This window comes from Pelodiscus sinensis, chromosome 17, assembly GCF_049634645.1.
Source record: "Pelodiscus sinensis isolate JC-2024 chromosome 17, ASM4963464v1, whole genome shotgun sequence".
NCBI classification, from domain to species: Eukaryota; Metazoa; Chordata; order Testudines; family Trionychidae; genus Pelodiscus; species Pelodiscus sinensis.
Genome location: NC_134727.1, coordinates 37,440,912 through 37,501,859, shown reverse-complemented (window position 1 = coordinate 37,501,859; position 60,948 = coordinate 37,440,912). Strand labels below are relative to the sequence as shown.

The 60,948-nt window shown below is 51.5% G+C and overlaps 1 long non-coding RNA gene across 1 annotated transcript; it reads left to right on the top strand.

Annotated features, from left to right (window-relative positions):
* Positions 1–2,511: 2,511 nt before the first annotated feature.
* Positions 2,512–5,255, top strand: LOC142818681 (uncharacterized). Its single transcript, XR_012896268.1, has 3 exons — positions 2,512–2,690; positions 2,874–2,992; positions 4,351–5,255. It is a non-coding gene; the product is annotated as an uncharacterized LOC142818681 (long non-coding RNA).
* Positions 5,256–60,948: the final 55,693 nt, after the last annotated feature.

The window sequence follows — 60,948 nt, the reverse complement described above, 5'->3', positions numbered from 1 at the left end:
CACAAGCTTGAGAAGTGCCTGTAAGAGGAATTTTAAAAAGCCAGCCTCTCATTCCCTCCCCATATTAGAGCCAGGCAGGCATTAATAGCATGGCACGCTTGGCTGCTTATCTGTAATTACAGAGCAGTCTCCTGTCCCTCTCCACACTCACACACCAGTGATTTTCCTCAGGCCGGCATTCCGGAGGGAAAGAGACCCGCCAGGGGCTTCTGAGGTGACAGCCAGCCCGTGAGGAGGTGGGAAAGGCAGGGAGGGGTTTCTCTTCAGGGGCTTTTTCTCAGGGGGACGTAGCCCTCCTCCCGTTTCCTCCTGCCTTGCATGTGCGAAGGCAGGGAAGTTGTTTTTGGAGAGGCCCTGTGGGGAGCCCTCCAACACAAGGGTCCCAGGCACAATGTCGGAGCCTCAACTGCCCAGGGCGGAACGAACGCCCGGAGTGATGTGTCGGTGCCTACTGGGTGTGGGTCACTGTCCCATGGAGTGGCACTTAGACCACTGACAGCGAGAGGTAAGAATGAGTGAGCTCTACAGCCTAGAGTGAGCTTAAGCTGTCCAGCCTCCTGCACCAAGCTCCAGAAGTCCCGGGTTTGAATCTGCCCATCAGTGGTTACACCAGACAAGGAAGCTATGCCTTAGTGCAGGGGGATGGATGGTAGCTAGCACCCAGCGGACCAGGCCCTTCGGGCGCTATGGCGATAGAAATAACAAAGAGCAATAATGACACGTTTGAAGCTGACCAATCCAGGGGCTGCTCACTGTGGATTGAATGGAAACCAAACTGGAGAGGGGTGCCACACCCGCCAGAACGCCTAGTGCCCCTGGTTGGTATAAAGAACTAGGATGAATGAGAGAGGAGTTTCTGGTCCACTCTCTCCTCTTCCAGCCGGGTGCCTCCTGAAGACGGAGGCTGGTGCACAATAACAAGCCAGCCAGCCTCAGGATCAAAGGAATGTGTTGGCACTTGCCTGTGAGCCCAATGGTCCCTTGGCAGGATCACGAGGCTGATCGGAGGGGGCAGAGCTGGGCACAAACGAAACAGACAAGCAGGGACCTGCCTGGGGACAGCCTTCCAGATTAGTCTCCTTGTTCTCGCGGAGGGAACCATGGCAGTAGAAATTTGCTGGCTGCGTGACTCTGAATGGACGTGCCACCGGGCATTTGAAATGGGCTTGCCCAGTCCATAGGCCAGGATGCTACTGACTTTCCAGACACTCACATGCACCCTCCCGCTTCTGAATTGCTCCTTGAAGGGGCTCAGGGACAGTTGAGGCACACACTGTTTACATCAGGTTTTGCCTGAGGTAGGTAGTGCACAGAGCAGGGATAGGCAAATACCAGTCCATGGGCTGGATCCGGTCTGCCAAGTCCCTGCCAGGCCCCCATACCACTGTATTTACCTCTACCTCCACAGGTACTGGGGAATCACCGCTCCCATTGGCCGTGGATTGTCCTTCCCGGCCAATGGACGCTGCGATCGTCCCTACCTGTGAAGGCGTAGGTAAATATAGCAGGTAAATATAGCGTCAGCAGCCCACCAGAACCGCTGCCTTTTTATTGCCCGCCCCTGGCATCGAGGCAGGGCAGAGAGCAGAATGACATGGCCTTAGTGTGGCATTCATTTCTATCCTTGCTGGTAAGTGAGAACTTGTGGGCCAGTGCCACAACTGGTGGAAATCCATGCATTTACACCAGCGGAAGGTCTGGCCCCATATCGTGAATGGCCACTGTTCCCTTGGATTAAACCAAACTGCAGGCTGTTGATTGGTGAGAAGGGAACGAGGTGAGTACTGTAGGTCCAGGCTTCTCCTGCCCGGACGAGGCAGGGAGACAGACTAGACTCGACAGACTAGAACTGGAAGGAACCTTGAGAGAGCATCAAATCCAGTCCCTTGCCCTCACGGCAGGACCAAGCCCCATCCCTGATAGGTGTTTGTCTAGGGAGGTTGTCTAACCTGTTCTTAAATATTTCCAGTGATGGAGATTCCACAATTTATTCCAGTGTTCAACCATCCTGACAGGCAGGAACTTTTCCCTAATGTCCAACCTAAACCTAAACCTCCCTTGCTATAGTTCAAGCCCATTGCTTCTTGTCCTATCCTCAGAGGCCAAAGAGAACATTTTTTCTCCCTCCTCCTTGTAACACCCTGTTAGATACTTGAAAACAGCTATCGTGTCCCCTCTCAGTCTTCTCTTTTCTAAACTAAACAAGCCCAATTCCTTCAGCCTTGCCTCATAGCTCATGTTCTCTAGACCTTTCATCATTTTTGTCGCTCTTCTCTGGACCTTCTCCAATTTCTCCACATCTTTCTTGTGCCCAGCACTGGACACAATACTTCAACTGAGCCCTAATCAGCGCATCGTAGAGCGGAAGAATCACTTCTCGTTTCTTTCTCCCAACACTCCTATCAATGCCTCCCAGGATCATATTTCCTTTTTTTCCACGTGTCGCACTGTTGACTCATTTAGCTTGTGGTCCAGTATGACCCCTACAACTCTTTCTGCAGGACTCCTTCCTAGGCAGGAGCAGTCAGAAACTGAGCTGTGTGGGCCGAGTGGTTTCCTTGGTGACTGAATATAAAGGCAGAGGACTGTGTTTTGTTTCGGAGGAACTGCATGTCTGAGGAGAGGCAGGCGGAGAAGGCCAGCAGAAAGCCAAGGACTGCCAGAGAAACACTTGTCGTGGGACCCTGAGGGTAAGCTAAGAGAGAGTGAGAGCTTTTTGGGCAAAGTGCTGGCTGGAAAAAGATGCCTGGAGTTTTAACCAAAGAAACCCGGAGTTTCCTGTTTGAGTCATGCTGTGTTCAGGGAAACAGACCTCTGTGGAGATTCTTATCAGAGAAATGCCTGTTTCCATCATCCATTTCTTCTCCCAACAGAAACAACCTGCAAGGCGCTGAATATTATCCAACTGTGCTTGGGTCAAAAGAGTGAGCCAGTGCAGGTGGAACCTCTCCAGTCTGGCACTCTCTGGTCTCCTCCCAGACACGAAAGAGCGGTTCGTTGTGCGGCGGGAAGGCTGTGCGGCGCCGGCTGCAACCCAGGCAGCAATGCTCAGATGGCAGTTGGGAGTAGGACAGGCACTGGGAGTTCCAGGGGTGGCGTTAGTGCTGGGGGGGGGGGGGCTCTAAGAGGCAGGGGGCAGGTACTGGGGGGGGGGCTCTGAGGGCAAAACTAATATGGGGAGCTCTAGGGGTGGGGCTAGTACTAGGGAGCCTTAAGAGGTGGGGGGAGCTAGGAAGCAGGGGGCTGAAACTGGAGGGCACTGGGGCATGCGGGAGGGGAAGCTAGCTCTTGTGGGCTCTGTGGACAGGGCTAATATTGGGGACTGACACTGGGAGGGCTCTGGAAACAGAAGGCTGGCATTGGGGGTCTGGAGGTGGTGGGCTTTAAGGGGCAGGAGGCTGGCACTGAGGTGCTTGGCATTGGGGGCTGCACTGGGGGGCTCTGAGAGCGGGCAACGACGGGCCCCCTTTCATGGGTTTCTAGCCTCTTCTAGCCAGGAGCAATGCAGCAGCGTACCTGGGGGCAGCTTGCACACACAGGGAGACTGTTAACCCTTTGCCCACCTATCCAGCCCTAGCTCAGCTTCTGCCAATCATTCCTCCAGTGAGCAGCTAGACTTCTGGCCTGCAAACTGTCACACACCGGGCAGCAGTGAGCACTGGTCAGGTTCTAGCGAAAGGGGGAGGCTGTGGATGTGCGTGATAAGTGTTTGTTAAGGCAAATTTTGTAGTAAAGAGGAGCCCAAAGAGGTTAGCGACTTGCCCCATAGAATCCAGGAGGGACAAGTGCTCGGATTCAGCTCTATCCATTGTCCCACACTGCCTCTTCCTGAGTGCCTAACCCGCAGCCTGGCATCTCATTAGGCACCCATCAGCTATTCATTCCTTCTTCCCCCGCAGCTCCCTCGCTGACGCTTTATGATTTCACGGGACTGTTCAGCTGAAGCAAAATATTCACAAGCTGATTAAATGCTGAGAAAATGGGAAACTCGTTAAAAGGAGGGGGGCTTGTATAAATAAAACATTATTAAAACCAAATGTGACTTTTAGTGAGGACAACTCTCAAAACTGCACTTTGTTTACCTTAATTGTTTCCCCTCATTAATTATCATTTGAGAGGGAGACTTGTACAAATTGAAAGGAATTAATCAAATTTATTTAGGCTTTTGTGTGCTGGCTTATGTGGATCTCAATTACCCTGGCATGTTTGGGGTAGTTAATTACGTTTCCCAGATTCACTGCCTCCCTTTGCACGGTGGAGTGACGGGAATGGGAAAAAGCCAGAATCAGAGAGAATTAGATTGCACAAGAGCGCTATGAACAATTGTCGCGCTTGGGTTCTTTGCTGCAGGAATCACACACCATTGCGGGGCGACAGGAGAAGTGATGGCTTCCATTGCTGTGCAGGGAGAAGGCAAGGCAGCGAAGGAGCTTGTGAAAGGCGTTAGCTAAAATAACTCTGCACTGCAGCAAAGGAATGCATTCCCTTCTGACATGCGCTCAGCATCCTTCATTACCCAGTTCTTCCTTTCAGCAACACTGAGGCCAGGTTCTACACTATGCCACAAATGTGATTTAAGATACACAACTCCAGCTGTGAGAATTGTGTAGTTGGTGTCGACATCCCTTACATCGGATTTCTCTGGCATCCCCACTGTGGGAGGTTGACAGGAGAAACTATCCTGTCAACTTCTTTTACTCCTCACAACCCTGTGGAGTACTGGGCTCGAAGGAGGCACCATCAGAGTTTGATTTAGTGGGTCCTTACTAGACCTGCTAAATCAAACCCTGGAAGATCAATCTCTGGAGTGTTGATCTTCCCATAAGTATAGACAAGGCCCGATGAAGGAAAAAGATGCTGCATTTTTATGTCTCCTCCCTACCCGCAAAGTTAGTGAGGTGTGAAAATACAGATATTAAAAAGGGGTTAAGCCCCTTATGAATATGTCTGAACCGTAAGGGACATCAGGGCAACCCATTTTAAAAGGTATAACCTGGCCTGTGTGCCCTGGAAGACTCCCGAAGGTCTAGCACTCGTGATGAGGATGAAGATGGGGAGGAAGACGATCACTGACATTCCAGGGTTCCCCCGCAGGACAGGGGAGGGACTGTGCATTCTCTTGGTTTCTGCTGTTCTGTTCCTGTGTTCGCAGGACGGTTTATCTGCTTAATGGATTTGTTAATAAAGGACCTTGTGAAATTGCACTCATTTCTCCTGCTCTCCTTGGATCACTTGTTCTAATAATATTGGTAATAACCTTCCTGATGCTGTAGCTGCTCCGGAGACCTAACCCTGATCGCTCACCGCAATCTAAGAGATGAATCGATAATCAATCCACCCGCCCACCCACTCGCTAGGCTAACTCGCCTGCCCTGCCTTTCTACCAGCTCCCCCTCCTCCAAGGTCAGCCTTCCCAGAACTCTGCATCCTTGTGATGATTACCAAACATTTGCACGACCGCATTTCGGCCAACCCCCGTGCTCGACGCCGCACCCCTTGAAAGAAAACAAGTTGCTCCCTCGAAGAGCGTTCAGGCTAAAATGAAGGAGATGAACATAAACCAGTTGCTCATGGTTCCAGTGTCCAGTTACCCCTCTTTCACTGTTAGATGCCAAACCTTCTCTGGGGCTTGCCTGAGTTCTGGGGACACCAGCCCGGAAGAGGATGGGGGTTCTTCTCAGCTGGAACATGAAGGATTCCATCCCTGGCAAGAATTGCATCATAAATAGCACTGCACTCACAAGCCAGTTTCTTCCACCTTCCTCTTTCTTCCGTACTGGTAAAAAGGAAAGGACTAGAGCAATTTCGAAGGAGACGTCTGTTATACTCCAATTCATCGGGGCAGGCTGCCTCCCATAAACCTCAGTGTTAAAAAGAAGACAGCAACGGAAACGAAATCGCATAATGAGCGAAAAGCAGCAGTTAGACACTGTCAGGCTACGTCTACACTGGCAGCTTCTTGCCCAAGAACAACTGTTCTTGCGCAAAAACTTCCCTGCTGTCTACACTGCACGAGCGTCCTTGCGCAAGTAAATTTACACTATAGCATTGTAAAACAGGGCTTCTTCCGGAAGAGTTATTCCTTTCCCCAGGAATAAGCCCTCTTGCGCAAGAGCTCTTCCAGAAGAGGCCAGTGTAGACAGGCAACATGAATGTCTTGCACAAGATACCCCTATGGTTAAATTGGCCATCGGAACTTTCTTGCGGAAGAGACTGTCTACATTACCATGGATGCTCTTGGGCAAAAGCACATGCCAGTGTAGACGCTCCCTTGTGGAAGATTCTTTCCACAAAAGAATTCTTGCGCAAGAAGCCGCCAGTGTAGACGTAGCGTGTGATTCTCCATTGTGATGCTACATTCTCTGAGCTGCTGTTTCTCTTAACCCCTCCCGGACCTGCCTAACCCCTCCCGTGGACTCTACTCCTTTGAGACCAACTCCTGTTCTCTCCGATGCACCGTTGATGTGGGCTGCTGTACCGCCAGCCCCATACTTTCAAAACTCAGCGCCCCACCTCCACAAACAAAGCAATACCCATAAGGTTCTTTTTAGTTGTGTTCTGATCTGAGGGCTGTTGGGGTGAACTTGGATGACTTTCGTTCCAGCTTCTCAGAAGCAAGGCGGCGTACATGTCTGATAGTCAGAGTAATTCCTCACTGGAACAATTTCTGGTGGTGGTGGTGGTGGAGGCTCCGTCACGGACCATTTTTAAACCAAGGTAGGTTGTTGATTTCAAAGCTGTGCTGTGGGAATGAGTCTGGGAAGTCTCTGGCCGGTGTTACTAGAGGTAAACGAGATGGTCACAGTGTCCTTGGAATCTATGGAATGATGTTCTTTTAAAAAGAGTCACAGGATCATAGAGTCATAGGGTGGGATGAGCCCTCAGGAGGCCATCGAGTCCAACCCAAAGCAGGACCAATTCCCAACTAAATCATCCCAGCCGGGGCTTTGTCAAGCCGGGACTTAATAACCTCTAGGGATGGAGATTCCACCCCCTCTCTAGGGAACCCATCCCAGTGCTTCCCCACCCTCCTAGGGAAACAGTTTTTCTTATTATCCAACCTAGACCTCCCCCACTGTAACTTGAGACCATTGCTCCTCATTCTGCCATCTGTCACCACTGAGAACAGCCTCTCTCCATCCTCTTTGGAACCCCCCTTCAGGTAGTCAAAGGCTGCTCTCAAATCCCCCCTCACTCTTTTCTTCTGCAGACTAAATAAGCCCAAATCCCTCAGCCTCTCCTTGTAAGTCATGCGCTCCAGCCACCTTATCATATTTGTTGCCTTCCTCTGGACTTTCTCCAGTGTGTCCATCTCCTTTCTGTAATGGGGGGCCCAGACCTGGACAGGTGGCTGAAAGCTGGTGTCCCTTTGTAGTCACAGGACTCCAAGAGCTGGCTGTTTAAGAAACGAAGTATCTTAAGACTGAGAATCAGATCATGAGAGTCATTCCACTGGGAACCACTGGCCCTGTGGCTCTCCCTGGCTTGCTTCACGGTACTCTGCGCATGGTCCTCTGAGCAGACACAGACCACATGGCTCCCGTTTGAGACGCAGGAGCGCTGGCATGGCATTTCCAAACACAGCCCGAGAGAGTCGGACACCCAGCTCCCCCATGGCTTTGAAAATCCCAGCTGTGGTTTTTTATCTCCTGGCTTCAGTCTTGCGGCATGGATCAGGGTTACAAAAGGGCCTGCGATGACAAGGGGTCAACGAACATGGCTCCAGTAACCAAGGGAATCCCTCAGCCTAGGGAATGACCGCTTGCTGGCAACAGGAGATAGGTCTGACCCATGCTTGAAATGGAGCTGATCGTGGTCTGCCCTTCTCCTGGTCTGCAGGGAAACTCTGCTCAGCGCTGGGTCATCTACACCTCTCATCAGCAGTAGGGACCTTTTCTGGTGAAGCCATAAGAACGGCCACACTGGGTCAGACCAAAGGTCCATCTAGCCCAGTGTCCTGTCGGCCGACAGTGGCCAAGGCCAGATGCCCCAGAGGGAGGGAACAGAACCGGGGACCATCAAGCGACCCCTCCCCATCATCCTGTGGCAGAGGTGTACACTCACACCCCTCCTGGGGGTGGGAGGGAGAGGAGTTGAGTCCCTAGGGCTCTTAGTGTTACACCACAACCCTGTACATCCAGCACTTCTCTTCAGTCTTAACCCCCAACCCTCCTGATATGACTGTAGGGCTTACCTGCAGCAGTTAGTCCTCAACGCTGCGGTCACTGGGGCGGCACATCCTGAAGGCTGGAGACAGTAATGAACACCCCTCTCGCTGGGGCAGTGCGGCCTAGTAGCCGGAGTCAGTAGCAAACGCCCCTCTCGCTGGGGCAGTGCGGCCTAGTAGCCGGAGTCAGTAGCAAACGCCCCTCTCGCTGGGGCAGTGCGGCCTAGTAGCCGGAGTCAGTAGCAAACGCCCCTCCTGCTGGGGCAGTGCGGCCTAGTAGCCGGAGTCAGTAGCAAACACCCCTCTCGCTGGGGCAGTGCGTCCTAGTAGCCAGAGTCAGTAGCAAACGCCCCTCCTGCTGGGGCAGTGCGGCCTAGTAGCTGGAGTCAGTATAAAGCATGTGCGGGCCCTACTAGTTAGGGTGGTGAGGCAAAGGATGGATGGGGGGACCCAGGCCCTCCCTACTCTACCAGGTCCCAACCCTGGGCCCTAAGAGCAGAGGTGTGGGCCACTGCTCACTCAGAGGGGAATCCCACCGCAACACGCTGAGCTTCTTGGGATGCAATCTCCTGTCCCGGGCTACTTCCTATCATACTCGGCTGAATTCCCCTCAAGGTACTTTCCCCCAGCTCTTCTGCAGCTCTGGTGTCCTGCTGGCTGGATTCCAGGACTGATTGCTCTGGCAGTTCACAGGCAGCACTTCCTTCCTCCTGGTCTTCGCCAGGGGCATGCGTGTCTCGCTGGCGGGTTCCCAGATCCAATTTCTCCATCAGTTCACCTCTAGGAGCTCTGGCCATGTCTCCTGCCTCCTCAGCAGCCGGCCCAGAGAGGGTATGTCTACACTACTACCCTAGTTTGAACTAGGGTGGTAATGTAGGCATACCGCACTTGCAAATGAAGCCCGGGATTTGAATTTCCCGGGCTTCATTTGCATAAGCCGGCCGGCGCCATTTTTAAATGCCGGCTTGTTCGAACCCCGTGCCGCGCGGCTACACGCGGCACGGGCTAGATAGTTCGAACTAGCAAGCCATTCCGAACTATCTGTACGCCTCGTATAACGTATAACGCCTCGTATAACGCCTCGTATAACGAGGTGTACAGATAGTTCGGAATGGCTTGCTAGTTCGAACTATCTAGCCCGTGCCGCGTGTAGCCGCGCGGCACGGGGTTCGAACAAGCCGGCATTTAAAAATGGCGCCGGCCGGCTTATGCAAATGAAGCCCGGGAAATTCAAATCCCGGGCTTCATTTGCAAGTGTGGTATGCCTACATTACCACCCTAGTTCGAACTAGGGTGGTAGTGTAGACATACCCAGAGAGCCTCTCTCCAGGCTTTTATATCTGGGCTGCAGTCTGAGCATGCCCAGCAGGGCTGTGGGGGTGGGGCTTCTTCAGCCAGGTAAGCCTGTTTAAGCCTAGCTTTCCCAGTGTGGGGCTGGTACACCCCGTCACACACCCATTCCTAGCCCTTTGCAAACAGCGTCTAGGGACACCATGCCTACCATCCTGGCTAACAGCCATTAATGGACCTGTACTCCTTGAATTTATCTAGCTCTTTTTTGAACCCCGTTAAAGTCCCAGACTTCACAATATCCTCCAGCAAGGAGTTCCACAGGTTGACTAAGCATTGCATGAAGAAATACTTCCTTTGTCTTATTTTAAACTTGCTACCTATTAAGATGACGTTCTAGACTATTGCTTTGAGCAATGCCGCTGGCCCGGTACATTGGGTCCAGTATTTTTAACCTCAAAAGGCTGATATGTTTGCTCAGGGGTCACCTCATAGCAGCCACAGAGTTTGGGCCTGTGCCACCATGGTCTGTGAGCAGGGGGATGTTGAGGTCTGTCGTTCTGGAGATAGGACATTAAGGGGCCCCTACAGGCTCTTGGGGGAAAGCAGTTTTCAGAAGCCGGATGATTATTGTCTGCAGGGAGTTTAGTTTTGCAAATGTGTGCTGAAATTGGCAGTGTGGCGAATGCTTGGCATAAAGTACAGGCAGCCAGGCGCCTTGGGGAACGCAGGTTTCCAGCTTCGATCAGCAGCCAGAGAGGCTGTTGTCTGACTCACCGGACTGTCTCTTGCAGATGCTGAGCTGGGCTGGATCCTGGAGGGGGAAATGAGCAGAAAACCCTGCACACCTTGGCCAACACATCCCATGCTGTCTCCTCTGTGTAAGAGCACTCTGGTATATCCCGCCCAACACACAATACTGAAGACAATGGAGTCACACGGGTGTGAGCGTGAGATGCAAAGCTCATGCCCCCTCCACCCGCCAGGCAGGCACAGAGACAGATCCACAGCTGGTGTAAACCATCAGAGCACTTTACAATCCTAGAATACCAGAACTTGACCTTGAGAGGTCATCAAGTCCAGTCCCCTGCTCTCACAGCAGGACCAAGCACCGTCTAGATCATCCCTGACAGATGTCTATCCAACCTGCTCTTCAATATCTCCAGTGATGGAGATTCCGCCACCTCCCTAGGCAATTTTTTGGAGCCGTGGCAATCTGCCCTGGCTCTGCTCCACACCTATCGTGGGTCACTCCAAGCACCTCCTCTCAGGGCGACGGCCTCAGCTCTAGGGTGCCAAGGATTCTTTGGAGCAGATTCCTGGGAGGACATTGGGCAAACGACACGGACGATTTTCTGGCCAGTTCTGGAACCCCCTGGCTTTATGTGTTTTAAATGCAGAAGCTAGCTGTTTCTTTTTTATTGGCGGGGGTGTGGGGGGGTGCCTATTGCATAAAGGTCAAAGACAACCCTCCTTTCCTGGATCATTTTTGTTAAAGCTTCCAAAAATAGCCCGAGGGTTCAGCCAAAGGGAGCAGCCAAAATGTCCCTGGAAAGCCTCCAGCTGGAGTAAGGGTGAGAGATACTCCTGTCCCAACAACCAAGGGGGGAAAAACAGGACCGGATTCACTTGTTGTCCCACATCACGGGCCACCAAGTGAAGTACAGTAGCGGCCGGATTTTCAGAGGAGCGAGTCGGGTGAGTGTTCCTCAGCGTGCGGGGCTCTTGTCGAGCTGCCTCAACGGGAGCTGAGCTCTTTGGGATGCTGGGCCTCAATTGGTGGGTGCCAGGCAACCAGAAAGATGAGCCCTTGAGCTGCTGGGCACTGGAGTGCAAAGTTCAAACACCTGAGCGGGCCGGAGGCAGCTCGGGGAGGATAATGGGGAGAGGAGACCGCGGAGGAAGCAGGCAAGAAGGGCACTGGAAAATGTGCTGCCTGAAGACAATTTTCACGGGCATGAAGTCTCACAAATGCCTCGGAGGGACCGATACCAGTAGGGGACCCTTTGAATCCAGATTCCACCAAAGCCTGTGCAGCCTCCACTAAAGAGGGCATTGAAGAAAACAGCAGCACGCCCTCCTTAAAGCCGCAGACATGCGCCCCTCCCCTAAATGCGTTGCTATGAAGATAACTAAGCAGGCACACGCTTTGCAGCTCCCCCAAACAAATCCATAAGCTGCCATGAAACCCTCCCTCCCACAGACATGCAACAAATCCAAAGGCCAAATAGAGTGAGCAATTTTTTTTATAGGGCAGTTTGATTGAAGCCAGAATATTTACCCTGTTTGAGCTTTGGATTTGCAAGTTTAAATCTTTCACAGTGCCAGGTGCACCCGGAAAGATAAGGGAGTTAACAGGGATATTTCCATGCTTTAAAAAAAAAAAAAAATTCCGAGATTGCTTTGAAGCAGCTTCTTAATAGTTCAATATTTATACGTTATCTCCTATTATTATTATTCCTCCTCTCTCGAATTAACGTCTGAAAATGGAAAACAACTTCACTTAAAACAAAAAAGAATAGCCACTCTCCGCGTTCCCCATTCCGCCAGCTTTTTACTCTTTTTGCTTGATAAGAGCTTATATAAGAGTGGGAAGTGACTTTGTAACCTTGCAGTGGAAAGGCTCCTGTTAATGAACACAGTATTATAGCAGCTGTAGAATGGGCAGAGGGGGAGAGGTACAGCTGCGATAAAGTGTTAGCAGCTGCTTGAGAAAATCGGCTACTGAGAAAGCATAGGACGGGGAAACGGATTATTGAAAACCACGAGGCAATGCACCCTGGAATTGTCCGCAAGTGATTTGTTTTGGAGGACAGGCACAGGGGGGAATTGCTTTCCATTCTCCCAGTTAATAACAGAGTCCTAGAAAGCCTAATGTTTACTTACAGACCGGAGCGCGGCATGTCCAAAAGTGCTGACTTCCCCGGAGCTGGGTTGTCTCCCTCTCTCCCTATTGCCACGTCTAGACTCAGGGGAAGTTTTTTTGAAAAAACCCTGTAGTCAGCACACACATTATATGTCTACCTTGTATTCTCTTTGGGGGCTGGACCTGTCTCTTGCTACATGGGTGCCCAAAGCCGAGCGCAGATGGGCCCTGATCTCACACGAAGTCTTCAGATACTACTTATTGCAACAAAGACGATCAGCAGTCACTCATTTTGAGCAGTCCTGGATTTTGAGCTGCGTTATTACTTCCCACTCATACCCAGCCCTGGCCTGGTAGGGGTTGAAGTGTTTGATTAATTACTTCACCAGGGCTTTTCCTCAGTGTGGCCACATCTCCTGTGGTGCTGTCTTCCCGAGCAGTCACTTAGCAGATGCTGCCGGCAGCACCTCTGAGCGACAAAGCAACGTGCCACAGAGATGCTGAGTGCGGCTCCTGTCGCCGGAACATTAGGAAGTAATTAAAATAGTTTTTGAAAAAATGACGTTCATGAGCGAGAGCCCCAAAGGCAATTGCCAAGGCCCAGGAAATGACGGCCTTAAAACCAGTGCCAAGACTACAAACAATGCTGGGAGTCAGAGCAGTCGGCTGGTACATGACTCAGCAGAAGGAAGAGAGTTGGAGCTTTGTGAAATGAGCATTCGGAGAATAAGAACATATTAACCCTATAGGATAAACTGCCCACTCATGGCTGCTTTTGTGGGGGGAAGGGATACAAGCCTTTTATTACTATGCTTCTTTTATGTTGCTGCTAAAAGTGTCTCAAAGTGAGGGTCTGCACCGGAAAGGGTCTCTCTTTCTGCCCCACCTCTCTCACGAACTGGATTCAATTTTGTGGTGACCTGGAGGCTTTCTTTCGCCACCTCCGCCTACGAGAATATTTCCAAACTACCAATGAACATCAGTCTGACCAAGCACATCCCCCCTATCAACACCAAAAGAAAAATAATTCTATATGGGCTCCCCTTGACGGTCGGAATTACAATCTGGATTTCTATATACAAAGCTTCCGCAACAATGCACAGACTGACATTATTCACAAATGACAACAAGCGGCACACAATCTCAGCCGCGCTGAACACTATGCCATCCAGAGTCTCAAAAATAATCCAGACATTATAATCAAACCAGCTGACAAAGGGGGTGCTGTGGTCATTATGAATAAGTCCGACTATAACCAGGAGGCAACCAGACAACTCTCCAACACCGCATTTTACAGACCTCTCTCCTCTGATCCCACTTCAGAATACCAAAAGAAATGACACCGTCTCCTTAAAGAACTCCCTACATCTACTCAGGACCAAATCCACACAGAAACACCTTCTGTGTCTCCGACCAGGATTGTTCTATCTGCTTCCCAAAATTCATAAACCTGGACACCCCGGACACCCCATCATCTCAGGTATTGGCACACTCACTACTGGATTATCCAGCTATGTAGACTCTCTTCTCAAACCGTACGCAACCAACACTCCCAGCTATCTCTGAGATACTACAGACTTCCTGAGAAGACTACAAAACATCAATAATCTCCCTGATAACACCATCCTTGTTACCATGGATGTAGAAGCTCTATACACCAACATCCCACATGGAGACGGATTACAAGCAATTAGAAACTCTATCCCAATCTGGTAGCAGACCTATGTAACTTTGTTCTCACCCACAATTATTTCCAACTTGAGGACAACTTATACCTCCAGATAAGCAGCACAGCCATGGGTACCTGCATGGCCCCACAATATGCTAACATATTTTTGGCTGACTTAGAACAACATTTCCTCAGATCCCATCCCTTTTTTTCCGTTCTCTACATATGCTACATCGATGACATCTTTATGATCAGGACCCATGGCCAAGAAACACTGGAGACATTCCACAGAGATTTTAATAACCTACACCCCACCATCAATCTCAGCCTGTACCATTCTACATGAGAGATCCATTTCCTGTACTCCACAGTACAAATCACCAATGGTAAATTAGATACCACTCTCTACAGAAAACCCACTGACTCATAGTTACCTACATGACTTCAGCTCCCATCCAGAACACATCATACAATCCATCATCTATAGCCAAGCCCTTCGATACAACCGCATCCGCTCTAATCCCATTGACAGAGACCAGAAACTTCAGGATCTCAACCAAGCATTTATAAACCTCAATTACCCACCCGGAGAAATAAAAAAACAAATTGAAAGAGCCAGATGAATACCCATCAACCATCTACTTCAAGACAGACCCAAGAAAACCAACAATAGAACACCACTTGTCATCACCTATAGCCCCCAACTTAAACCTGTCCAACACATTATCAATAAACTACAACCTATACTGGAACAGGATACTACACTCCGAGAGGCTCTGGGAGACAGACCCATAGTCTCCTATAGACAACCACCTAACCTCAAGATGATTCTTACCAACCACCACAGGACATACCACAGTAATACCAACCCTGGCACTTTCCCTTGCAACAAACCCCATTGCCAGCTTTGTCCACATATTTACTCCGCTGACACCATCATTGGGCCTAACCATTTTAGTTATAAGATCAAGAACACATATTTCTGCTCACACAGAAATATAATTTATGCCATCATGTGCCAACAGTGTCCGGCTGCTCTGTATATTGGACAAACTTCTCAGACACTTCACTAAAGAATCAATGCCCACAAAACAGACATCAGACAGTTTCACAAAGAAAAAACAGTTTCTTGCCATTTCAGCCAGCCTGCCCCGCCATCGCCTCCTCCCATTCTTTTTTCAGGTTTCTCTCTTGCCCTCATTGGTGACTTTAAGAACAAGTTCCCTGTCACTTATCAGTGATGGCCTAAGTACTCTTACTCCTGCTGGACCGGATGACTCCCCTTCCAGCCCTATATTTCTATCAGATAAATTTATATCGGAGAAATTGGAGAAGGTCCAGAGAAGAGCAACAAGAATGATGAAAGGTCTAGAGAACATGACCTATGAAGGAAGGCTGAAAGAATTGGGTTTCTTCAGTTTGGAAAAGAGAAGACTGAGGGGGGACATGATAGCAGTTTTCAGGTATCTAAAAGGGAGGAGGGAGATAACTTGTTCATTTTGGCCTCTGGGGATAGAACAAGAAGCAATGGGCTTAAACTGCAGCAAGGGAGGTTTAGGTTGGACATTAGGAAAAAGTTCCTACCTGTCAGGGTGGTCAAACGCCGGAATAAATTGCCCAGGGAGGTTGTGGAATCTCCATCTCTGGAGATAGTTAAGAGCAGGTTAGATAAATGTCTATCAGGGATGGTCTAGAAAAGCTGGCAAGGCTTGGTCACCCTGTCCCCCACCCCCCGCGGTGACAGAGTGTGTCCACATTTTTAGCCCCCTTGTCAACAGTGTGAGCAAAGTCCTGGGGGTGGGTATCCCACACAGCCTGGCCACCCCATCTGTCGCTTGTTGTTGTGGGAAGGTGGGACGGAGCGCAGTGCATCTTGGCACCGTGCAAAATGTCCCATGAAGCACCGCTTTGTTTCTCAGACCTCCGTGGGTTTCCGAATCCCTTTCCTGCCTTTTTTTCCCCAGCTGCCATTCTTTGCTGAGCGTTCCCACGTCTGCGGCGAGAGAGGATAAGTCCCGCACGTCTCCCCTGTGCTCTGGGAAGGGCGTCTGGTTTGCTTCACCGCCTCATACATTGCACCTGCTCCTGGCAGCAGCACATTCAAGCGTGTTCAATAGATCAGACTGTCAAAGCCCTCTTCTTTTAGGACCAGCGGAAGATACTGTTGACCAGGCCTGTTGACAGTGGTGGGGGCAAAGGGGGCAGTTACCCCAGCGCCCGGTGATACAAAAAGGGCTCAGGGATCCTGGTTGCTGCTGCTCCAGAGCCCTTTAAATCCCCGCCGGAGTGCGGCGCAGCGAGCTCCGGGTAGCTCTGAGGGCTGGCTGGGGGGAGGAGGGGCTGTGGTGTAGCACACTCTGGGCCGTGGCTGTCTAGCCCTGCCCCTTTTGCCTGAGGCCCCGCCCTTTCCAGGAGTGTGCCCCCCCCCCACCTTGCCCAGGAGCCCGGCAAGTCTGTCAGTCCCCCTGCTGTTCACCCTAATCCCTGGAACGGACAATGGACAAAATGACCATGAAATCAGGGGATGCAGCCGGAAGCAGGAAAACAGGCAGCGAGTTCTCTCCCTGTGCCTCAGCCTGACAACTTCCTTGCTTCATTGCCACCCTCCTGCGCACCGACATGCACTGGCCAGGACAACGGGTGAGCCCGACAAATGCGACTGAAATGACAGTGACACAGTGTGTCGCGCGGGCGGCTGTTGAAGAGGCTGGGCATGCGGCCTTTGCTGTGGCAACCCGAGTGACCTGTCCGGGGTTACGCCGTGTGTCGGCTGGTCTGTCGGAACGGAGGGAAATCCGCCACTGCACAGCTCCAGAGACAAAGCCTCTGCTTTGAACCTGGCGCCGTTTGCTTGTGGCTTTCATTCTGCTACCATCTTGTGCCCCTCCTGCAATGTCCTAGGGCAGGGCGGAGGGACCTTTTTTTGGGTCGGGGGGCTGCTGACCCACAGAAAAATCAGTCGGGGGCTGCACACAAGTGAGAACCAAAAACAAACCAACCAAGCAACCAGCCCTCCCTGACGTGGCCCCCGACTGAGAAGGAGAAAAACACTCCCCGCATTTCCCTCGCACGTCAGAGCAGAGGGGGACCCCGGCAGAGCCGGTCCAAGCTACGGGCTGACCGGGCTACCACCCAGGGTGCCCCATTGTAGGGGGAGCCGTGCGGGGCTGCCAGACCGGGCGGGGGCGGGGCTGCACATGCATCAGTGCCCCGGGGTGGTGCCGCGCGAATGGCTTGGGCCAGCCCTGGCCCCAGGCTAGTAGATTTTGTGTGCTCCAGCCCCATAGTTGGGCAGCGGGGGGAGGCTGTAGCCTTAGCGTGGGCTCCCTAATGCTGGGGATGGAGTCCTGAGCCTCCGGGCCAGATCCAGGAAAGCCGGGGGCCAGATTTGGCCCCCGGGCCTTAGGTTCACCACCTCTGTCCTAGGGGGTTTCTTACCATTTCCTAGTGGCCTGTGGCTTGCACCGCAAAAGTCCCTGCTGCAGCAGTCACTGCTGGATGCTCATGTTGCTCTTTGTAATTTAAGAGCCAACAAAAGAGGCTTAGTATGGGATGATAAGAATGTAGTGTGTGTCTCAGCCCCTAGACTGCCCGCAGCTAGTGGAGATTCTCTTGCAGTGTGCGTGAGAGGAGCCTGTGCTTTGGAGACTGGCTGATCCGAGCTCTGCCTCCTTCATCTCCATGACATTCCGAGCGGGCCTGGTGTCCGGCTTCGGGGCCCACTTACCGAATTTTCCAACATCTCCCTGCTTTTCCCCGTTCTGCCCCTCTGGCTTACAAGGAGCTCCCTGTAACCGGGCTCCGGCTAAGCTGCGCCTGCATGGCCGGGCACAACGAGTTTTAGGCCTGCGCACCTCGCCTGCAGAGCTGCCGGGCCGGACGGTGAGCGGTGGCGGTGGCAGTCTGGTGGGACACGTGCCTGGAGCCAGGGCGCGGTGAAGCGGTCCCTGCTGGGGCAGCCTCATTGGCTACGGTGGGCCGGATGCCGTGGCCTGGCTGGCAGGGCCACGTGGCTGGGGGTGGTTACTCAGGCGGCCAGGGCCGGGGCTGGAGCACTGTCCAGGTGGGTGGCAACCAGCCAGCAGCCCTGGCCCTCTGACCCCAGGAGCTGTGGGTCTGGCTGGGGGCTCTGGGCAGCGTAGCCCCAGCTCCCCCCTGCCCATGGGTCGAGGGAGCCGGGCAGCTCAGCCCCAGCCCTTTGTCCCATGAATAGCTGCCGGCTGGCCAGGGGTCGGGCAGCGCTCAGCTCCGCTTTCCCCCGCAGCCAGCGGCTACCTGGGGGGCCGAACAGCCTGTCCTGGGCCCACCCCCTGCAAGGAACTGCTGGAGGAATGGGCAGCCCAGCTCCAGCCTCCCCCAGCGAGGAGCTGCCACCTCCCCGACCTTCCCCTTGCCCTGAATCCTGCCCCCTGGCCTGAGCCACCCCCCGCTTACCTCCCACCCCCTGCCCTGATTCCTGTACCACAGGGTCATACATCTTCTTAATTATCCTGTGTGTGTGTGTGTGTGTGTGTGTGTGTTGCTGTTACTGTTAGTGTTAGCAAGCGCTGGGTGTCCCAGTGGTACACACCCGAACAAGTACACATGATGTCAAGGCAAAACTCACTCCACTCATCTGCAAAGTGACTTCGTTATCCTCCTCTCCTTTGTCAAGTGACACCGCTCAGGTAGCTCAACTACTCTGCCACTGATGCCTTGAGCTCCTTCCTCTGTCTGTGAGTGTCCATCTGTTATCGTTTGTCTCTCGTCTCATGCTTAGATAGTAAGCTCTGTGGGGGTAGGGCCTATCTTTCTGTTCTGCATTTGTCCGGCGCCTTGCACATGGCGTTGGTACCTTACTAGGGCTCCTAGGCATTGCAGCAATAGAAACCATCTTCATCATCATCCATAGTTAGGAGACCCAGGTTCCATTCTGGACTCTGCAACTGACATGTTCTGTGACCTTGGGCATGTCCCTTTCCCCTCTGTGCCTAGATTTCCTATCTGGAAGGCGAGGAGAATGATACTTTCCTTTCGTAAAGCTAAGGATGAGATGTGCCGCATAAGAGTCAAGTACCATATTAGCTGGAAGCTTTATCAGCTGGGCTTTTTCTCCATTTTAACAACAAATCTTCAGTCTAAAACCCCTTTATTTCAAGTGCCACTGGAATTGATGGCAGTCGAAAAGTCTCGGACACAATGGTGAGTCCAGCCAGCCTTCCTGGGACTCCTTCATCTTGCAGTTTTAACGAGCGGTCCTGGAAAGACGCAGCAATTAGCACCAGAGAGAGAGAACCCAGGAAAACCTTTGAATAATGCCAAGTTGCTGAGAGGCAGCTTCTACTGGGTAAGACCACATGAAGCAAGGGCATTTTGGATGTTGCTACGAATGACTGAACTTTGCATTCCAATTATTTTTCTCAAGTGCCCGGCTAACTGACAGTAGTTGATCCCCACTGATTTTCTTGTCAAGCAATTTATTGTTAGCAAGGATGAAAAATCGGCAGGTGTTAAGTCCAGCGGAAGGGCCTTCCCTTCTCTCCGAAAAACACCCGGACTTTGCCAGCCTGACTTCTGAACAGGAGTTTGGGTATGGCTGTTGCACCTGGCTGCAGATGAACTTTGTGTGGTGAGTTAAGTGTAAAGAGGATCAAAATCAACGCTCAGTAATTACAGACAGACTTGGAAATGGGTTTTTCTCATGCCCTGCCCTTTCTCTCATACACACTTGCATGCAAAGATGCGGAGCTCTTGGAATTGCTTAACCCCTTCCAGTGAATGGAGAGAGAGTTTATATCTACAGCAAAGTGGGCTGATGCTCAAGCCAGAAGAGGGGAAACTTTTTTGGGTCGAGGGCCGCTGACCCACAGAAAAATCAGTTGGGGGCTGCACACAAGTGAGAAACAAAGAACCCCCCAAATCCTCAGTGTCGTGGCCCCCAACTGAGAAGGAGAAAGACACTCCCCACATTCCCCTTGCACACCAGAGCTTGGGGGGGGGGGGCAGATTAGTAGATTTTATGTGCTCCAGCTCTGGGGGGGAGGCGAGGGAGTTTGGCGCGCCAATGCTAGGGAAGAGCCCCAAGCCCCAGGCGGCCAGATCCAGGCAAGCCAGTGGCTGCCTACGGCCTCCTGGCCTTGGGTTCCCCACCCCTGTGCTAAAGCCACGGCTGCAGTGTGGTTTAATTTGAAGGCAGAGGCCCAAAACAACCCAGTATTTATGAGGCAATAGAGCAGAACGAATGCAAAATTCACTAATGTAAATTAATTTAGGATGAAATTTAGGGCTCATTGGTGTCAGGGACTGTCAGGGCAGTTCCCCACTATGGCACTCCAAGTGCAGAAGGTGGGGGCCCACAGAGACTTTAAATACCCCTTGCCACTACAGGCACTGGTTAGAAAAACTTCCCCTAGAATCACAAATGTACAGATTTTTTTGGAGGGTGGAGTGTAGCTGCCACCATCCAGTGATTTTTATCCCAAGCTCTGGTTTTCCTGGGTTCTCTCTCTCTGGTGTGCAGATTGTCAGTCTACCTACCCATACACTATAACCCTACTCCTGACACATATGTGGTCAGGCAGGGGCCCCTTTGAATTGCTGTGGAAGTGCCGCACCACACAATGAAATGTCCACTCTTAGCCCCACCCCTTCTTCCTGAGGCCCCGCCCCTTCTGGGGGCTGGCGCTGGCCTTCCTCAGACCTTGGTCTGGGGCCTGCGGTGGCTGTCGGCCCCGCTGTATGCGGCTGTCCAATGCCTAGCACAGTGTGACTCTGCCATCTGTGACTGGGCTCCCTAGCTGCGACGCTAGTGAGCATTGGTGGTTATTTGTATGAATCAAACCCCGAAAATCGTCTTCGATGTCTTTATTTTGCTTAGAGGAGGAGGCATTTCATGGTGGACGTTTCTGTCCATTGCGGAATCAGTGCCAGAAAGTCATTGCACGTGCACACGCAGACCCAATGCCAAGAGGTTCGGTCCTATCTTTGATCGGCGCCTGTATGGGTCATTAAAATAAAAATGGCCACTGGCTCAGCTGAAGACTGGGAGGGATAGCTCAGTGGTTTGAGCATTGGCCTCCTAAACCCAGGGTTGTGAGTTCAATCCTTGTAGAGGCCATTTGGGGCAAAAATTTGTCAGGGGTGGTACTTGGTCCTGCTGTGAAGGCAGGGGACTGGACTCGATGACCTTTCAAGGTCCCTTCCAGTTCTAGGAGATAGGCAATCTCCATTATAAATAAATAAAAAGACGACCAGGATGAACTATGGTGGCCATAAAGAGGGCGGTCCGGCCGGGACAAGAAGCGCGGGAGCCGGCTGGCCCCAGGGTTCCCTGCGGACCAACATCGGACCTGACCTCCAGAAGCACGGTAAGCCAGGGGAGGCGGCAGAATGTCTCAGGGAGCTGGGGGAAGGGAGGAAGCAGCCCGGGGCAGAAGCCTTCTGGCGCCTGTGGGCAGACGAGTTGCGGGAGGAACATGTCCCCCATCTGCCGTGCTGGGGCTAATGCGAGCTCAGGCACTTAGGGCCCTGGGCTGGGACCTGGAAAGGGGGTGGAACTGCCCCCCCCCCCCCAGCGGAACCCAGACTACCCTTAACCAGTTACTAAGGCCGGCCATGTACCAGGGTTTGATGACCCCCCCCCAGCAGCAGTCATGCAAAAAGGGGGTGATCGCACCCAAAGAGCAGACAACTAGACTAAGGGCTGGAACTACAGACCCAGTCACGAGGCGGAGATGCCCCCTGCCAGCTGGTAGGGGGTGATCACCCCCCCAGAACCCTCACCCCCCAGAACCCTCACAATCACGTTAATCATAAATCCTGCCAAATCTGTTTCTGGCGTGCCACAGGCAGGGACGCTCCATCCTGGCAGGAGCCACTGGGGCTGCTACTGCCAAACATGCCACCTCCAGCTCTGGCCACGGCCGGGGCCACCACCCACCACAGTGCGATACTCACAGTATTCCCTCATTCTCAGGACAGATTGGCATGTTTTGAAAGCATCCCCGATTTCTGGGTGGGATGTTCACTGCCAGGACAGCTGAAGCTTTCTAGTTTTTGTGGTGACCCTGGTTGCCTGGGGAGGGCTGCTGTGAACCTAAAGGCTGTCGCCCCACATTTCGGCCCATTCTTTTCGCAGCAGTCAGCTTCGAAGGGCAGGGCACATCAGCAGACTACAGAGGCATGTGCTGGAAAGCGAAATGGAAGCAGATTCTGCTTTTATTGTCATACGAAAGAGCCTCGCCAACTTTCGTCTGGCCTGCAGAATGCCGACAGACCAGGCCTCGCCGCGAAGCCAGCTTCCACTGAACAGCGCCAGCGAACAGTACGTCTCAGGGCTAAAACCTCACTATGGTTTCCAGTGCGAGAGCCTAATACCTTGGAAATCTCAGCAGGATGATGCCCCTAACTCACGGCTCATTGCCTCGGTGCCAGACTAATCTGCCGCAAACAGACTTGGTTTCCTCTGCTCTGGAAGACGCTCGCTTGCCAAACATCTGTGATCGCCCGCCGCGTTAAGAAGCAAGCTTGGTCTCCCTCGTTTATTTTCGGCTCCTCTTTCGTGGCACCAGGTACTCGCTCTGCCTGTGGGAGAGACGGGGAGGAGACGTCATTCTGACCCTGGGGGTAGTTTAAGTTTGGCCGGAGGACATGGTGGTAGGAGGCAGAACCCAATCCTAGAACAGCTACTTTTGCCAAACAGACAGACCTTGGGTCTCCATGTCTGTCTAGAGCAGAGGTCGGTAACCTACGGCACATGTGCCATATGTGGCGTGCGAGCCGATTTAGAGTGGCACGCGGTGGGAGCCACGTGTTGGGTGGCGGCTGCTCTGGTGGCCCTGGCCGAGGCTAGAGCTGGAGCTAGCATGTCAGGAGGTGGCAACCCGGCCTGGGCCAGAGCTGGAGGTGACGTGGCAGGCAGCTGTGGTGGCCCTGGCCGTGGCCAGAGCCAGAGGTGGCGTGGCAGGCGGCAGTGGTGGCCCTGGCCAGAGCCGGAGGCAGCGTGGCAGGCGGCTGTGGTGGCCCCGGCCTGGGCCAGAGCTGGAGGTGACGTGGCAGGCGGCTGTGGTGGCCCCGGCCGTGGTCAGAGCTGGAGGTGGCATGTTTGGCAGCAGCGGCCCCAGTGGCTCCTGCCGGGGTGGAGGCTGATCCTGCCAGGATGGAGCGTCCCTGCCTGTGGCATGCCAGGCCCTACAGAGCAGGAGCAGCCCACTGACCGTAAGGAGTAAGCATCACCCAGTAAGGGTGATGTGAGCCATTCACATCCCTATTTTGAACAGGAGTTTAATAGTTGGGCTTTATTGGTTTATATTGTGTGTGTGTGTGTGTGTGTGTGTGTGTGAGCGCATGCGTGCGCTAGGTTGGTTTTGTTTTTAAACCACCCAGCTGGTGGCCTTTTTTGAGCTTTTAAAAGATTTTAGGTAAGAAGTACTATTTTTTGTATTTTACAGGAATACCTGTAATTATTTTTAATTGTTTATTTTAAAGCTCATTTGTATTGTTTTAGTTGCTTTACTCTTGACAAAGGGAGCTAGGGTGTTGATTTTGGGTTTCTCTTTTTATTTTTATTTATTTTATGTTCAATAGTAATCACGTAATGAAAAAAAAAAAAGGGAAAGTGTGAAAGCATCCCAGGAAAGGCCGGAGCAGAGCCCAGGGCAGGAGACCAAGCAGGGTATGCGATGGAGAGAGCCCCTCCGCCCGCCCTGGGAATGCGGCGTGGTCGAGGGCAGGGAGGCTAAATCTTGGCACGCCACTTCAGAAAGATTGCTGCCTCCTGATGTAGAGAGATAAAGGCCAGAAGGGAAACAGGCACAGAGAGGCGGAATGGTGGGACGATACCACAGGATGGGGCGGGACAGGGAACCCTCCCACGTCTCAACTGCCGAACCAAATAATCGCGCGATTAGCAATACAGCACACACGGGGGCCAGGATGGGTTTTCCCCTAGCGCAGAATGTCCCTCTTGGCTTTTCGAATGTGGCAAAACAGTCGTGCCAGTTTTTTAAATCCTGCCTTTTGCACATCCACAGCGGGGTCCCAAAGGTCGAAAGAAACAAACGAATCCCAGCCCAAAAGCGGAGGGCACCGTTGCTGTCCCGGCAGCTAAAGAAGCCAGAGTCAAAGGCTACGTCAACAATACAAGTTTTTTGCGCAAAAACCTGCAGAGCATCCACACCTCAAACGAGCTCTTGCCCAATTTAATGGGCAGTTAAACAGCAGAACAAAAGGCTTTTTCCGCCGCAGGTAAACCTCCTTTTCTGAGGCATAACTGCTTTTAGTGCTACAGCTATTGCACAAGAAGGCAAGTGTGGATGCTCCAGAGGGAAAAAGCACAGGTGCTCTGATGGCTATTCTGTGAATGGCCATCAGAGCTTTCTTGCGCAAGCAGTGTGGATGCGATGCGCTCTGAGGTGTGGATGTGCTCTTAAGCTATGTCTACACTACATCTTTCTTGCGCAAGACACTGGGGTGGGGGAGGAGAGCTGTGTTTGATCCGTGTCTTGCACAGTGGGGGTCTTCTCCCAGAGCTGTTGACTCAAGTCCCACGACTTGAACTCGAGTCGAGTTGCCTAGGTGACTCGACTTGAGACTCGACTCGGGTTCATTGTTTGCGACTTGAGACTTGCCAATTTTATTACATCGACTTGGTGAAAAAATTTTCCCAAAAAGGTAGGACACTGGGCTGAGATTCAGGATAGCTGGTTTTACGCCTGCTTCTGCCACAGCCTGGCTGCGTCACCTTGGATAACGGCTTACCATTGTATACAACGCCACAGCCGCACTGACAGCGTCTTCCCTCGGCATCGTCCATCTACTTCCGTGAGGGGCGGGAGCTGCGGCAGGGCTAGACGCACTGTCTATGCTAGGCCTAGGCTGGTATCACTGCAGCGCTGAGGGGGGTGGATTTTTCACACCCTGGAGAGAGCTAGTTATACCGACATAAGTCTGTAGAGTAGACTAGCCTCAGTCAGTTCCATTCTCCACAGTGGCATAGCGAGGGGTGAGTGTGTGTGTGTGGGGGCTACTGCTGTTCCTTTAGCTAGCATAATAAATAACTTAGTAGACCATCAGAGGACTCAAGATTGGAGACATGATCAAGGCTCCCTCTAATTTGTTTTCCATGCATGCGTGGAATAATTTTTGTCCTGTGCACCAAGGCATGTGCAGATGTGCACCACCAGTAGAAACACATGCTGCCGGCTGTGGGCGCTCTGCTAATTCGCTGGGTGGCACCTGAATCTCTCCTGGGTGTGTGCCCTCACACTGAGCTTACAGGGAATGCTAGGCTAGAGCAATTAAAATGATTTTTACTCCCCTCTTCCCACGCCGGGGGATCTTGCATCCATGCGTCTGTTTAGCTCTAGCACGCCAGGAGGGGGAGCAGGAAGGCTGTGCAGTGCCATTGCTCACAACCATCCGCAGAGCAACTTGGAACCGAGCGGCTGTTCTCCATGGGCAGAGAACACAAAGCAGGTGTCATTGCTGCAGCTGGACCCGGGACACTGCTCCCCTGCCTGGGCCCGGCCTCCCACTCCCACAGACAGCTCAGATACACTGGCGCCGCCACTCCAAACCAAAGGCAGAGCAAGGAAGCTTCTGGTCAGGGTGAAGGTGCGTTGGAAGCGCTGTGTGTGAGGGGACAGGGCTGGAATAGCCGTGGGCCATGGGTCAGGACTGAGGTGCATCAGCAGAGCTGTGTGTGAGGGGACAGGGCTGGAATAGCCGTGGGTCAGGACTGAGGTGAGTCAGCAGAGCTGTGTGTGAGGGGGCAAGGCTGGAATAGCCATGGGCTGTGGGTCAGGACTGAGGTGCGTCAGCAGCGCTGTGTGTGAGAGGGCAGGGCTGGAATAGCCATGGGCTGTGGGTCAGGATTGAGGTGTGTCAGCAGAGCTGTGTGTGAGGGGGCAAGGCTGGAATAGCCATGGGCTGTGGGTCAGGACTGAGGTGCGTCAGCAGAGCTGTGTGTGAGGGGGCAGGGCTGGAATAGCCATGGGCTGTGGGTCAGGATTGAGGTGTGTCAGCAGCGCTGTGTGTGAGGGGGCAAGGCTGGAATAGCCATTGGCTGTGGGTCAGGACTGAGGTGCGTCAGCAGCGCTGTGTGTGAGGGGGCAGGGCTGGAATAGCCATGGGCTGTGGGTCAGGACTGAGGTGCGTCGGCAGCGCTGTGTGTGAGGGGACAGGGCTGGAATAGCCGTGGGTCAGGACTGAGGTGAGTCAGCAGAGCTGTGTGTGAGGGGGCAGGTCTGGAATAGCCGTGGGTCAGAACTGAGGTGTGTCAGCAGTGCTGTGTGTGGGGGCAGGTCTGGAATAGCCGTGGGTCAGAACTGAGGTGTGTCAGCAGCGCTGTGTGAGGGGGCAGGTCTGGAATAGCCGTGGGTCAGGACACACTGACGCATGTGGCTTTGCACAACAGGACTGAGGTGCATTGGCAGAACTGGAGGGGAGCAGTGTTCCCTTTAATTGGTTTCCATCCGTGTGTGGAATAAATTTTGTTCTGTGCACCCAGGCATGCACAGATGTGCACCACCAGTAGAAACACATGCTGTCGGCTGTGGGTGCTCTGCCAAACAGCGGGGTGGCACCTGACTCTAGCCTGGCTGGCTCCCCAAGTGCACATCTTACAGGGAACACTGGCGGGGAGAGGCACTGCCTCCTCCACCCCACACTGTCACTTCTCCACTCCCTGCCCACACAGGAGTTTAGCCTCCACTCCCTGCCCACACAGAACATTCCCAGGGACACGGTGACATCTCCTTTCCCTCCCGGGCCAGGCAGCACCACATGGTTCGCTACACTCCGCAGGCCAGGAGCGCTGAGTTTTAGGTGCAAGCACCAAGGGAAGTGTCTCTGTATGCGGGTGCCACGGGGCGCTGGGAGGCAGGAAGGAGGTGAGGTTGGGGCCGTTCTGCCAACCACCACGTGGCCCCTCCACAGCCCGATCGGAATGTCCTAACCCCTGCCCTGGAGGGTGCCCTGAGATGAAGTCGTGGGCATTTGCAAGTTAGGGGCTCCTATGCAAATTGAGTAAGAAAGCAATGCATGTTGCACTCAGAGCATTTACCCGGCCTGTTGAGTGCCCCATCCCGCTTCCTAAGGCCGGGCGGAGGGAAAATAGGACCCTGGGCAAACGTGTTTTGGTGCCACTGGCTCTATGGGCATAATGCCACCCATGTCCCCTGGCCCCCATGGGCTCCTCCACCCCTGCATCCCCATCCTGTGCCCCCTTTGCTGCTAACCCCTGCACTTCCCTCCCACCTGTGCCCCAGCACTGCGCTTCCAGCATGGCCCACTACCCTGCCACCCTGCCCAGTACCTTCCATGTCCTTTACTCAGCAGCATCCAAGCCCAGTTGCCCCTCACCTGTGAGCTATGGCACCCTGGGGGCACGGGCCCAGTTTGCTCGGCCCTGCTGCTCTCCTCCCTGACCCCTGCCCCTCTGTCTGACCGTGAGAGGTGACGCTCCCACGGCGTCGCACGGTGCTCAGAGCGGCCCTTCAGATGTGGGGCCCTTCAGATGTGGGGGGGCCTGTCCGTGCAGCTGGCGTGTCAGGGGCCACAGAACCTGGCAGAAAATGGAGGCTGACAGAGCCAGTGGGGGTCGGTGAGACGGCGAGAAGACCACGGCCTCCTTGGGGCTTCTTGCGCCAGAGGAGACGGGCGCTCTGCCACGGAAAGGGCTGCGAAATGAAAACACATCAAACAAACCGACATCCCTTGGCCGGGGGGCACCAGGTCTCAGTGGCAGGGTGGGGCGGGAGGCGGCAGATAACACCGCAGCAGGCAGAGGCGCTGAGGCGCCTTGTTGCCCAGAGCCAAATTGCCTTGGGAATGAAATGCGCCTTAGCCACAGAGGGTGCGGAGGACTAAGGCTGAACAAGCTCCGTCGCGGTGAGAAAAAGCCCGCAGCCTATTTTAGCTCCGCGACGAAGAGTCTAGCATGGCGGGGGCGGGCGGGCGGGCAGGCAGAGGCGGAGGTACGCAACGAGCCGGACGCTGCTGTTCTTTTGGATCTGAGAATCATAAAATCCTAGGTAGGCCAAGACCTCAGGAGGCCATCGAGTCCAACCTCCCGCCCAAACCCCAACTCAGTCATCCCAGCCAGGGCTGTCAAGCCGGGACTTAAAACCCTCTAGGGATGGAGATTCTACCGCCTCCTTAGGGAACCTGTCCCTGTGCTTCCCCATTCTCCTAGGGAAATAATTTTTCCCAATATCCAACCTACACCTTCCCCACTGCAACTTGAGACCGTTACTCCTCGTTCTGTCTTCTGCCACCCCTGAGAACAGCCTCTCCCCATTCTCTTTGGAACCCCCCTCCAGGTAGTCAAAGGCTGCTCTCAAATCCCCCTTCACTCCTCTCTTCGGTAGACTAAATACGCCCAAATCCCTCAGCCTTTCCTCGTAAGTCAGAGGACAGACCCACCAGCTTGCACCAGAGCTGGGGCAGGGAGTGACTCCAATGTCTGGCTCAGATTCATTCCACCCCTGCAGAGGGGCTCAGTGCTGTAAGAGTCGCTTTAAGCAGGGTGACGTCAGGCTTGGTATGACGTAGCCCCTGTGGGACATGAGCTTGCTCACCGTGCCCCACAGCAGGGAATCTGCCCCAGGGAGAGCCATGTTCCATTTGGTTTTAGTAAGGCCTGAGGTGGGAGCCAGGGTCCTGCGAGGAGCAAAACCCAAGCATCTATCAGTGCTGGGGAAAGGGGCTGGCACGTTTGATTCCGACTTCGGTGTGCGGAGCCTCCAAGGCACTGTCCACAAAAGCAGTAATGATCTTCCCCCAAAATGGAAGACACAGACCACAAGGATCAACTGAGTCCAGGGGACAAAACTGGAACAGGAGTGAGGCGAGGGACCTGGGAAGGGACACTAAGCAGAGAACCCTGGACAGCACCCAGAGCTGTGAAAGACCCGGGCCTATTTAAGTCCTAGGACTGATGGGTAGAAGCCACCCACGGAGTGGAATAGGCCAGAGAACCAGGACTTCACTCTATATGGGCGACAAGAGTCAGCCAACGGAGAGTGGGGGTGAGGGCCAAGGGGCAACATGAGGGAGCCCGAGTGGAGATCCCCAACAACACTGGCTGTGACAAGGAGGACGAAAGGCCCTGTGAACCCTTGAGACAAATGTTCTCTCCAGCTTTTCTCCATGGGCAGCAGCACGACAAGCGTTTCCACACGGGCCAAGCAATGTACCTGAACTCTGATTGATGGCCTCTCCTTTAGAGATGAGATAGCAATTCCAATTCAAAGTCCTTCTGGTCTTGGATTTTCTACTTGCCTTTATCATCTGGGCTTGGTCAATTCTGGGTTGTCCAGTCCAACCAGACAGAGTTCCTACGTCCTTCTCCTACCGCATCTACTCAGTAGCAGCCCAGCCTTCTGGGTCCTTGTGTCTCTTGGGTGCTCAGACATCACATGGACTCCTAGCAATGTTTTTTTTGGCCCAGCTAGCTTTATTACAGGCGAACGTGTGTCTGAATTAAAGCTTTGATGCAATCCAATCAAAGCTGCAGTCCCCGGCTGGCCATTTCTCTTCCTCTTCCAGTGCTGTTATCACTTGGGAAGGAGTATTGAAGGATTCTTATCTGGCTTTCTAGACATTTGCACTAATGAGTTCCTGTGCATCAGCAATTTATCCCTGCCACCGTCTCACCTGGCTGTCCATAAAAACAGCTATTTCCCAGTTACAGCCCAATCCAGCCCCTTGGGATCACATTGCTGAAGGAACTGGAGAATAGGACTAGAACGGAAAGGGAAATGTAGGGTCTAAGGTATAAGAGTGACAGCAGCCAGGCAGTGGACAGCCAGAGATGCCGGAGGAAATCGTAACCACGAATGATACTTTGTGCTTTTCGTCCTCGGATCTCCCAGCATGCTCCGCACGCTCATCATGAGTCATGCCCCTTACCTCCCAGAAAAGATTATTCCCCCCACTTGGCAAGGGATGCACAAAGCAATGCTCAGAGAGATCGAGCGACTAGTCCAAGTCACAGAGGCTACGTCTACACTGCAGGCTTCTTGCGCAAGAACTGTTTTGCACTGTCATGTGCTTTTGTGCAAGAGATGTGCTTTTGTGCAAGAGCGTCCATGGTGGTGTGGACGCTCTCTTGTGCAAGAAAGCTCTGATGGCCATTTTAGCCATAGGGATGTCTTGCGCAAGAAACCCCTGTTGCCTGTCCACACTGCCTTCTTGCGCAAGAGGGCTTATTCCTCATGGGAAGAGGAATAACTCTTACGCAAGAAGCCCTATTTTCTGACACTGTACTGTAAATTTACTTGCACAAGAACACACGTTCAGTGTAGATGCTCCGCAAGTTTTTGCGCAAAAACAGCTGTTTCTGCGCAAAAAGCCTGGAGTGTAGATGTAGCCTCTAAAGAGAGTTGGTAGCAGAGCCAGGTTTTGAACCCAAGATCTCTTGAGAGCTTCCCTCTTTGATTACAAGCTGATTATACTGACCCCACGTGACACTCTTCTGCTTCTCAACAGCCTCCTTCGCTGGCTTCTGCTTCCTTTTCTTAATTAATTTCCCTTCTGTTCTCTTTCTCCAACAGCTTTCAAACATATCACAAAATATTACTGCTCCCCTGCATGCGATTTCCTTCCACTCAGCGATTCAGGTTGAAGAAGGAGAGAACGGGTCCAAACACGATAGGAGCTTCTGGCACCCTCACATCTTCACCCCAAATTTGAATCAGGCCCAGTTTCTCCGTTTCTGAGGAATTCCGATTTTAGGCAGCACCAGGTGGTTGCTTCTGCCTCTCGAGTTCTAGTTCCAACTGGAAGCAGCCAGGCCACAGTTGAACATAACAGGGTCACTAGTCTTCTGAATAGTGGGAAAGTGGTAGATGTGCATATCCCAATGCTAGCAAGGCTTTTGATACTTTCGCGCAGGGTGTTCTCAGGAACAAACTAGGGAAATGCAAACTTGGTGGAGCTACCCTAAGAGGGATGCAGAACTGGCTGGAAAACTGTATTCGGAAAGTTGTTACAAGTGATTCCCAGCGAAGCTGGAAGGGCATATCAAGTGTCACCCACAGGGATCAGTTCTGTTCAATTTCTTCATCCATGATTTAGACCAGGGGTGACCAACCCACAGCTTGTGAGCCACATGCAGCTCTTTTCTCCCAAAAGTGCGGCTCGTGAAGCCACTCCTGCGTCCCCTCGAATGGCCCCCGCTCCTCCAACCCCTGGCTCCCTCTTTCCCCCCAGCTCTCCTGTGCTCACCGGGGTGGTGATTCAAAATGGCACCCAAGATGGCGGCAGTCGACAGGAGCCTGATATAGCCACAAAGCCTAAGCTTGTTTCTTAAAGGGCAGCCTCCTTTTTTTTTTTTGCTTGACAATTCTGGAGGCCTTTCTTTTTTTTTCTTGCTCGACAATTCTGGTGTGGCTCTTTTCATTTTTTCTGCCACTGTTTCATCTCTCTTTGTTAAATGTGTTGGCCACCCCTGATTTAGACAATGGCATAGAGAATGGGCTTGTAAAGTTTGTTGATAATGCCAAGCAGGGAGAGGTTGCAAGTGCTCTGGAGGATAGGGTCATAATTCAAAATGATCTGGACAAACTGGAAAAATGGTCTGAGGTAAATAGGATGAAATTCACGAAGGACAAATGCAAAGTGTTCCACTTAGGATGGAATGTTCAGTTGCACACGTCTACACAGAAACATTATTTCGAAATAACTAGCGTTATTTTGAAATAACTTAGTCTGTGTCTACACAGCAGGCAGTTATTTTGAAATAATGTCGAAATATTGTCAAGCTGGAGGACTTCTTACTCCGACTCCTATAATTCTCCTTGTATGAGGAGTAAGGGAAGTCAGAGGACGAGTGCTCTATTTTGAAATAAGTGCTGTGTAGACGCTCCCAATTTCAAAATAAGCTATTTCGAAATAAGCTACGCAATTGACAGAATGGGAAATGGCTGCCTAGGAGGAACAGCAGAAAGGGATCTGGGGGTCATAGTGGATTCTGAGATAAATATGAGCCAACAGTGCAAAAAAACCAAGCAAACATCATTCTAGGATTTACGGGCAGGAGCATTGTAAACCACCCCATTTCTGCTGTCCATCTCTTATCTCTCCCACTTTTTGTGGTCTTTTTCTCTACTCCATGTGGACACAACCTCAAAACTGGAGTATTGTGTCCAGTTATGGTTGCCACATTTCAGGAAAGATGTAGACAGATTGCAGAAATTTCAGAAGAGAGCAACAAAAATGATTAAAGATCTAGCAAACGTGACCTAGGTGGAAAGATTGGAAGAACTGGGTTTGTTTAGTCCGTAGAAGAGAAGACTGAAAGGGAGGGGGCATGATAACAATTTTTAAATACAGAAAATGTTATGAGAAGATGGTAGAAAAATTGCTCTCATTAGCCTGTGAGGCTAGGACAAGAAGCAATGGGCTTATATTGTAGCAAGGGAGGTTTAGGTTGGACATTAAGAAAAACTTTCTACTTGTCAAGGTGGTTAAACACCGGAATAAATTGCCTAGGGAGGTTGTGGAATCTCCATCACTGGAACTTTTAAAGAGCAAGTTAGACGACACCTGTCAGGGCTAATCTAGCCAATACTTAGTCCTGCCTTGAGGGCAGGCGATTGGATTAGATGATCTCTCGAGGTCCCTCCCAGTCCTATGATTCTATGATTATTACTGTCTATGAGTTGACAATAGAGTCTGTGGAGTGAATCCATCACCTGCTGTCCAGTTTTGTTTCCTATGCCCAATATACTCTGTACTTGAGACTACAACTAGGGAGGTTGTGGAATTTCCATCACTGGAGATATTCAAGAGCAGATTGGAGAGACACCTGTCAGGGCCGATCTAGACGGTGCTTGGTCCTGCCGTGAGGGTAGAGGACTAGATGCGATGACCTCTTGAGGTCCCTTCCAGTTCCATGATTCTATGAACATGAAAACAAAGTTTTAGCAATAGGATAAATTATAATTCTTTAAGCATCCTTAGAAACCTACTGAAGCATGCTCAACAGTAGGACCCCCCCCCACTCTCATGCTGCCCCCCACATTCCATTACCCCACCCATGTTGCTTGGATGGAGCTCCTCTTATCACCCTGACTCTAATGATGCTCATTTTGTTCTGCTTTTCGATGTGGAGGATGGAAAATGGCAGGGTCATTCTTTGTCTCAAACTCTTTTTAAGCATTAATCTCTCCTTTTCTCTTCCTCCCCGGCGTCCTCCCCTCCTCCCTCAGTGCTACCACCCTTTGATGGGCCGGACTTATCAAGACCGAAGGGGATTTGCCGTGTGTCATTTTCAAAAGTCCAGGGGCAGGAAGATTTAATTGCTGGATTTTTCACAGAGGGTGTTAACATTTATTAAAGTCAGTTTCTCTGATTTCCTTTTAATGAGACGACAACTGTGTGCATGAGATAACATTAGGTTCAGTCGGTGGGAGACTCACAGAAGCTTAAAATAATCCGACCAAGGGAAAAAAACCCAAACCCAACAAAACCACACCAGTTCACTCCACCTCTTAAGCAGCTATGTAGCGGCCACAAGAAACCACAATCATTTCCAGGAGACAGTGCAACAAGGCCAGGCGTGTGGGTGGCTTTTCGTTTTATTTTTAGATGCTCACATTGAGAAGCATCACTGGGGAAGGGTTTTTTTTTTTAAAGGCAGCAAAACTGAATGGCCAATAAAAGTGTTTTTTCCAAGGGCATGGGAATGGGGGCTTTTTACTGAGGGCTTCTGGCTCTTTTACTTTGGCTGCATTGTGCAGTGAAGAGCCAGTGTGTAATTTTCCACTTTAGGGACCACATTTTCACAGGAGTGGCCTGAGCTCCAAATTGCCAACATCTGCTGATGCAAATACGAGCGGAGATTGAAACCCCCTGAATTGAAGCTTAAGCTCTCTGGTAGCATTTCCCAGGTTGGGATGCATAGTCCAAGTCCAGGAGGGGCACAAAAGAGGTGTGTAAACGAGATGCAACTGCCTCTAGCCACTAGGGGTGGATCTAATGGGGTCGTGACCAATTTCCAGCTTCCTCAAGCAATCAAATAACCCCATGAGTCAGATGCCCCAAAATCGTGAGATTTTTTTTAAACTGTCAGATTTTTTTTTGCGGGGGGGGGCTCTTTTTGGTTGTTTTCTAGCTTTTGGAAGCTCGGGTCCTGTCTTTCAGCTTCTTACCACACGAAGACCAGTAACTTGCTTTCTTTTCAAAATGAAAGCTGGGAGGCTCACAAAAATCACAGGACTCCTGCAGCTCAGGCTCTAAGATAGAAAGAGTATACGGCGGGTGCTGGCGAGGCTGGATTTCAGTCTTCCCCAAGTGCAGACTCATCTTTCCAAAGCCTCGAGGAGGCTGTGCTGTGCAAAAGTCCATTCTCTAAGGGTATGTCTAGACTACATCCCTCTGTCACCAGAAGGATGTAAATTAGACATACCGAAATTGCTAATGAAGCGGGGATTTAAATATCCCATGCTTCATTAGAATAAAAATGGCTGCCGCTTTTTGCCGCCGAGGCACTTTGCCGGCAAAAAGCAGCACTCTAGACAGGGATCGGTCGACAAGGAAGAGGCCTGGCTTATACAGGTTGAAACTCTCTAGTCCGGCATCCTCAGGATCTGACTGGTGCCCAACCAGAGAATTTGCCAAACCCTGGGAGGTCAATATTGTAAACAGTGGGTCTCTTTATATTTATTTCACTGGGGCAAATAAATGGACACATTAAGTCACTTGCAGTGCTGCTTAATAATGTCCAACCGAAATACGTCTATCCTAACCAAGGCTTCTTGGCTCTCGTCATAACAAAGTGTTGCTGATGTTTCACAATTTTACTGTATTCGCACAAGAAAATAAATAGATAAAACATAACCACCATGCTTATGCATAACCGGTACTTCTACTGCTTCCTGGGCTCTTAGAAGACATTGAGGGGTAAATTAGAAATAAATCACAGCACAGAACCCTGAGAGCCAGGACTGGTGGCTATAAACAAACTTTACGGGATCACAGCAAACTTGATAAGTGGACATCTGTCTAACTAAAATCATGCCGGACCACGGGTGTTGCCAGAGCATAGTGACGGATTAGAGAGGTTCAACCTGTATCGGCATCTCAGGACCTTCCCTTCAAGGATTGAGATACAGCCTGGACCAAGCTTGATTCTAAGCAAGGTGCGGAGGGCTCCTCCTGGTGTGAAGTTCTTTCAGCCTGCTGCAATGAGTGATTTCTGTGGCTTCACCCTGTCTTGTTTTATCTGTTGTTTCTTTGTCTGTTTTCAGGTTTTACTGAGGCTCTTCAGGCAGCGTCTGGGTTGTCATGGCAAAACCAGGGCTGTCAACACCAAACGCAGCATTTGGTGGTTGGATGTCCCCTGGTCCAGAGACAATGGCATCACTGCACACTTGGAATGGTCTTTGGAAGAAGGCCTGGGGGCATCTTGGGGCGGGAGTTGGGGATGGATATCTGGGAGGAAGCAGGGCCAGACTAGTGGCTTTGGGCAGGCTAGGTGGATGATTTTTCCCCTTCCGTCTCTTCTCCTCCCATCCCCTCCCAAGTATGTAAATACAGAGCCCAGGGCACCCAGTGGTATGAATAGAATGAGAGGGTCTCCCCCCCACTGACCTCTATGCCTACAGCGACATGGGGCCGTTTATCGCCCCTGCAAACAGACTGGGAGAGCTCGTTGGGGATGGTGCTGCCTTTTCCCTCTTGCGTATATAGAGCTGAGATCAAAAGGAGCCCGGCCTGGGCGTGGCCTCCAGGCCCTAGCGCAAGATAGCTCATAATAATCAAGAGGACACACATTTCTCTACAGTCACTGAAAGGAACATGCCGCGTGTCTTCAGCCCTTTGCCTTCCGTCTATGTTGTGACCGTCTTTCCTGCCTCTGTCTAGCTCCAGCCCATCCTGTCCCTCTTCCTCCATTGGTCTCGTGTCTCTCTGTGGTTTTCTGTTGATGTTCTTCTTCCTCCGCGTGGCCACTTCTCCTTGAAGGGCAGCAGCCACCCACCTCCTTGCCTTTGCTTTGACTCTCTGCCTTTGCCACTCCGTTGCTGTTCTCCGTCCCTCGGCTCACCCATGTTTTGTGGTCTTCTCAACTCACTCACCCTTGGGGAGTCTCCCTGTTCCTCATGTCTCCCCTCCCCCGAGGTACTTCACTCTTTGCTTCACTAACCTTCCTCGCATTGTCCTCTTTCTTTGTGTTCCTGGTGCTACCCCCCCTCCACTCCTCTCCTGCATAGGTCCAGTGGGGAACATCCACAGTTTTGGGAAAGAATCCAAATCCCAGACTTTCCTTTCCAATGGTAGTGATGGGGAAAGTGATCTAAAAAGAACTAAAACATTATCAGTCCTGATCCTTAAGGAAACCTAAATATCACTGGAGATATTTAAGAGCAGGGTTAGATAGGCATCTGTCAGGGATGATCTAGACGACGCTTGGTCCTGCCGTGAGGGCAGGGGACTGGACTTGATGACCTCTCGAAGTCCCTCCCAGTTCTAGTGTTCCATGATTCCATGAAATCAGGAGAAGGGGGGGATATAACCAGGGCTTGACAAATCACTGAATCTACTCGCCCGTGGTGAGTAGATTTCAGCTGGTCGCCCCGTTCACCAGTGGCGCGTGCATGCGCAATGTGGATCTTACGCATGCGCCGTGCGAGGCTGGCGAGTAGATTTTGCCACCGTTTGTCAAGCCCTGGATATGACTCTGGGCTTCCCGGTTCTTAGAGATGCACCCTGTACTAGTCAGATTGGCCAGAGCAGAGAGGCCTACACTGTATTGGGACTCAGAGCAAACATGCCCAGAGCATACACAGCGCTGTTCCTCAAGGCCATTTGGCTGTGCCTTACTGCGTTGGAGTTTCTCTCTCTCTCTCTCTCTCACACACACAATTAAGCCCTGTGCTTTCTTCTCAGCCTGCTCATTGAAGCCGAAACGATCCCAGTGGAGGAGTCCCTGTTTCAGTTGGCATTATTGCTCCACAGATGCACATTCCCAACAGCGACTTGCTCCGATGGAAAGAGGCGAGCTGCTCTGTTCCTTTGATGGTATGGCATTTGCCTTCTCTTGAGTCACTAGCCCAGGGGTGGGCAATCATTTTTGACAGGGGACCACTTCAAAAATTTCTGAAGTGTGGAGCAATTTTTGAAGTGGCCCCTGGCCACCCTGGAAGGGGCGGGGTCTCAGCTGGAGGGGTGGGGACAAGACATTTCTGTGCTTCCCTGCCCACAGACCCAGATTGGTCTTGGGGTGGAAGAGCACGTGAAGTTTTTGCCCCACCCCTCCCCAGAGAGCACCGCCAGTTGTTCTGAACAGCTGGTGGTTGGAGGAGACTTTGGGCACTCCCTCCTCTCCCCCAAGTCAATCAGCTCTGAGCAGCAGCTGGTGGTTGACTCTAAGTGCCAAGCCCCTTGCAGGGTGGGAGGAGACTTTGTGTGCTCCCCCCGCCCCCAAGCCCTGATTGGCCTGGGGTTAGGGAGAGCACAAAGTCTCTCGATCCCTGCCCTCCGGCACACAGAGTACGTCTAGACTACAGGCTTTTGTCGACAGAGGCTTTGTCGACAGATACTGTCAACAAAGCTTCTGTCAACAAAGAGCGTCTAGACTACAGCCAGTTCTGTCAACAAAGCAAGCCGCTTTGTCGACATGAGAGTGTAGACGCAAAGAACAGTGTAGATGCAATAACGCCTTCTGTCGACAGAAGGATCGACGTTATATCGACAGAACTCAGCGGTAGTGTAGACGCAGGTATAGTTTTGTCAACAAAAGTCCACTTTTGTCGACAAAACCCTGTAGTCTAGACACACCCTTAGCGCTTAGAGTCAACCTCTAAGCGCCACACACTCCTCTATCCTTAGGCCCTGATTGGCCTGGGGGGCAGGGGCGTGCCAAGTGGGTTGATCCAGCCTACAGAGGCCCTTCTGCCCACGCCTGCACTAACTGATCTGTCCCACAAAAATAGGAAGGAAGAGGAAAACATGACCAGATTCCCAAGGCTTGTAGGAAACCTGGGCTTGACTCCTATACCTTGCCCCTCCCTCTCCAGGACAGTAGAGGCCCATAGTCACCTTCTTTGGATGACAAAGAAGTGGCCAGGATTGGCTTTGGAGAACGCCCTGGAACCATCACCTTCCCCAGGAGATGGAGGGTGAGAAGATGAGTAGACCTGTGCACTTCTCCCCTACAAACGTTTTCCAACACGGGTGCCTTTACACCAGTGCTAGCAATGGTATATTAGCTTAGAACGGGGGTGGGCATTTCCTGCACTGTATCGTAGAGCCCACACTGGGACCCAGCTATGGGAAGGGATGTGAGCTTGCTTGCCGGATGAGCAGACCCAGTGAGAAAGGACAACTGTCGGCATTTAGGAAGTGGGGAGGGTTTCTAAGAGGCCTGGCTTATACCAGCGCCAGGGCAGAGCAGGGCCTGCACCCTCCCTTCCAGGGCGGAGAGAAAAACTGCATTTCTGATGGGCTTGTTTTCCCATTGGGCAGGGCCCCCTCAGATTGGGATGTCAGAGCTGAACCTAAGAGTCTGCGTTGCTCCTCCCTCCCCCCTAACACTGGCTCCATCATCTCAGGCAGAAATGGGAACATTACTGGCCCCAGAGAGAAGAAGCTAAAGAGGAGCTGAGCCGAGGGCTTGGAATGGGTTGGGAGTGAGAAGGAAGGTCCGAGGCACCTGGAAAGTTGGAGACATAAAAAGGAAAAGAGGGAGGAAGGGAGGCTGCTGTCACATGACGTTTGTCCCACACGTGGAAGATAAAAGAGAGAACCATGTGGATGCAATCTCTCTGTGGCTTCTCCTCACCAGCCCTTGTAAAGACCCGCGTCTGCAGTGTGGCTTGCCAGGCATGGTGCTGACTTGGATGTAAGCTGCCTGCTGTTCCCTTTCTCCTAACCACTTGCTACTCATCTGTCCTTGTATGGTGAGCACCTCAGAGTAAGCCCTGTCCTTCGCGAGCCGCTGGCGTGTTCCCCACAGGTCATAGGTGCTCTCGAAAAGAAACAATTCATATCTATTTGGAGGGGGCGCGTTCTTTGATGCTCCCATTTCCTCGCCAGACTCTCCCATCCTGCCTAGTCTGGGGACTCCAAAGCATCAGCAAATTCGTCTCCCCTGAGGATCTCTCCCTTTGCTCAGCCACAGCTGGCTTGCTCCCCACCGCAGCCAGCCCCTGCCTCTCCACCGGAGCTGCAGCCACGGCCTCACCCCCCTCCTTTCCCTCCTCCCTCGGCTCACATTTTGTAAATCTCTCTTTCAGCAGAGCGAGCTAGAGGTGGCACTTTCCCAAAGTTACCGTACACCTTAAGTCCCTGCCACTTCCTGTGCTCTCCTGGGCGGGTTTGGTGGGGTTTGCCCACGAACGTTCCTGCTGTTATATATTTGTGAGTCTCGAAGGTGCCACAGGACAACTCGTTGTTTTTAATGTCACAGACTAACCCGACGAACCCCCTGAGATCTCCTGGAAGGATCTGTCCATCTCAGGAGAGAGGTGCCCAGGCGGGACAGCTTAGCTTGCCACAGCGCTTTGCCTTCGGGGTAGGACCTTCTCCAAACACCACTGGAACCAAAGAGCGCTCCAGTTGCTTTGGGATTGGGCCTGCACCCCTCTTGGCTGCTTGGGAAAGAATGGGAGGTCTCCTGCATGCAGTCTGTGTCTCTTCCCCTGGCTTCCTTTGTTCTGCGTTGTCCTCACACTGGCATCTGCTGCCCTACTTTCCCAAGATAAGGCAAACACCGTTTTCCGTTAACGAGGTTTGATTGCTGAAAGCACTAGGAGGCAGTTCATTTAGAGCAAGCAAATTAATTGAAACCTAAATGTACATAGGCAATTTATTGCTGGGAAAGCAATTACCACAACGGTTTGGCCCTTGCTCTGTAAGGAAGAAGGGCATATTAAGCTGGTTCACGAGCTGCTTTGTATTTAAGTACCCGAGCAAAAAGAGTTTGTATCACCTGAATTTTTCCCTTGTGTCCCCATCTCCCCGTTTCCTGGTTTTGATCTTTAAAGGGGCAGTGCTCCATGACAGCAGCTGTAAATTAAAGCGAAGGAATTTTCCCAGTGCCTTTGGCACACACGGTCTGCACAAAAAGGCCCGTGTCTGAACACAGCTAATGTCAGGGGCTGTTTTCTCCTCTTCTCTATTCTGTGAGCAGATTGATTTTGGAGGGAGCACGCCGGGCTTTGGGCATACATCCTGAACATGACCACAGTGCGAAGTTTACTCCGGAACCGGATGCTTTGCTTTTGCCACAAAAGTCTCTGAGAACCCAGAGCAGAATGTCTCAGCTTTATCGTTCAAAGAGTCTAGAGGCGGTTCCACTTCAGGCAAACTCCAGCCCACCAGCAGGATTCCGCTGGGCCGAGACTCTTTGCCAATGAGAAACAAGAGAGGGATATGACATCAACCGAACACTCGATGTTGCTTCCGGGCTAAAGAGGGCACCGTTCTTGCTTAGCAACGGCTTAAAGCGGATACCACCGCAGATGTAGGTTTTCATGGTGATGCATGGTCCGCTGGAGCTGGCATTCTAATGGCTTCCGGCACACACAGAGAAGGGAGAGTGACATTTTAGACCCCCCCCTTCAATTTATAGTTTCCTAGAACAGGGGAGGAGACCCTCAGGCCTTTTCCCCACCCTAGAAATCATCGAAGGTGAGTGGATTGGATGGGGGAAAGATGGAGGTCGGAGAACCTCAGAAAAAATCTGGAAATGAACTGAATAAACTTCCAGGATTTCAGGTGCTGTTGAAGCTAGTTGGACTTTGTGGAGTTCACCCGCCTTTAACTCCAAGGTGTGAAGCAGGCAGTCCACTGGGCACCACGGAGAACAAGACTCTCCCCTGAGACTGCTGTACACCACTGTGTCAAGGAGTGTTCTTTTATGAAGCATTCAAGGCATGTGCCTCAGAGGGATAAGCCATGTGGCCATGTAGCCACTGGGAACTGGAGTGAGACCACTTCTCTTTAGAGAGGTCGCCCAAAGCTATTATGGGCCAAAGTCGTTCCGTAGTGTAAATGCCGTGTCGATTGTTGGGATGGAATGCAGCTCTCCCGGCACTCTCCGAAGTAACACGCTATTAACTACGCGCTTGAAAGACGCCTTCCCATTAAAGAGCAAGCGTTCTGAGCCAGGCTCTACTGGAGAGCTGACAATCCCATTACACAAGCAGTAATGTTTCCCCAATCAAGCTAAATTGCTTCCAAGCTGATTGGCATCCAAGCTCTAGCGGCCACCTTGGTATTTCCATACAAATGACGGGGTTTAAGCTTCCTTCCCTGCGTTCCGACCAAGAGATGGCTCAGTCTGAAAGTGGCAAGTCGGGCATTGTGTTCAGTCCGACCCCTCTGACACATTTTCTCAGCACTGAGCTGCTCCCAGCCAGGGGCTGGTAATCATGCAAGGGCTTGCTCGTCTCCGAGGCTCACGAGCAATGGGAGACCAGGAAGGACCCTGCTGCGGAATTACATTTCTGGCACCTCCAGAGGGCAGCTGTGCATCCAGAGGAAGCAGCCAAAGCTCATTAGAATCAGAAAAATAGCACCTAGGACATCTACAAGAGGCTGCACCTCTTTGCATTTGGTCCCCTGCAGCATTAGTGCGACGTTCAGGTCGTGCGAAGCATCTTTGCTGTGTCTTGTCAAGCTGTTGGCTCTGGAGCTAGCTCCCGCCAAGCTCATTCTACGGGATGTGTCCATCCACACTGCTAGTTCATACTCATCTTCTTCCCTCCCCCGCACTTTTTCCCTCTTCTTGCTCAGTCCCTCGCCCCCTGCCCATCTCTTGCTCCCCTCCCGCCTTTTCCCTGCTTAATCACACTGCAGTCTCAACGGGTGGGTGGCTCATGTGTGCAAGCAGTACAGTGGGCAGGCTCGGAGACTTCCCAGCCTACCTCCTGAAAGGGGAGGCCTCCAGGACAGAGAAAACGCTCTCTGGCACCTCATCTCATCAAGCCCCAGGGCAGACCCCAGCGATTTATGTGGATCCCGCGTCGCAGGCCTGCTCTGAGGAGGTTAGGGGGTCAGGTCTGTTTGGAAAGGAATGCACCTGCCGAGGTTTGCTGTTTAGGGGAGACAGGGCAGAGGTAATGTAGTGGAAACATCTCTGAGGAGAGCGCCCACCCACTGGAATTTAGACTCGCGGTGCCACACAGACACCTGCTGGGCGTGGTGCACTGCCCCATGGAGTGGCACTGAGCACCCTTACAGGGTGAGAATGAGTTCACGCCACAGCCCTCGCTAAGAGCCGTCCGGCTTTTAGCCCGTGTGGTAGAAGTCCCAGAGGTCCCAGGTTCGGTGCTGCCTGTCGGTGTGACATAAGCGCTTTGGGGCAGGGCTCATTTCTTCTAACATAGGCACAGGAAGTCGGAGTGCGGGGGCAGGAGTGCTGTAGGCCTCAGAGCCCTGCTTTCTCGCCCCACACCTGGGGCTCCCGGCCTTCAACCCCACTGCCAGTCTGGGGGCTCTGCGGCCTGACAGGCCTTTCTGTCATCTGTCGGCCCTGTGCCCAAGGAGCTCGGCTGCTGGCCCGGGGTCCCATTCGATCACCAGCCCCGGGGGCTCAGTGCTGGCCCCAGCTCTATGGAGCAGTGATGGGCGCAGACACGGCTGGGGGTCGTGTAACCCAGCGCCCCCACTCCAAGGACTGTCCCAGCGCCACTGGCTTTTTATTTGTGTGTACAACTCCCAGAGCCACGGGGCCCTGTCCCAGCTGGGGCCTTGGGGCCCTGCCCTCAGACAAATAATAGGGTTCTTCATTTTGAATGGCTGGGGAGAGCACCTTGCTGGGAGACCTCATTTCGCTGCTGCAGCAGAGAGAAGCCAACCATGTTACTCTTTCACCGCAGCGCCCCCTGCTGGGCCTTATCGCTCCCTGGGGCTCATCTGACTCACGCGGTAAGTCTGAGCACCTTCAGGACTGCGTTAGTCTAGGTTAGCAAGCAACAGCTCTTCAGGGGCCAGGGACACAGTACTGCTCCACTTCTACCTGTGTCTGCTAGGGTACAGCTCTGCCTGGAGAGCCCTCAGTTGTCTTGTTAGGGCCACTTGGCACCATCCAAAGAAACAGCAAGCCCGTTTTCAAGTGGTTGTTTGCCAGTGCCGCTCTGCCATACCTGAGGGGGCATTGATGGGTTTGGAGCACACAGTTCCTGGGGCGAATGCATTTGGGGTGCAGAGGAATTGAGTGCGGAGGGATTTCTGGCAAACAAGGAAGCCAGCAGGTCCCGGGGACAGGCCAGCTGGGGCAGGAAAGGAAGAGCCACCCAGCGAGTTGGGGACAGATCAGCTGATCTCTGGGTTTTATGGTAAGACAAGGGAGTAAAGGTAAAAAACGTCTTGCTCTTTTCAGGGTCCATCCTTCTGCCCCAGTACCGGGCAGCCCTGACAAGCTCAAGAGAAGAGACAGTCCAAGGTGCCATCCCCAGCCCTCTTGGTCAACGTCAGCCCCTTCCCTTCGTACAGCACTTCCCTTTATAGTGAGCATGGTTAGTTAATTCCCTCCAGCTGGACCAGCCATGAGGTCTGGGTTCACCCTTTGTCCGCCAGGCTCAAAGCAGGGGTTTTATAGATCCATCTTAGCAGGACAAGCCCCTTGTGTGGACTCAGGGAATCTTGGCAATCCAAGAGAAAACTCTAGCCGTATAAGTCAGGTCTGCCTGCCTCCAGGGAGCAGAAGGACCACAGCTGTTGTGATTTCTTAACCAATGATAGGAGCCAGTGTAACCCACACACGGGGGCTGTGTCTACACTGGGCCACTTATTCCGGAAAATCAGCCGCTTTTCCGGAATAAGCTGCGAGCTGTCTACACTGGCCCTTGAATTTCCGGAAAAGCAACGATGCTCTACTGTACAAAATCAGCTGCTATTCCGGAAAAACTATTCTGCTCCCGCTCGGGCATAAGTCCTTATTCCGGAACACTGTTCCGGAAAAGGGCCATTGTAGACAGCCCAGTAGTTTTTTCCGGAAAAAAGCCCTGATCGCGAAAATGGCAATCAGGGCTCTTTTCCGGAAAAGCGCGTCTACATTGGCCACGGACGCTTTTCCGGAAAAAGGGCTCCTTTTCCGGAAAAACTGAAAATGGAATAGTATTCCATTTTAAGCATTTCCGGAAATTCATGCCAGTGTAGACACAGCCCTCGGGTGTGTCTAAACTACATGGCTCCATCGATGGAGCCATGTAGATTAGGCTGATTGGCAAAGGGAAATGAAGCCACGATTTAAATAATCATTTAAATTTACATGGCTGCCACGCTGAGCCGACAAACTGCTGATCATCTGTTTGTCGGCTCAGCGCGCTAGTCTGGATGCTCCCGCGCCGACCTGAAAGCCCTTTATCGACCTCCCCGTTATGCCTCGTAGGATGAGGTTTACCGGGGAGGTCGATAAAGGGTTTTCATGTCGTCAGGGGAGCGTCCAGACTGCCCCAATCTGCCGACAAACAGCCGGTGGGTGCATAACTGGTTGGATAACCATTCCCAGCGAGTAGATAGCAATGGCTCATAGTCATGCTGGAAGGGCAAAATGAGTGGAGTTCCACAACGGTTAGTTCTGGATCCAGTTCTGTTCACTATCTTCCTCAATGATTTAGATATTGGCATAGAGAGCACACTTATAAAGTTTGCATATGATCCCAAACTGGGAGGGGTTGCAAGTGCTTTAGAAGATTGCAATTCAAAATGATCTGGACAAACTGGAAAAATGGTCTGAGGTAAATAGGATGAAATTCAAGAAGGACAAATGCAAAGTGCTCCATTTAGAAAGGAACAACCAGTTGCACACATGCAAAATGGGAAGTGACTGTTTAGGAAGGAATACTGCAGAAAGAGACCTAGGGGTCATAGTGGACCACAAGCTAAATATAAGCCAATAGTATAACATTGTTTCAAAAAAGAAAAAAAAAGCAAACATCATTCTGGGATGCATTAACAGGAGTGTTGTGAGAAAAACCAGAGAAGTCATTCTTCTGCTCTGTACTGCGCTGATTAGACCTCAACTGGAGTGTTGTGTCCAGATCTGGGCACCGCATTTCAAGAAAGATGTGTAGAAATTGGAGAAAGTTCAAAGAAGAGCAACACGAATGATGAAAGGTCTAGAGAACATGAGCTATGAGGGAAGACTGAAAGAACTGGGTTTAATTTGGAAAAGAGAAGACTGAGTGGGGACATCATAGCAGTTTTCAAGTACCTAAGGGTACGTCTACACTACAACGTTAATTCGAACTAACTTAGTTCGAATTAGTTAATTCGAACTAAGCTAATTCAAACTAACGGATCCAGACTAAAAAACTAGTTCGAATTAGCGTTTTGCTAATTCGAACTAGCAAGTCCACATTAAGTGGACCCTGAACCGGGCTTAAGGATGGCCGGAAGCAGTGCCGGCAGGGCATCAGAGGAGGACTTAGAGCGTGGAGATGCTGTCTCAGGCTAGCCGAGGGCTGTGCTTAAAGGGTCCCGACCCCCACTGTGGACAGACAGTTCTCAGGGGTGCCCCGCTTGCAAAGCAGTCCTGGCTTGGATTGCCCGGACTACCCACACTGGGCACATCACAGCACTCGGCCATCAGCCCGGCTGCACTTGCCGCAGGCTGCCATCTGGGGAGAGGGGGCAATTGGGGGGCTGCAGGAGAGCTTCCACCCCCAGAAGCCCGCAGAGCCAGCCCAGTCCTCCCCATCGGGGGCTCGTGCCCCATTCCTCCCTCACCTCCTTCCACTTACCCTTCCCTAGCCCCTCTTCTTGATGTACAAAATAAAGATAACGTGTCTTCCAAAATGGAATCTGTCTTTAGTGAACAAAACTGGGGGAGAGTGGCCACCAGGGAAAGCTGGGGAGGGCTAGCCTCCCACTAGTTCGAATTAAGGGTCTACACAGCCCTTAATTCGAACTAGTAAATTTGAACTAGGCTTAATACTCGTGGAATGAGGATTACCTAGTTTGAACTAAGCGCTCCGTTAGTTCGAATTAAATTCGAACTAACGGAGCGCTAGTGTAGCGCCTATGAAAGTTAGTTCGAACTAACGTCCATTAGTTCAAGCTAACTTTGTAGTGTAGACATACCCTAAGAGGGTGTGCCGTTCCAGCACAGAAGGGTTAACAAACATTTCCCTCTGAGCGTTCGATAAAAGCTATCCTAATAGTTTAGCTGTTCTTCTTTGAAAAGAACAATTAACAACACCATAGGTTGCCCTTTTATCATGCTGCATGGCTTACCGCACAAAAGGGAATTGGTTATGAGGATAGAAAGGTCCTGACATTTCGGTCTTGAAGGAATTGCTTTGTAAGTCTTTGATTTGTGGCTGATATTTTATTTTTAGATCTCTCTCTCTCTCTCTCTTTCTCTCACACAACACACTTTTAAATATCAATGACTGTCCATTTCAGAAGATCTATATTTTCTGTGAAGGGTTCCAAGAAATAGCTATTTTTACAGGTATCTCATGCGATATCTATATCTTTATTCGTCCAAACAAAAAAAGGTTGTGACCTTAGAGGGAACAATGTTCAACGATAAAGCTGACCAACTCAAGCATGAAAATTCAAGGATATTGCTAATTAACAGGGGGACAAACATTTCCCTCAAAAAGTCATCAAAATTAGAAATTGTGATGAAAATTTCCATTGAATTTTTAAAAGTTCCACAAGCAGATCAGAAATATCGTCATGAATTGTAAGCAATATTTTCTCCTGTTGTGTGTGTGTGAAAATTTGAAATGTTCTAGATTTCAATTTTTTGGGCAAAATAAATCATTACAATTTCTATCTACTTTACTAGTAAACCAAGATGTTTTTTTCTCTCCCACACTGTCCTAAAACTCCCACCCCTTATCACCTGAATATGAACAATATTCACAGACTCCCTAGCAACAGAGTCATCTTACAATTATAATACACATAGTCACCCACACTGCACACATCCAGTTCCTGATAAACACAAAATCCGAGGCAAAGCAGAGGAGGCAGGTGGGATGGAAACAGCATCAGTAATACATGATGACTTTGAACAAATCCATCCACTTCTCCTGGCAGCACTAAAACATGCCATGATGAATGCGAAGGAGTTGCTTTTGTTTCCTTTACTTATTTGCACTTTAGATTGGGCCTGTGGCTGAGATGCGGCACTCATGTAGAACCTCGTGACGATGGCGTCAACGGTGACTGTGGTTATTGACGGCGGCAAAGAAGAAAGCGAGTTGCTCTGGAGTACGTTTAAAATCGGGAAGATGTGGGATCATAGAATCACAGGCTGCATCTACGCTTCAGTGTGAGTCTAGCATTTGAACACATGCTCAGACCTAACCCCCTTTCTTTCTACACACGAATCATGCTAACCCAGGTCCCATGGGATGGGGGATCGGCCTGAGTCAAGCTAGGACCAGGGTTCGAATCCTGTTGCTTTGCAGTGTTGATCAATGGTAGGCTAGTGAGCAGGCCTCATGAGTGGCCCTCCTTCATCTCAATGAGCCACAAGATTGTCAGAACCAAGACGGTCTCCTGGGACAGGGGTAGTTTGTTCACTGCGCTTGTGTAACTAGAATTTGCGGGATGTGCTGACTGAACCATAGCATCTCTCTGATTGGCTGTGAGAGCCACACACTCCCTCTGTGTCCAATGTTGTGTGCAACCAGCACCCACCTCCCTTCCCGTGCCCTTGGTTTACGTGTGGGTCACTTTAGTAACATTAGTAGGAAAAAAAAACTGCATGGACAGAAACCAACGGAATCTGGCAACCTTGCACGCGGGCAACGGTAAACAACGGTAAACGGTTAACAAAATATCTCAGGGGCCACACATAGAACCCCGCAGGGCCTCATGTGGGTTGTCCCCCACTGGTGTAGATGAAGTCCCAGCACACTCTTGCTCTGGGAGTCTACCAATAGTTCAGTGGGCCAGCTTCCTTTGTTCTCGCGGTATCAACTTTGATGGACAGTCACGTTTTCCAACCTCACGCTACAATGGGCTAGAGTTGCCACGTTTTGGGAGTGCTCTCGGAAGTCTGGGATATGGGTGGTTGGATATGGGAGGCCTTGTGCAGTCTAAACACTGGAGCCCCAGGCTGGGACATAGAAGGCTCTCGAATTCCTAACCTGTGGTTACAAATGAGAGCAGACACTTGATCCTACATTAATGAACCAGTGTTGGTTAACTTGGGTTTGGCTAAGCCTGAGCGTACACTGCTGTGTAGACATAGTCACAGAAATATTGGGATGGAAATACCTCAAAATGTCTCCAAGTCCAGCCGCTTGTGCTGAGGCAGGATCAAGTAAATCTCCACCAACCTAGACAGGTGTTGTCCAATCTGTTCTGAAAAACCTCCGGTGATGGGGATTGTAAGTCTATTCCAGAACTTAACTGCCCTTGATTAAGGTCTTGTCTACACTACGTGGGGCTGTCGAGCTGCTTCAACTATGCAAATAGCACTGCTGAAGTCAAACATACTCACTATCGTGACTTGCGTGCAGTAAGGTCATCAGGGGCAGCTCTTCCATCCATGTTGGCTACTCCTCTCATCTTGGTGGAATAACAGCATCGACGGGAGTGCTCTCAAAGATTGATTTATCGTGTCTGCAGCAGACATAATAAATCAATGGCAGATGGATCAATCACTGCAGCATCGATCCACCGTGTAATATAGACAAGGCTTTAGAAAGATTTCCTAATATCTAACCTAAATCTCCCTCACTGCCGATTAAGCCCATTGCTTCTTGTCCTACTTTCAGTGGACATAAAAAACTGTTGAACCTCACCATCTTTAGAACATCTGTTATTATATTTGAAGACTGCAATCAGATCCCACCTCAGTCTTCTTTTCCTCAGGGTTAAACACATTGAAGTTTTTTTAACAACTTTTTCTCATAGGTCAGATTTTCTGAACCATTTATCTGTTTTATGGCTCTTCTTTGGCCTCGCTCCAGTGTATCCACATCTTTCCTAAAGCGTGGCAGACTCAGACCTCCAGCCGAGGCCTCGTCCATGCCAAGGAGAGTGGGACAATTATCTCCAGGGTCTTATGTATGACGCTCCTATTGGAACACCCCATCATGCACTCATTTGCAAAGCGAGTCGGTGTTTTATCCAGCAAGCAATCTTGAAAATTCAGGTTTCTGCTAGCTAGCCATGAGGGTAAATTTGGAAATTCCCTCCAACAACTGGAAGGTGCATGGGAAAGAGTTTAGACATGCTCAGTGCAGCCCGAACTCCAGGCTCACCATGGAAGTCTCCTTGCTTCTAGTTTTCCAGTGGCACCAGCCCTTACACAGGGCTCAGAGGCCTTTTAGCCCAGAGCTGGTCCCAGGAAGCCCTGTTCCTGAGGGACTCCTGAATTGGTCACAGTGATTAATCATGCTTCCTCCATGCTCTGAGCAGGTCAGTCATTTGTGGCTGGCCGTTACCAGCTGCAAAGTATATCACCTCCCCATCCCGCTTGTCTGTGCCAGCTCAGCTTGGCTCCAGACACATAGGGAAAAGCAGAGCTATTCACCCAGCGGCTCTCTCCCTGGAATAGGTGGGTGTGGAGAAGAACCACCCCCCTGTAGCGAAAGTAGCTGAGACAGACTTCAGGGGGATGCACATTAATATTCTCCTGCAGAAATAGATCAGCAATAAATCACTGCCCCTGGATACACAAGGAGACATTGTGAGGCGGGAGCATGTCTGTCAGGATACTCCAGGGACGGAACAGCCAATGCACTATCCCATCCCTTGCCCTTGTTCAGGGCTGAAATCACCAGCTAGCTACCAGGGTGCGACACTCTCCCGTTTTGCTCTGTGGGAAAACGCGCAATTCTAGGTCAGGCCAACCTGGCACACAACAAGACCACCTGCAACGACCGCCAGACATGGCATGAGGCTTAGGGCAGGGCCGTCCTGGTCTTCTCATGGCGGTGCTGGGTTTTTGGAAGGAAACAAGGCAACCATCTTAGCTGCCCCCGTTTGTTCAGTGCAAGTTCTTGGCAGCATGTTACAGCCTCAACAGACAATGATGAAAGAAGGGGACGATGACCTGCCGGCCTGGTTCAGTTCCTCTGGATGGCCATGGATCACTTTGTAGTGACACTCCTATGCGAGGCACGTTTTATTAACAAATAAGAAGCTAATGGATTAGGTCTCATCTAATTATGCATTCTGCATTAAGCCGATGTACCCACAGTCTGCTGCTGCTGGCATAATTAAACTTAATGTACTTTTAATGATGTCTTCTTAACTCAGGCATTCGTATATGATTAGAATCAAATAAGGACGAGCTGTCACTGGTCTGGGAGGGGAACTTCTTGCAGGTCCGGATGGGACTTGTGTTGAACTATGAATTCAAGGTTAACTGTGTTGGTTTTGAAGTGGGGAATGCTTGTCATGCCGGCTGAGGACAACGCAGAGACAATGAAACTCGGAGACAACGAAACTCGGAGACCGCAAAAGGGCAAGCCATTCAAGTCCCACCTCTCTCGGTCCTGGAACCTTTGTTAAGAAGATACTGTTTGCCAAATAAACCGAGAAAGGAAATGTAGCAACTGCCTTCAGCTCCCAGTGCAGTTACTAAGGAAGATGTACAATGAACTCTTTGACCATTGTTCAGTCTTCTCTGCAATTCGACGTGGTCTCTGCCTTTGAGCGCTTAATCTTTGCTCTCTCCCCCAGGCTAGGGGCTTAGTCTGTGCTCTGATAAGCAGAAAGGGGTCTTGTCTAGCAGCCTAGTAATCAAGAAGAATTGATTCTGGATATGCCACTGATTTGGGGGCATATTCACAAAGGCAATTAGGTGCCTAAATTAATGGGAGTTAGGTGGCTAAATATCTTTGTGAATCTGGGCCGTCTCCTCTGTGTTTCCCCTCCCACCCCCTCATTGGCTTAGATGATCAATTCTCTGGTGCCGGGGAAATTGCATCATACATCTCTGGGCAGCACCTCTCACAGTGGGCCTCTAGGTGTTACTAGGTTCTTGGTAGTCCTGAGTAAATGCACATGGTCACCTCCACGCTCCCTGGCCTGGCACCGCTGTGAACGAGGGGAGAATTTGCCACTCTGGGTCTGTTTTTCAGCTGTAAAATGGGTTGTTCCGGGTAAGGATGAAACAAATGCACTCTGAAGCCAGGTGTATAATACGGGGGAAGGTCGTCTTAAGGTATGCAATTCCAGGTACATAAATAACATAGTTGATGTACCTTCATCCAAATTTCAGTGCTGTTCCCACAGTGGGAGATCAATGGGAGAAACACAGGGACACACTCTGCATTTGATTTAGTGGGTCTTTACTAGACCTACTAAATCAAACGCCAGAACATCGATCGCTGGAGCATTGATCTTCCTGCAAGTCTTGCTGTGAATTCAGTGATTTATCCTGATTAAATACCAGCGTTATACTAACCAAGATGTTGCTCATCCCATTTCAGCATCTTGCGGGAAAGGGCTCAAAGTTAATCTCTCAAGAAGGCTGATGGGGAGAGCAGCAGGAATTTCATTCGATACTGCAGCATTGGTTACAGAAGGCAGCAGCTCAGTGCACAGTCTTGGGTTGTGGAGGGTAAGGAATTAACGAGGTGCAAGGAAACATGTATCAGTACGGAGCTGAGTCCTCCCACCCATTGCCCGGCAGCAGAGCTGACTTTTGGCTTCCCATGATCAAGTTGTGAAAACGTCTCCAACCCTTCCAACAGGAAAGAATTGATTTATTATGCTGCAATACATCCTGCACACCACACCAGGCACCTTTCATCTAAAAAGTCAGGCCTGATAGAACACGACATGCTACTAATTGTGATGCCAGCCGGAAAGGAGAAGGCATTACTGCCACAGAGATCCAGAGAGCATGTGAAAGCATCCTAGTAGAGTAATTAACATACGTTGTGCCTGTTCCATTATACTATATTGATCCCCAGGAAGGAAAAAACACCCTGAGAGCCATCCAAGGCTCCTGTTAATAACACCGCGGATGTTCATGTGCCTGTGTATCTTAACTCACATCAAAAGCTATGCTAATTAATCCTCCCAGAGCTCAGACTGTGAGGATTAACCCCATTTTACAGCTGAAAACCAAACCCAGAGTGGCAAATTCTCCTCTCGTTCACAGCGGTGCCAGGCCAGGGAGCATGGAGGTGACCATGTGCACGTACGCAGGACTAGCGAGAACCCAGGCCTGGGTTCTAACCACTAGGCAACAGTGCCTGTTCTCTATAGGCATGCACTTAAAGAGGATGCCCCCTTTCAAAGTGAAGGATGCGCTGTAGCGCTCCAAAGGCTTGGGACCAGCACACTCAGCACGTTGCAAGGTCATGACCTGGCACATCACTTCCCCAGCTGAATCCAGACCCCATCCTTTGGAGCCAGACTGGATGGGACACTAACAATGCCCGCCATAACGTGCCGCAAGGGAGGAGGCATCAGTAAAGGGTGAGAAGCACTCCCGGACACGCTGGCTGGTGCAGCAGGGAAAGCAGCTGGCTAGGGATAGGGATAAAAAAGTGTGTAGTCAATTACTCAATTAAGCAAAAGCTTACAGGTTAATGCTATAGACTATACTCATTGCCCCCTCCCCCCCACACTTGCCAGTAAATTTCTTAGCAGGCTGGCCAGCAGCCTGGCTCAGTCCTGGCTTGCGATGGGCCTGAGACCTACCCCTGCTGCGTCTCTGCATTTAAAGGGTATTAGGAACTCGGCAGGCAGGCAACACAGCTCAATTTTGGCTCGCATCGGGTCTGGGAGCTCAGATCACCCCCTAGACAGGGGCTACTGCTCCCCTGCCCCACTGCCTCTTTATCACAGGCAGCAATGTGGGGTAACAGGCAGCCGGTCCACAAGGGGAGTTGGTTTTTAAACTGGCTCCCCTTGTGGACCAGCTCCTTCCTGGCACCCCGCACTGCTGTCTCTGATGTGGCAGCTGCGTGGAGCAGCAGGGGGCTCCACTGGAGTGGGGCTGGAGGACACTTGTTGCTGGCTCCGCCCCCGGAGACTACAGAATAGTCGAGTAACCGATAAGAATTCATGAGGTGAATCGACTAGTCAATTAACCGATATTTAACATCCCTAGCCAGGGATAGGTTATTTCTGCCACCTGACGCGAGGGGGAACCAGCAACCTTTCTGCGCTTCTCAGCGTCTTTCGCAAGGGGCTCCCAGTGGCAGCTCAGCTCTGCACTGCCCCTTACTCGAGCGTAGGGTGGCCAGATACTTTCACAAAAAATACCAAACATGACGGGTAAAAAATTGGTTGAGCAAAAAAACCCCCCAAAACAACTCAAAGCTGTGCCTTTAAATCCCCACACTCCCCACTCCTCCTTCCCCCACCAGACACGGCAGGGGAAGAATGTCCCAAGTAGCCTTGTGTCCGAGAAAAACAGAAAATACTGGACAGTTTACATGTCCGGTATTTTCTGGTTTTTTTTTACCGGACAGAGGCTGCAAATACCGGCCTGTCCGGGCCAATACCAGATAGCTGGCAACCCTACTCGAGCGTGTGCTAACTTTCCATAAGGATCACATCCGCGGGCCCATCCACTACGGCAGCGCTTGTGTTATTCTTTTTTCTTTCTTGTTTCCTTTCTTTCCGCTTGCAGCACCGGAGCGGGGTCTGGAGGCTCAGCAAACCAGCTCTTGGATGGTGTCACCAGCCAAGTCAAGTCGTTTCTCCCCTACTCATTTCAGTTGGTTATTTACAGAGGAGCTGACAGCTTCTGTAGATCCCTGAGCAAAGTGGGTGGGGCCCCGGCTCCATGATCTGGGAAGGGGCGGGGCCGTGGACGGAAGGGGCGGAGACCGAGAAAGCCTGCCCTCCACACCTTCTGGAGCATGGCGGCTCTCCCTCTCCCAGCCCTCAGAGCCGCACGGAGATGCAGCGTGGCCCTCTGGAGGCGATTTAAAGGGCCCACGGCTCTCGCTGTCACCACTGCCACAGTAGCAGCAATGGCAGCCAGGAACCCCACACCCCTTTGAATGGCCAGGCCCTGGGACAACTACCCCCTTTGCTCCTCCCCTCTCGGCGAGCCTGCTTATTTAGCTCTCCAGGGATTTAACTTGGGTCTTACTGGGTTTTTGCATCAAGGGAAACAGGACCATCGCCTGAATTTGAAACCTAATCAGTAAATCCAAGAGCACCGTTTGAACATTTAATACCATGATTTGGCTGAGATGCTGTGACGTAGTGGGGGTACTTGCTGGGCTGTGGTGACCTCTTCTGTCTGGAGCAAGACCCAGCAGGGAAAACCTTATTATGCAAAGGTGACTCCATACCGGTTGAACCAACCCCCCATGGGGAGAAACAAAGGGAGGTGAATGCTGCCCTGGCTGGGGGCAGGGCGTGGAGAGGGGGGGTTAGTTCCTGGCTGGAAAGCAGGGGAGAAGGAACTGGGGAGGAGGCTGGGATTCCCCTATCTCAAGGGGGGCACTGAGGCCTCTTAGCCCCCAGTTCCTGTAACCAGATTACATCTGTGCTGTGCTGTATCCTGGAGGAGCAATAAACCACCCTCATTCCACTGGCTGGTGGAGTCTGTTTGTGCCATCTCGGGGTGCAGGAGACAGGGGACCCCCAACGCGCCGTCACAGATGCCCCTTCTCCAGTAGCGTCTCTGGCTTAGTTATTAGTACTAATGTGGGAAGAAGAAAACAAACAAACATCTTTCTCCGTGGCCTACCCAACCAGCAATGATGGAGTTGATACAGGAATACCAGGTGAAATTCTCTGGCCTGGGTTACATAGGAAGTCAGACTAGATAATCACAAGAGCCTTAAAATCTAAAATTGTTCTCCTTGACCTCTGAGGATAGAAGAAGAAGCAATGGGCTTAAACTGCAGCAAGGGAGGCTTAGATTGGACATTAGGAAAAAAATCCCAACTATCAGGGACGTTAAGCACTGGAATAAGTTGCCTAGGGAGCTTGTGGAATCTCTGTCTAACGTGCTCTTCAATATCTCCTGTGATAGACACCTGTCAGGGATGGTCTAGATGGTGCTTGGTCCTGCCATGAAGGCAGGGGACTGGACTCAATGACATCTTGAGGTCCCTTCCAGTTCTATGATTCTATGTTTCTCTGAGGGTACATCTCCACTGCTCATTGTTGCACAAGAAGATATGCAAATGAGGCGTGGCGCTGAATATTGCAGTGCCTCATTTGCATACCTAATGAGCTGCCATTTTTGTGGAAAGGACTTTTGCACGAGAAGGAGCTGTCTACACTGCTCCTTCTTGCGCAAAAAACCCCTCTCGTGCAGGAGCCGTTCTGCCGCTTATTTTCAGGAAGAACGGCTCTTGCGCAAGAGGGGTTTTTTGCACAAGAAGGAGCCGTGTAGACAGCTCCTTCTTGCGCAAAAGCCCCTTCCACAAAAATGGCGGCTCAGTAGGTCTGCAAAGGAGGTGTGGCGATATTCATCTCCATGCCTCGTTTACATATCTTATTGTGCAACAAAGCGTAGTGTAGGCGTAGCCTCAATGACAGTATAACACAGGATCCAGGCTGAGATGCTCACAAACAGAGACAGCTGCCTACTGTAGAGCAATATGTGTTTGTAGGGCATGGATCACAGTGGAGTCCTGATCTGTACCTGAGGCTCCTAAGTGCTACAGTAACACATAGACTAATAATATGGTAGGGCCTGCTTTTATGTAATATCCGCGTATTGATCTTCTTACTTGGCTGCATGGAATAAGCCAGATTGGGGCAGACTTCTTTGGTCTGACCCTGTATGGCCGTTCTCATGTACGGTCTCATGTTCATGCTGCGCACTGTGTGTCTGTTTGTAAGTACAACGCTCCAGCCAGCCCAGTGTCCTGTCGGCCGACTGTGGCCAATGCCAGGTGCCCCAGAGGGAGTGAATAGAAACAGGGGATCATCACATGATCCCGCCTCTGTCACCCACTTCCAGCCCCTGACAAACAGAGGCCAGGGACACTGTTCTTACCCACCCTGGCTAAGAGCCATTGATGGACCTGTCCTCTATGAATTTATCTAGCTCTTTTTTGAACCCTTTGTTTTAAACGTGCTGCCTCTCAGTTTCATTTGGTGACCCTAGTGCTTGTGTTTTGAGCAGGGCCGGCTTGAGCCATTCCTGCACTCCGGGCAGCGGGCGCATGACGCATGCGTGGCTCCGCCTCCGGGTGCACGGCGCCCCTTTCAGCTGCGATGAGGCACACAGCACCTGATGGTAGCTGTAAGGGGCACCGCACGGCCCCCGGCACCGAGTGTGCAGCGCCTGATTGCACCTCTAAGGGGCGCCACACAGCCCCCGGCCCCGGGCGCACGGCGCCTGATGGCAGCTGTAAGGGGCATTGCGCAGCTGGGTGCGTGGCACCCCTTACAGCTGCCATCAGGCGCCCCCCCAAAGGTTGGTGCCCAGGCAGCTGCCCGGATAGCCCACCCCCCTTAATCCAGCCTGGGTTATGAGGAGTAATACAACACTTCCTTATTTACTTCCTCCTTGCCGACCAACATTTCACACGCCTCTACCATATCCCCTTTTGTCGTCTCTGTTAATTAATCTCCCTTAATTTTTGTTGCCCTTTTCTGTCTCTTTTCCAGTCCAATATATCACTTTGGAGATGGGGAGACCAGAGCTGGCGCACGAATGAAGATGTGGGCCCACCGGGGATTTAGATAGTAGCAGGATGGTATTTTCTTAACCCTCCGTTTCTTTCCTAATGATTCCCAACAATCTGTTCGCCTTTCTGGCTGTGGCTGCATGTTAGAGAGCGACCCCGAATGACTCCAAGACTTCTTCCTTGAGTGGTAAGAGCTAATTTCAACCCCGTCATTCTATAGTGATAGTATCCCCCTTATATTTGAAATCCGAGTGAGAAAACGTTGTGGCCTTTTCCTTTGATTGCTTCAGCTGACAAATTTTGTTTTCAGTACGCTTGTCGCCATGTTAGGCCCAGGATATGAGAGAGACAAGGTAGGGCAGGTATTATCTTTCATTGGACTGTCTTCTGTTGGTGGAGAGGACACATTTTGGAGCCACACGGAGCTCTTTTCCAGATTTGGACAGAAGCACTGCTCTCATGGGAGCCTATGGCTGTTTACAGCAGTGGTGGGTAACGCAGACGGAAAGTGACTCATCAGGGTAGGCCGCTGGCAGGCTGCCAGACAGGTTGGTTGCCTTGCATCCACAGCTATAGCTGCCCACTGCTCCCATTGGCTGCAGTTTGCCATTTCCAGCCAATGGGAGCTGCGGGAAATGGCAGCCAGCAAGTCCCTGCAGCCTGTGCTACCTCCCGCAACTCCCATTGGCTGGGAACAGCGATCTGCTGGCATCTATACCTGTGGATACAAGGTAAATACCTGTCTGGCTGCCAGCCAGTGGCTTACCCTCCTGAGCCGTGTGCGAACCGCAGGTGGCGCTCCAATGCTTTCTAGAGACGGAAGGTCTGGAGGGGTGTCTATGGAAATTAAATAATGTTCTATAGAAATCACCTTAAGCCCCACAAAATGTAACGGAATGAGAACCTGTCTACAGGCTGCTTGATCCAATAGGCAGTGTTGAATGGTGAGTTAGACCCCTGCTCTAGAAATGTGCCGGGCTCTAGGGTGGCTTAAAGATTCTGTAGAAAGCTCATCATTATTCAATACATTCTGCAAGCCTTTTCCGTCACGGCAAGTCCATCTCTTCCTCCATCTCCCCGTGCCGTGACTCTGATGACAGCTAAGAACTTGCAGTGCAGCATGGTGTGATGTGTCACGATCAGGAAATGCCCCCAGTTTTTCTCCCAGGCTGGGTGGTGGGATGGTGGGTTTCTAGTCTCACTGTTCCCCACAGGAAAGCTGCATTTCCATCTGTACTTAGATCCCTAGGGAAGGCGACTTTGTTGCTCTAAATCTACTTCCTAATGGATGTTTGCTCGCAGTACAAAGCCACTGCGAAGGGTCTGATGTGCCTGATGTCTGCTCAGGAGGAGCCCAGGCCTGGAATAGCAAGGGGAGCTGCCGCAGGGGGGATAGCTCAGTGGCTTGAGCATTAGCCTGCTAAACCCACAGTTGGGAGCTCAATCCTTGAGGGAGCCATTTAAGGATCTGGGGTAAATCTGTCAGGGATGGTACCTGGTCTGTCATGAAGGCAGGGGTCTGGACTTGATGACTTCTCAAGGTTCCTTCCTGCTCTGTGACAGGTATAAAAGCTGAGTCAGAAGTTTGCACTGTGTGTGGCTTCACTATTCCTGATTCTAGAGTCCATTTCACAAGAGCAAACTTCATTCACAAAGTGACACCCATCCCACCCTGGTCTCTATGAGGGCTTTATTTTGAAATAATCCCCCCTTAGGTGGAATTCATCCACTCTCCCAAGGCCATTATTTTGAAACTAGCCAATTAGCCCATCATAAAATGGGATTTTCAGGTCTCTCCTCCACGTCGGTCTTCTCTCCTGAGTTTCTCACTCCATCTCTCTCTCTCTCTCTCCTCTTCCTACTGCCTCCCCCCTCCCAGCTCTCCTCTGCTTTCTGCCTCTCTCTCCATCTCTCTCTTTCTCTTCTCCCCCTCCTGCCTCTCACTCTCTCTCTGCTCTCCTCTGTCTCCATCAGGGATGCACACTTGTCCAGGCCCCACCCTCTGGGCATGTACGTCACCATCCTGCTACCCTTTGCCTCCTGCCATGGCGCTCGTATGACTTCTGCGCTGCTTAGCCGGGCTGCCGCGGGGAGCAAGCGGCCATTTGGGCCCCACACTCCCCATGCAGCACGGGCCACCCAGAGGGAACAGCCAGCATTTCAGCAACAGTGCCACCCAGAGGGAACAGCCAGCATTTCAGCAACAGTGCCACCCAGAGGGAACAGCCAGCATTTCAGCAACAGCGTCACCCAGAGGGAACAGCCAGCATTTCAGCAACAGCGCCACCCAGAGGGAACAGCCAGCATTTCAGCAACAGTGCCACCCAGAGGGAACAGCCAGCATTGCAGGCAACAGCGCCACCCAGAGGGAACAGCCAGCATTTCAGCGTTACAGACTCACAGACACTGGGCTACTATATATATGATAACAGGCGGCTTATTTAGAAATCTGTACTCCTGCTTTCCTCAGGGAATAACACTCTTTTTGAAATAGGTATTTCAAAATAGCTCCTCGGAATAATTCAAACAAGAATCATAGAACATTAGAACTGGAAGTGACCGCATGAGGTTCTCAAGTCCAGTCCCCTGCCCTCATGGCAGGACTAAGCACCGTCTAGATCATCCCTGAGAGGTGTCTATGCACCCTGCTCTTAAATATCTCCAGTGATGGAGATTCCACAACTAATTACTCCCCAGGACTTCCGGGGGGGTCTACGTTGAGGTAGCATGTCCACATGAACGGAGCCTCCCTTGGACTAATTTCGAGGCTTACCCATAGTGAGGACAAGCTAGTTTGATTTCATGATTTCGGGAGCTATTAAATCCATTTGTTATTTTGAAATTGTTTCTTGGTATAGACATGCCTTTAGTGAACACACCCCATTGTCAGGGAAGACCTGGGAGAGGATCCGAATCCTGCTCGGTGTCTTCCATGAGACAGGAAAGCTGGGAGGGATTTTGGCTTCATGATAAACAGGATCAGCGTGGATGACTGTTTCCATGGAGTTGACCAGTGTGTCTGGCATGCGCTAGCGTTTCCTGTTGCCGGGTTTACATATGGATCCTGCCACCACCAGCCCTGCCCTGCCGAGGGTGGTGGAGGTAGAGCGATATCACTGTGTTTCCTGGGCATGTGACTAATTACACTGGTACCTGCGATACAGGCCCCCGTCAGGTCACTCAACAAATACAACAGCTGGTGGAGGAAGCAAGGAGAAATTGATTCCTGCCTGTGTGTAACGTGGATGCACCAGGGGAGTCTGTGTTCAGGGAGGTCAAGAACGACACAGAGCAGCAGAGGTGACTTTGAAATGTACACGGGATAGGTTTGGTGCTAGCAGCCAAGCACGTGGCGGGTGGGGACTGTGCCAGACTTTCCCCCAGGACCCTACGGCTGCACCGCATGGTGCACAGCAAAGCCCAGCTGTTCTAAGCCTGCAGCCGCATTGCTCTCATCCAGGGGCTAGCGGAGTGTCATACAGACATGTGACCTCACTCCAGCTTTGCATCTCCCCTCTGGAGCCACACGTTAGCTAGAAAGGGGGGAAGCGGGGATCCAGAGGAACCCAAATCCAGATGGGAGGCCTGCCTGCTTTCACATTTCGTAGCAAAGCTAAATGCAGAAGGTGCCCGTCAAAAGCCCCACTTGGGTTCTCAAGCCTTCCTAACACCTGGGCCAGGTTGCCAGGGAACCTACCTCTGTGCTTGGAATGAGGGATCCGATTCCCCGTTTGCACAGGCATCGTCGTGCCGGCTCTCCTTGAGTTAGGGGGCTAAAACCAGGACGTTAGCAAGGGTCGTTTCCATGGACTCATTTCCACTCAGTTTTGCTGGGAGATGTGAGGTTAGTCTGCACCCTCTAGCAAAGTTCCCTCTCCTTTTTTCCATCCCTGTGCAGAATAAATGTTTTATGTGCACCGAGGCGTGTGTGGATGGGCACCACCTGGAGAAACACAAAACTGAGCTGTGGATGCTGTGCTGATCAGGGGGTAGTATCTGAATCTCTTCTGAGCAGCCGCACAAGCACATAGCTGATAGGGAACGCTGTCCTCTAGCTGCCCACCCACTTTCTGGGCAGGGCCAATCCACCATTAGGCCCCTGACACTGGGCTATGCTACAGCGCGTCCCCACCGGTTGGACATTTTAACAAGGAGGAAAAAACATGCTGGGCCATTGTTTATTTGGCAGGATGAAAACCAGGGGCCGGGAGTCTCACCCAGTCAGAAAATGAACAGCTCAGAAAAATGACCGTACCTTCATCTCAGCTAGCAGCTTAGCTGTGTAGGCCTTCCTTGTTCCAGATGGTGGGTCCATGCCAGAGCAGCTGGTCCTGGACTCAACGCAGCAGCTGGAGCATTTCAGGGGAAGGCTGTGCCTGTCAGTGACCAGCCTGGCAGAGGACGAGGCATGTTTTCACATGGGCACTTAGTGAATGAGCAGATGCTGGCCAAGGAGGAATGTGGCCGGCTAGAAATACTG